The following is a 70,668-nucleotide window of genomic DNA, read 5'->3' as shown; positions in this document are numbered from 1 at the left end:
ATTTATTCATGTCATAATTTCATCACAAAACCAAAACACTCCACTAATCACTCTACGATATAGGGTGTGTTTGGAAAATACGTTGAAAGAGAAGAAGCAAGTTTAGATTTCTTGAAAGTTTCAATTTTTTGTTTGGTAAAATTTTTATTCATAAATGCAGAAGTGATTTTGCATTCAAAATCACGTTTAGGATTTTACCAACGGGCTTTTAGCCATCAACATTCAATCTTTATTTATATTTTACCAACTTTATTCTTTATGCATGTTATTGTATTATTTATGAAATTCTTATTATTTCTGTTTATATGAACTCTTTTTTTCTATTATTTATTATTTTTATTTTTTGTTAATTATTTGTTTGACATTATATATTTTTATAATTGTGGTTTTTTGTATAATTTTTTTATTATCTTTTTATAATATAATTTATTGATCTTATTAGGTAAAGTAAATTAAACAAAAAAAATTAATAGTAAATAATAATAATAAAAAAATTATAACATATTAAAAAAGAGTACTAAGAGTACCAAAAATATACTATATAAAAAATATCATCAAAAATTTGTTGATTTATTTCAATCATTACCAAAGTAAATATTTAATTTTTTTATTATTCTTAGTACTTCCTAAAATTTATATTTTGTTAGTTTTAATTAAAAATATATTTTGTCCATTTTTATATGTTCTTTTTATTTTAGTATATAAATATTAATTTTATTATAAAATTAATTAATAAGATCTATTCAAATATTTAAATTAAAATGATAAGATAATATACAAAAATTATTTAAGTTGATGTCTATTTTAGTAATTTTTTATCTAAAAGTGATTTTGAGTAGTGTAATCCAAACAACATTTATTTTACTATAATCCGTTTTGATATAAAGATTACCAAACATAAATCACTTTAACACAAACTTACTTTTCATCAAAATCAAGTTTGCAAAATCAATTTTATACAAACTCCCGTGATAGTTTTCAGTGGCTAAGAGAAGGGGGTTGAATCTTAGCCCTTTTTTTTCACTTAATAACACTTGTTGGTCTTTGAAACAACTTCTGGAGACTTTTTGTCTTTTTGTCTCGTAACCAGCCACAAGACTTTTTCTTTTGTCTCGTACCCAGCCACGAGACTTTTCTTTTTGTCTCGTCGATCAGTACGAGATATTTTTGGTTTTATCTCCTGTGCAGCAAAAACAGAAATGGAGTAGAAGAGAGAGAAAGTTACACCCAGATATATCTTGGTTCAGCTGCTAAGTACAGTGCAGCCTACATCCAGTCTCCATCACAAAGATGATGGAATTTTACTATAATCATTCTTGATTACAAGCACCAATTCTCCCTATGAACTACCCTTCCTATCTGGGACAAGTCCAGAATCTAATCCCCAATCCTGAACTTGACTTGGTCACTGCCAAGCTTTCCACTGCAAAGTGCTAACCCAACTTGCAAGGGGATTCCCACAGAATCATGAAACACAACACAAATGTACAAAGGAACTCTAAGGACATCTATGGCTTTTTCTTTTAATTTTGCACTCTTTGTCTTTTTTCGCTCTATGACTTTTTCTTACAAACCTCACTGTTTGCCTTTTTCCATGAGACTCAAGACAGACAAAATTAAACAGAAAAATACAAAACAGAATGCATTGAAGGAGAAGAAAATCTGTTAGCTTAGGTAGCTATATGAACACTGTGCCTTGCACTCTCACTCCTTGCTTCAAGCCCTGGCTGTTCACCCTTACTTATAGGGAGAAGCCTCCACGGTTAAAACCAAACAAACCAAGCTAATCTTCTTCTTTTTCAAACCAAAACTGGTTCGGCCAGAGAGAGAGAAGAGATAACCATTGCAAAACCCAACATGCAATTACCTCTAGTCCTTCTTTGGTCACCAATCTTCATCAATCCGAGCCTTCCATCTTGCCTTGCTCTTCAAGATGGACTCCTGGCCCTTGATGCTTCATGATGATGATAGCTTCATCTGCTCCAACTTCTACTTCTTCCATCACGTAGCCACTGTAGCTACCTCCTGTGGTGGTTGCAAAATCAGAGACAAGTCATCCCTCCAAGGATCTTCTTCTCTGACCAAAATCTTCTTCATCCATTTTTGGGTATGGAGAAGTTAAGATCTCTTCACCAAATCTTACCATAAGTGATGAGAATCTCAGCCACAGCATACTTTTTATTTTCTTTTTCTTGCCATCATTGTGATGGTCTTGTAGTGTGCTTCTCCTTCTTTTTGGTGGCTACGCTTAGCTTCCATGGTTTCTTTTGTGATATGACCGAAGAAGAAGAGAGATGAGAGAGTGGGAAGAGAAACTTGAACAATAATTAATGAATATAATAAAATAAATTAAGTTTTCCACTTTCCTTGCTTTAGGTAGCGTGTAGCTTAATGATGTCCATCAAATCAAAGGCTAACTCTCTCTCATGATTCCAATGCATGTATTAACTTCACTTTAATAAAATTTGAATTTCACCACATGATAGAAATGGATTCAGTTGGAAGTAAGAAGTAATACATTTGCTTTCTCTCAAAATTGGTTTCGAAATAAGCAAGCAAAGCAATTTGGGCTTATATCAATAATAATTCAAACTGGCCCAACTAAAATTATTTCAGCCAACATTCATATGACAAAATTACATAAGGCTGAAGTTTGATTTTATTGGGCGTAGGATCTTTTCTTTTCTTTTCGGCCAATGAACCACAAATTGCTTCAGCCACTCAATATAACATCTTGCTCAAAGCTGAATGCACTGGCCCTATTTCCCAAGCTATTGGCCCAATTAGCATAAGCATAATTTCAGCCATCACAATAAATTAATATTATGGCTGAGTATATGGATCACCAAAATCTGTATAGCAAAATTATTTAAATTAGCAATTATCAAATTTATAATTTTGTAATTAATTATTTTAATAATATTTGATCATCATCAAATTAAATTAGAGTTTTCCAAACTTATCAATCTCCCCCTTGATGACAAACATTATTAAAAATTGAAATGAAAAGGGATTCAAGATTAGAGTATAGAGTACTCTCTTTGAAGATTAGTGTTTCTTCCCTTTTCCAATTGTCACAAGGCTCCCCCTTAAAGTATGCTATTTTACCAAGGGAAGTATTAAACCTGTAACTTTAGAAATCAAGCTAAAGGCAACTATGTTATTCAACATTTTAAATTTTGAAATATTGAATGCTTGATTTATGAGCAGAATTGGTTTGATAAGTAAAACTCATTTGTTATCATAAATTGATTTTCTGCTCAAACTCATACAAAACAATTAAGTACATATCAACCAAAAAATATTTTGATGTTTCAAGAGGTTGCTATTTGATTTATTCAAAAATATTTTCCAATCAACATATTAGAACAAAATAATCAGAATAAGGAAAATAATTTTAAACAAGAATGATCATCTCAAAACATAGCAACTATCAGAATTTACATGTCACAGCTTAAAAGAACTGTCAAAAATATTCTTTAATCCAAAACAGCAAATATTTTTACCAAGGTAAATCAATTGCATCACAAACAAAAAGCTAAGCTGCAACAATCATGTTTACCAAGATAGAACAGCTGCATTATTAACATCAAATATATCATCACAACAGAAGATTGAAGTAAGGGTGATCATGAATTCACAGAAGGATTTTATCCCTTTTCATCCCCTGTTTTCTTAATTTCAATTTTTTTTCAGCCATTTCTCCCCCTTTTGGCATCAAGGGGCACCTGCAAAAGATGTCATGAGAAACAAAAAATCCAAAATATACCCAAAATATCAAGAGTGTATCACAGTATCATAGTTCTAGAGTATCAAAGTAAACTACTACAGTATCAGATTGAGCCGGAACAAGCCAAATATCAACAAAAAGAAAGATCAGTGATTAATCATCAGATAAGTGGAACTTGGATTCATCCGCCTCTTCTTCACTAGCAGCACCCAATTCCTCCTCAAAACTTTGCAACATCAGACTCACCCTATCTTTGCACCTCATCCAAGCCCTCTCATTTTCATAGGCTTGCTTGCGGGCTGCCTTATAGGATTGAACCATTAGCTCCGACATGTTTGAGAATTCAATGAGAATTTCTTTGATTGATTCTGTTGCCTTGGAGGACTCAGGCCGGCTCTCAAACTCACTATCCGAGGCAGCTGACTTCTTCCCCTTGGTTCCCTTCATAGCTCCTCCTCCTTTGATCATAGATACCTTATTTTCTACAGCTTCATTTGTGAGATCAATTTTAAAATATTCAAAGATACTTGTTAAAAACATGCCATAAAGCAGATTCGCCTTTTTAGTACTCTTAACTGATTCCCACATGTGTCTTATCATAAGGTAACCAAATGAGATAGGAGTAGAAGTAACAAGAGCAAAAAGTATGAGAGAATCAGAAACAGTTACTCGGTTATATGAACCACTTTGAGGGGTAAGGATATGAGTGGTGATCCTGTGGAGCAGGGAGTTTGTAAGGCTGAGTGCCTTGTGAGTCGGAATGGTGCCGTCAAAGCCATATAGGTTTTCGCAAATATGTTGAAGAGCAATCTTGTATGTGACTCCAACTTGGGAGTCCCACTTCTCAATCATATACGCTCTTGGCCCCTCGTCTGTATAGCCTAGGACAGTCCCGATAGTCTCAGAGTTCAAAGTCATGTAAACTCTCTTGACATAGGAGTGGATGGTGCCATCGATCAGCCGCATGTTTGCATAGAACTCACGTACCAATTCGGGGTAGACTGGTTTCTGAATATGGAGCAGTGGTGTCCATTGTAGAAGTTTAAACAGAGGAGAAATATTGATCCCTTTGTTTGTGAGTGAGTCGAGATTGACGAGATAGGTGGCACAAAGATGGCGTTTTTCCAATACCTCCTTGTGAAACTCATAGGAGGCACAAGAGTTGAACCTGGCCGGATCAAAATGAGAATGTGATTTGTTGAACTTGTTTTTGAAATCCAATGACTCCAAGTTTGCTGGCTCCCTGGTGTTATGCAACACGAACCCTTTTGTCTTCTGGGTACTGCGTCCGGGTGTGGTCTTCTTTGGTGGTGATTGCGGCGGTGATAGAAGAGGTGAAGTGTATGATTCTTCTTCTTCAGCCACAGGAACCTTCTCCTTCTTTTTCCTTGAAGATGTCTTCGTTGCTATTACGTTTCTCCTCATGGTGTCTGTGTGTTTGGATGGTGGTAAGGGAGAAGATGAAGAGGTAGAATAAATATGTATGTGGGTGTGGGTTTGAAGTGTGGAAGGTTTTTGAGAGAAGATGATTCTTTCACTTTTTCTTGGGGCAATTTTTTTTTTCATGATAAAGAAATTGAAGAAGTGGAAGAGGGAGAGTTGTAGAGAGCCGAATTGAGTGGAGTGAGGAAGGAGGTTAGGAACGCATTAAATGTGGAGTGGATAGAGAATTAGAGGGAGTTTAATGACCATTAATGAGCGGTTATTAACCAAGGAAGTTTCCTTTTATTTGAAATAAAACTGAAAAGTGGTTTCCTAGAATCAAGGGATTAGAGGAGGGAAAAGATTTGATTTGACAATATCCTCTTTCAACAAGATTTGATGAGACAACAAAAGAGATTGTGATTTACACAAAGAGGATCTAACAAAACGGTCAGAGTGGGGTCAAAGAAGTTTGGTAGGGCTCATAAGAATTAATTTATGCACAGTCTCCCCCTTGATCATAACCCTTTCAACACACCCTGATTTTTATCTCCTGCTTTCTTATGAGACAAAACTGAGCAAAATTAAAATTTTACAAGTTATCAATAGAACTTAAATCAATCATTCCCAAACTTTTTCTCAAAGTACAGAATCTGTCTTCATAGAGGGATTTTGTAAAAATGTCAGCAAGATGGTCTTCAGATTTTACAAATTGAATATCAATAGTACCATTTTGCACATGTTCTCTAATGAAATGATATTTAATTTCAATGTGCTTGGTTCTTGAGTGCAGAACAGGATTTTTTAAAATGTTTATAGCACTCATATTATCACAAAATAAGGATATACTATTGATCTTTAATTTGTAATCTTCCAACTGCGTTTTTAACCAAATTAATTGTGAACAACATGCAGATACAGAAATATATTCGGCTTCAGCTGTGGATAGAGCCACTGTGGCTTATTTTTTGCTTGACCACATGTTGAGTGAGCTTCCAAGGAAGCAACACATGCCGGATGTGCTTCTTCTATCCACCCTATCTCCCGCATAATCTGCATCACAAAACCTTACTGTACAAAAATCATCAGATTTTGGATACCACAAGCCATAATCACTAGTTCCCTTAATGTATCTAATGATGCGCTTAACAGCTGAAAGATGGGATTCTTTTGGGTGAGATTGAAACCTTGAGCATACACCCATACTTTGAACAATATCCGGTCTAGAGGAGGTAAGGTACATAAGTGAACCTATCATTCCTCTATACCTTGTTTCATCCACATCTTTGCCATCATCATCCTTTTCAAGTTTTGTGTTTGGATGCATTGGTGTTCCCATTGATTTGGAACTTTCTAGGCCAAATTTTTTTATTAGTTCTTGTGCATACTTTTCTTGGTGAATAAAGATACCACTAGGAGTTTGTTTAATTTGGAGGCCAAGAAAGAAAGTTAACTCTCCCATTAAACTCATCTCAAACTCACTAGTCATGAGTTTTCCAAACTCTTCACACAATGACTCATTGACTGAACCAAACACAATGTCATCCACATAAACTTGAACTAGGAGAATATCATCATTAGATGCTTTAATAAATAAAGTATTATCGGTGGTTTTCCTTTGAAATTGATTTTCCAACAAGAAGGCACTAAGCCTTTCATACCAAGCCCTTGGAGCTTGTCTAAGGCCATAAAGAGCCTTTGAAAGTTTGAAAATATGGTTTGGAAATTATTTATCCTCAAAACCGGGGGGTTGTGCCACAAACACTTCTCTATCAATAAAGCCATTAAGAAAAACACATTTTACATCCATTTGAAACATTTTAAAACCCTTGTGGGCAGCATAGGCAATAAGCAACCTAATTGCTTCCATTCTAGCTATCGGAGCAAAAGACTCATCTAAATCTATCCCCTCTTATTGATCGTAACCTTGGGCCACTAATCTAGCCTTGTTACGAACAACTTTTCCATCCTCACCTAATTTATTTTTGAACACCTATTTAGTACCCGTAACTTTCTTACCATCCGGATGAGGTACTAGTGTCTAAACCTCATTCTTGTCGAATTGAGCAAGCTCCTCTTGCATGGCTTTGACCCATGAGGGATCTTCAAGAGTTTGTTTTACATTGTTGGGCTCCATTTGTGACAAGAGAGCAAAATTGCTTGGTTTGGATTGCCTTTTGGATGAGGATCTTGTTGTTACACCTTATGAGGGATCACCAATGATAAAGTCATGAGGATAACCCCTCATGGACTTCCATTCTCTAGGCTTTCGGAGTGGTGTTGAGCTTTGATGAGTTTCTGTGGGTTGTTCTATTCCAGTTTCTCCTGCTGGCTTAAGAGACAAAATAGAAATATTTCCTCCATTTTGACGAGACAAAACTGGACTGGCAGATTCTTCATTTTGAGCAGACTTGGAATTTTCTTCACTTGTTCCCTTGTTGACAGCTTCTTCACAATCTGAATCATTATCTATCACAGTACTGGGAATTAAATTAGAATCACAAAAAGTAACATGTATAGATTCCTCTATGGTCCTATGTTCCTTGAGGTAAATTCTATAGGCCTTGCTAGTGGTGGAGTATCCAACAAACATCCCTTCATAGGATTTTGGATCAAATTTACCAAGATTTTCTTTATTGTTAAGTACAAAGCATTTGCATCCAAAAATATGGAAATACTTAAGATTTGGAGGGGTTCCTTTCCATATCTCATAAGGTATTTTCTTCAACCCTTTTATAATAATTATTCTATTCAAAATGTAACAAGGTGTATTTATAGCTTCAGCCTATAAAAATTTTGGAATCTCATTCTCATAAAGCATGGCCCTAGTCAGGGACGGATTTACATGGTAGCTTGTGGGGGCAAGTGCCCCCATTGAGTTTTATAAAATTCTTAAGTAGTATATAGTATTAAATTTCAGTTGCCCCCACTATATAAATAATTTTAACCCCACTCTTCACAATTTAATGTTATTGAAAGATATTTAATTAAATTTAATTTTATAAATATATAAAATTTTATTTTAACTATTTAATAAAAGAGTAATTAAATAATAATAATAAAAAAATGAGAAGTCAAAATAAATAATCCTAACCTTAATTATTCTCAAAATCAACTTTTTTACTACTATATTTTTTACTTTCTTCCAGTTTCCTATTTTTCTATTTTCTCTATTTTATTTTTTAATTTCTTTTGATTTAATTAAAAGTTTATTTTTTTATCTTTTTGTAAATTTTCTTTTATTAAATTATATTACATTTTTTTCTAATTATACTCTTGTGTAATATTTTATTTTTTGATTAATGGTTATTGTATAATAAAATTTTATTAGTATATTTTTCTATGATTGGTTTGCCGAGTTTTTATATTTATATTATACTTTTAATTTTTTGTGAAATTATAAAAATTAGGGTAAATTATTTTTTTCCTAATATTTACGTTTTTTAAATATTTCTAATATTTAATTTTATTTAATTTTTTTTTAACATTTTTTATTCATTCAATCTTGTTCTTACACATTTTTAATTTATATCAAAACTATCCCTATAAGCTTTCAATTTATTCCTAACATTTTATATAAGTTGACATTTAGGGGTAATTTTGACATAAATTAAAAATATTAGGGACAAAATTGAATGCAACTAACGTTAGGTGTATTTTTAAAAAAATTGTAAATATTAAGAACAAAAAATACACTTTACCCTAAAAATTATTGTTTTTATTGTGTATGATTTGCTCCTACTAAAAAAATTTTCTAGATCCGTCACTGGTCCTAATCATCTCTTAAATGCTTCTATTCCTTCTTTCAACCACCCCATTTTGTTGAGAAGTTCTAGGGAATGAAAAGTTATGAGCAATTCCAAAGTCATCACAGAATTTTTCAAAGTCTTGGTTTTCAAATTCTCTTCCGTGATCACTTCTCAAATGGGCAATTTTTAAATCTTTTTCATTCTGAATTTTCTTGCAAAGAGTTGAGAAAGCATGAAAAGCATCATTTTTATGAGCAAGAAAAAGTACCCAACCAAATCTAGAGTAATCATCTACCACCACTAGACCATAGTGTTTACCTCCTAGACTTTGAGTTCTTGTTGGACCAAAAAGATCAATGTGTAACATCTCTAATGGCCTTTTGGTTGAGATTCCATCTTTTGGTTTAAAAGAAGATTTTACTTGTTTGCCCAATTGGCAAGCATCACAAGTAAGCTCCTTATCAAATTTGATATTTGGGATCCTCTAACCAAATTTTTTTTGACTAGCTTAGAAATTTGGTACATGCTAGCATGACCCAACTTTCTATGCCATAGCCATTTTTCAGATTCAAGAGAAGTAAAACATGTTACATTTTGTTCTTTCAAGTCCTCAAGAGTCAATCCATACACATTATTGCACCTTTTAGCCTCAAATAAAATATTCCCAATTTTTTCACAAACAACCAAACACACAAACTTTCTAAAAATAACTTCAAATCCTAGATCACACAATTGGCTTACACTAAGTAAATTATGCTTCAAACCATTTACAAGAAGAACATCATTTATACAAGATGAAAAGTTTTTACCAACTTTCCCAACGGCCACTATCTTTCCTTTACCATCATCACCGAAAGTGACAAGTCCTCCATCATACTCATCAAGCTTTATGAAGAAGGCTGTCTTTCCGGTCATGTGCCTAGAACATCCGCTGTCCATGTACCACATATTCTCCTTTCGTTTGGATGTTAGGCACACCTACAAAACAAGCTCAAGTGACCTTAGGTATCCAAATTTTCTTGGATCCTTTCACGTTAAACCATCTCTTATGTCCTAAACCATTATAATCAAAAATAACTTTGTAAACTTTATCACCAATCATCCTTTCACCAAAAAAAATATTGAATGGAAAATTGTCCATTTCGGTTACATAGTCTACAAAATCTTGGAGTTGCTGTTTTGTTAAAGTTTGTTGAGTTTTGAAACCTTGTATCATTAGAAGATGAAGCCATATTTTCAAAATAAGGTTTCTCATCAGCTTTGAAAGTCTTATGAAACTCCAAGCCAGCTTTATCATAAAGTGGCTTTTGACTGGCCAAGATTTGATTTAAATTTTCAGAACTTTGGGTGAACTTGGCTAAGTCGTTTTCAAGGTTTTTGATTCTTTTTAGCAACTCTTCATTCTCTTTAAAACAGTTTACATATGCAACAACAGAATGATCACTTTCATAGCTTCTAAGTTGGGCTTTTAACTGCTTATTTTCTTCAACAAGTTCACAAGCAGTTTCGGCCTCCCTTAGTTTTTCTTTGAGAAAACCATTTTCAGCCTTAAGGATGGTGATTTGTTGTTCAAGATCTTGGTTATCAAGCAAAAAACATCTTATTTTTTCAGAAAGGTGGTCTATCATAAGATGAAGATCTTCAGTGTTTGGGTTATGAATGACTACCTGTTCAATGTGATCTGCCATGAGACATGGTTGAGACTTTATTTCAGATTCTTCATCATCTTTTGAGTCATTTTCCAGGTCCTCCCATGACGCTATCAGTCCCTTTTTCTTTCCTTTCTTCGGTTTTTCTTCCTTCTTCAACTTAGGGCAGTCGGATTTGAAATGCCCTGTTTTCTTACAGTTGTAGCATGTCACCTTGCTGAGATCTTTCTTTTGTTTTCTTGAACTGCCTCCCTTGCCTCTCTCCTTGAACTTCACCATTTTCCTAAATTTTTTGGCAAACAACACAAATTCATTTTCAGATGAGTTATCACTGAATTCATCATCCAGAGGGTTAGTAACAAATGAAAAAGCTATTCCTTTCCTTTTTGAATCTTTTTTCAAATAGGTGTTTTCAAAGGCAAGTAAATTTCCTCTCAAGTCATCATATGTCATGGAGTCAAGACCACTACTCTCAGAAATTATTAATGCTTTTGTTTCCCACTCTTTTGTGAGACATTTCAACACTCTTCTCACAAGTACAGATTCAAGATACTTGATTCCCATAGCATCCAAGCCGACAATGATGATGTTGAAGCGCTCAAACAATTCATCAATAGATTCTCCTTCCTTCATTGCAAACATTTCATACTCTCTGTTTAGCATATCTATCCTAGTCTTCTTTACAATGGTGGTTCCTTCATGAGTAACTAGAAGTTTGTCCCAGATTTCCTTTACCATTGTGCATCGTGATACCCGTCGGTATTTCTCGAAGCTGATAGCACAGTTGAGTAAGTTGATGGCCTTGGCGTTGAGCTCAACCTTCTTTCTGTCTTCTTCGGTCCAGCTTGCTTCTAGTTTAAAAGAGACAACTCTTTCGACACTTGTGATGGTTGGATATTGAGGACCATCCAGGATAATCTTCCAAAGTCTGTAATCCACTGCTTGCACAAAGATCTTCATTCTCTCCTTTCAATAGGTGTAATTTTTCCCATTGAAAAGAGGAGGTCTGTTGCTTGACTGTCCTTCGGTCAGGTTGTAGGACACCAGATTTGAGCCACTATTTTCTGCCATCTGGATCTTTTCTCCAAGCTACAAAGCTTGATCTATTTGAGACCAAGCTCTGATATCAATTGATAGTTTTCAGTGGCTAAGAGAAGGGGGGTTGAATCTTAGCCCTTTTTTTTCACTTAATAACAATTGCTGGTCTTTGAAACAACTTCTGGAGACTTTTTGTCTTTTTGTCTCGTAACCAACCACGAGACTTTTTCATTTGTCTCGTACCCAGTCACGAGACTTTTCTTTTTGTCTCGTCGATTAGCATGAGATATTTTTGGTTTTATCTCCTGTGCAGCAGAAACAGAAATGGAGTAGAAGAGAGAGAAAGTTACACCTAGATATATCCTAGTTCAGCTACTAAGTGTAGTGCAGCCTACATCCAGTCTCCATCACAAAGATGATGGAATTTCACTATAATCATTCTTGATTACAAGCACCAATTCTCCCTAGGAACTACCCTTTCTATCTGGGACAAGTCCAGAATCTAATCCCCAATCCTGAACTTGACTTGGTCACTGCCAAGCTTTCCACTGCAAAGTGCTAACTCAACTTGCAAGGAGATTTCCACAGAATCATGAAACACAACACAGATGTACAAAGGAACTCTAAGGACATCTATGGCTTTTTCTTTTAATTTTGCACTCTCTGCCTTTTTTCGCTCTATGGTTTTTTCTTACAAACCTCACTGTTTGCCTTTTTCCATGAGACTCAAGACAGACAAAATTAAACAGAAAAATACAAAACAGAATGTATTGAAGGAGAAGAAAATCTGTTAACTTAGGTAGCTATGTGAACACTGTGCCTTGCACTCTCACTCCTTGCTTCAAGCCCTGGCTGTTCACCCTTACTTATAGGGAGAAGCCTCCACAGTTGAAACCAAACAAATCAAGCTAATCTTCTTCTTCTTCAAACCAGAACCGGTTCGGCCAGAGAGAGAGAGGAGATAACCAATGCAAAACCCAACATGCAATTACCTCTAGTCCTTCCTTGGTCACCAATCTTCATCAATCCGAGCCTTCCATCTTGCCTTGCTCTCCAAGATGGACTCCTGGCCATTGATGCTTCATGATGATGACAGCTTCATCTGCTCCAACTTCTACTTATTCTATCACATAGCCACTGTAGCTACCTCTTGTGGTGGTTGAGCAAAATCAGAGATAAGCCATCCCTCCAAGGATCTTCTTCTCTGACCAAAATCTTCTTCATCCATTTTTGGGTATGGAGAAGCTAAGATCTCTTCACCAAATCTTAGATGAGAATCTCAGCCACAGCATACTTTTTGTTTTCTTTTTCTTGTCATCATTGTGATGGTCTTTTATCGTGCTTCTCCTTCTTTTCGGTGGCTAGGCTTAGCTTCCATGGTTCTGTGATATGACCGAAGAAGAAGAGAGATGAGAGAGTAGGAAGAGAAACTTGAATAATAATTAATGAATGTAATAAAATAAATTAAGTTTTCCACTTCCCTTGCTTTAGGTAGCGTGTAGCTTAATGATGTCCATCAAATCAAAGGCTAACTCTCTCTCATGTTTCCAATGCATGTCTTAACTTTACTTTAATAAAATTTAAATTCCACCACATGATAGAAATAGATTCCATTGGAAGCAAGAAGTAATATATTTGCTTTCTCTCAAAATTGGTTTCGGAGTAAGCAAGCAAAGCAATTTGGGCTTATATCAATAATAATTCAAACTGGCCTAACTAAAATTATTTCAGCCAACATTCATATGACAAAATTGCATAAGGCTGAAGTTTGATTTTATTGGGCTTAGGATCTTTTCTTTTCTTTTTGGCCCAATGAACCACAAATTGCTTGAGTCACTCAATATAACATCTTGCTCAAAGCTGAATGCACTGGGCCTATTTCCCAAGCTATTGGCCCAATTAGCATAAGCATAATTTCAGCCATCACAATAAATTAATATTATGGCTGAGTATATGGATCACCAAAATCTGTATAGCAAAATTATTTAAATTAGCAATTATCAAATTTATAATTTTGCAATTAATTATTTTAATAATGATTGATCATCATCAAATTAAATCAGAGTTTTCCAAACTTATCATCCCGTTTGTAAACTGTAATCTAAACACACATAGTTGTCAAAATCGGATTGACCTGTTTGTTCGGACCGAAAAACTGACAAACTGGTCACAAGGTCGGTCCAGATGAGTTGTCTGACCGCAAAAAAAAATGAACAGGTGAGACTCGATACGAACTGGCCGATTTTAACCAAAATCGATGAATCGATAGATTTTAACTGAGTTTGGAGCTCTTCTTTTTTTGCCCCCAACCTAAAACGGTGACGTTTTGCCGTTAGAAAAAAAAAGAGAAACCTTAACACAGCTAACAAAGTCTCCATTCCCCAAAACCCATCCCCGCCTAAGAGCTGAGAGTCTGAGACTTGATCCTCTCTCAATCTCACACAGTAACTCAGAGAGGCTCACATCACCAACCACCACCACTGTCAGCGCATGATTGCTATGATGTCACCGGCTATTCTGCCTCGTTTCGTCAGTCCTGTGCATCTTTTTTATTGGCTTGTCACTTGCTGTGCGTCTTGTCGTTGCATCTCTCGTCATCGTTGTGTTTGGTCTATGGTCTTCCTCTTCTTTATCTGCGTGTTGCAAAGTGTAAACTGCATCGTGTATGTTTTTTTTAATTTTTTTTAAGTTATTTAGTATTTCAGTTAGTGGCTTATAAGTTAATTAACTGAGTAGTTGATTAATGATGTTGATTAACTAAATCGATTGATTCTTAATTGTTGTTAATTATATTTAGTTGATTATAACTTGCTGATTCTTAGGTAGATTATCCAATTTTTTATTTTACAGTGTAATATTGTTATTCTATGTTGTTGTTGTATATATATTATTTTAGGATGGCTTCATCAAATATACCGTCAAAAATATCAACTTTTCAAGAACAAGGATCAACTACTAATGCAACAATTGGAACCTAACAAAATAACAATAAAGAAAAAACTGATCTTGCATGGGACTATTATAAACAAGTTGTGAATTTTGAAAAACCATTTTGTTATGTATATATTGCGAAAAGTTTATTAGGGGTGGAGGAATTAACCGATTTAAGTTTTTGACTTTTTTTATATTTTTTATTTACATGAGAGTGGATTAATCGGTTCAACGACCTGTGACTCACCAATTGAATCAATGATCCAATAGTTGATTGATTTGATCACCGGTTCGGTTTTGATAACTATACTCTACGATGACTACAATAGTTTAGGAAGTATTTATAGCCTAGGTCAAAATAAAAAAAAATCTAAATCCACTAACATAAAGTCCAATCTAATAATTAAATAAAGGTTTAATTATTCTATTAGTCTCTCTAGTTTCATCAAATTTTTAATTAGGTCCCTGTACATTTTTTCTTTTCAATTAGGTCCCTACACTACTTTTAATTTTGTAATTGGATCCTTTTCATCAAGGTAGTTAGAATCGGGAGCCAACTCGTGAAATCGCACGAGTTTGCGATTTTGCTCCCTCAATTCGTCTCGTTTATGTTATTCGAGTAAGAGGAATGATGTTCGTGCAAAATCGTCGGAAAAACACTCAAAATCGTTGAAATCGCGCTTTTGATGAAAGTGCTCAGAACCCGTCTTGTTTCATTTTTATGGTCTCCATAGTCTCTGTTGTTGAAGTTATTGTGTTGCCTTTAGTTCTTGGCTAAATCTCTCTTCTTTCTTCTTCCACCGTCATCACCTCTGTCACTCCGCCTCTCCCCTCTTTTTTTCTTTTAATATTGATCATTATCTTTGTTCTTCTGCTTCTCCCATTTTTTTTTCTCGACCCTTTTAAGTTTTAACATGTGTGCTCTATTTTGCTCTCTTTTTTTTTTTATTCTGAGCTATTAGTTGATTTGGTATATAGATAAACTAGATTAGTAGAGCTGCAAAGGTATTATTAATTTATTGTTAAGAAGAAGAGAATAAAATATTTGAATCACACAGATGAAAGAAAAAATAGAAATAGGAAAATTCTAGTGTTTGAATTTTAAAATTAAAAAAAAAAAGTTAAAATTAGCGTTGAATTTGTTTTGTTATATTTTGAATAGTTTTTATTTCTCTCTATTCTTTCTGCAATTTCCTCTTCTTCTTTAGTTTATTTCCATTGCTACTCTACTCATTTGTCTTGAATGTGGGAGACCCCTTTTTTTTGTTTCTGCCATAGTCCTATCTATAAACACTTAATTTTATTCACATCTAATGAACTTTTCTTTTTTTGGAACAAAAGGGTTATATTATACTGGTCATTATTGTATATTAATATACTGCACAAATAATTAAAACAAAAAAACTTATAATTGATAGATATGTAAAAATTTGAATTTATTTTTATATTTTTAAACCTTCATATGTTCATATTTTTTTAATTTACGATTCACATATACGTTTCGTTTAACGATTTTGCGAATTACGATACTACAACAGTCTTACGAGTTAAGATATAAACTACGAGTTACTACTTTGCTTTTCATATAAAAAACGTTAAAATTAATAAAATATGTCTCCCAAAATACATGTAGTCAAATATCTAGTTAGATTTTTAATTAAAAATACTTTCAATTTGTAAATAATTATTCAGTTAATTCTATCATTTTTTACACTATGAAGGACCTAGTTATAAAATTAATAGTAATGTAGGGACCTAATTAAAAGAAAAAAAGTATAGAGACTTAATTAAAAATTTAGTGAAACTATAAGAACCAATAGAATAATTGAACCTTAAATAAACAAAATCAAAATATATGAAATTAAATTAGACATTTTAATATTTAAAAATATAAAATAATAACTATTAAATAATAGGGTAAAGTATACTTTTTGTCTTTGAAGTTTGGCAAAAATTTTAAAAATACTCCTAAGTTTTATTTTGTTTCAATTTTTTTCTAGAAGTTTTCGATTTACATCAAACATACCCTAGACGGCTAAATTTTCAAAAAATTTAAGACCAATCTAACAACAATGCATGAAAATTATGCTTGATTTGCTTATGTTGAAGGTTGTTCTTATAAAATTGTTGTTGAATTGGTTTTAAATTTTTTAAAAAATTAGCCATCAGGGGTATATTTGATGCAAATCGAAAATTTTTGGGACAAAATTAAAACAAAATAAAACTTAGAGATATTTTTAAAATTTTTATCAAATTTCAGGACAAAAAATATACTTTACCCAAAATTATTATACAATACTTAGTCTCTTTATATCATAAATATATGAAGTACGCATAAGTTATTCTCACAATACAATATTTATAAATGCATAATTAGATTATTAGAAGCCTAGATGAACAAATTATTTTTGTAACTAAATTTAATTAATTATTTTTAATTTTCTTTTTTTTGTGTGTGTCTTTTTTTCCTTTTTCTTCAACTAATTTTTTTGGGTATCCAATAAATTTTATTAAATTCAATTACCAACATGACTTAATAATGTAGCATTGCTAAAAATTAAATAGTTGTTTTTGAATTTTCATAAATGAAAGTAAAATATACTTAATTAATATTTACAAGTAATTATCTATCTTAGAAATAAAAATAAGTTGAGATCCCTCAATTATAAAATTCCACGCTAGAGTATTAATTATTTAATTTTAATAACAAAATTCTCAGCTTTTTGTTGGTGGATATACATATACCACTATAACAGTGACTTGCTTAGCTTGCACAACTAATTTATGATATGAAAAAAGAAAGAGCCATTATGTATATATTGCAATTTCACTCTGTGTGCCTGTGAATACATTAACAAAACGAACCAAACTAATGGTATCATTAATTAGCTTAGTTTGTGAAACGCCCTAATTAAAGAACAAACAAACAAATTAAGTATAACAGGATTATGGATGTGCCATTAACTTGTAACTGCATGTGATCATTCTCATCAATTCTAGTTTAATTTGTTAATATTGAGAAACCTCTCTGCCAACCTTTTGTTTAGTACTAACTTTTTTCTTTCCCCCCTCACATTTTTATACCCTACCATCTCACTCATTGTTCATCATAACATAGCAAGCCATCAATCAAATCTTCCCAATTTTCAATTGTGGTAATAGTGTGTTTAATTCATTGCTCAAACATGAATCAATTGGCGGACTTCGGACGCATATTCCAAATGTTTGATCATGATGACGACGGGAAGATCTCAAAGGAGGAGCTTTTAGAGTCCGTAACAAAACTAGGGTTAGGCGTCATGAAGCATGATTTGATTCAAATGATCGCGAGACTCGACGCGAATGGCGACGGATACGTAGACTTTGACGAGTTTGAGAGGTTGTACAAGAACGTAATGGGTGACGACGACGACGTCTGCGGCGGCGGCGGCGGCGACGGCGACGAGGAAGAGGACATGAAGGAGGCTTTCAAATTGTTCGATCAAAATGGCGACGGGTTTGTTAGTGGTGAGGAATTGAGTTCGGTTTTGTGCTCATTGGGCTTAAGGCAAGGAAAGAAGACCTTAGAGGATTGCAAGAACTTGATCAAGAAAGTGGATTTGGATGGCGATGGCATGCTTGATTTCAAAGAGTTTAAGCAAATGATTAAGCTTGTCAACTAATTATTAATGTGTGTATCTTTTATTGCATAGATGATTATTATTAGCTTTTGCACATATGATATTTATATCATCAGGAAGAAAATTGGATGTATCTCCATTTCAATCTTCTGTTTAATTATAAATTTAGTGAAATCCAGGCTTCTTTTCTATGTTCATTTCTATTTTATCTCTACATTCTTATCTAATGGAGACGATATTCGATCTAAGAACGGGAAGAGAAAATTTGATATGTGGATTATCTCTGTGAATAAATGCAAATCAAACAAAGCACACGTCACATTGAAGTGATTTAGAAAACCAACAACTAAAATATAATAACAGACTGTCAAACAAACAAAAATTAAAATTACATAACAAAACATAAAGTAAGTTTCTTCTTGTAAGTTATTGATGAGCACTCTATTTATTTTATCAATCCCGATAAGTAACCAAGGATTCTACCAACTCCAATCAATTCTTGCTTATGGCTATATTTAATAAAACTATTTTTATAAATGTGTCTAACGAAAATATTTTTTGTATAACTGTGTCTAATAAAAATATCTTTATGAATGTATCTCTTAAATATGTCTTTTTATATATATTTTTCTTATTAGAAGTGTTTTTAATATTAATTATTATTGACAATAAATTAATAGATAATATATTAATATTCTATACTTTTCCTTATTGTATTTGCCTCCATATTCTTCTTTCAAATAATTTTAGCATACTAATTATTATCATTCTATTTTCACAACCTTACCTGGTTCATCTCACTCCTTATTATCATATATTTATATTTGTTCTATGGTGTTTGCTGGTACAATAATAAAGTAATACGTTTAAAATATAGACAAATAATAATAAGTTACGTGGAATTTATTTTCTTCATCAGCATTTAATTTTTGTTTTTTTAAATATATATTATATCACCACTTTTATTAATATACTCCTTTAATTAAATAAAAATAAAAAAATATTTTTTATTTAATTTTATAAAAAGTCTTAAACATCTTTCTTTTATTTCATTAGATAAAAATATCCTTTTAAATTAACAAAATTTTAGAATTCAATTAATCCTAATTTTATACTTTCAAATAATTTAAATAACAAAACAAAAACATATTAAAAAAACAAAAAATCAAAATTTTTTCATCTTCTTCAATTTCTCTAATCATTTGTGTCCCTTTTAAGCAAAACATATAAAAAAAACAAAAATTCAATCGTTCTTTATCTTCTCCAATTACCCCTCTGAAGCAAAGCAGTGAAAGTCCCAAACCAAAATCCTAGGTTCTTTGCCGCCGCCGTCCCAGGCTCGGCGCTTCCGCTTCTTCCTCTTCCCCCTGTCCGGAACCCAGGTAACTTGGCACATCGTCCCCATCCTCGCTGGCTTCTGTGACTGTGGCTTGGAGCAGCTCGCCATTGGGTCACCGCTTGCCGTCGTCTCTGCTCTCGCCGAAAGTTAGTGGCCCTGCTTTTAATTTTGCTCTAGTTGCTGAATGCTCGATTTTTTCTTTTTCCTTTTAATTTCTAAAATTTTTGTTCAAATGTCATTGTAATATTTGTTGCTGTGTTGTAATTGTTGGGTTGTTGAATGATTATTTGATCTGGGTTGTCTAAAAATGCTTTTTTTTATTGTGATTTGATCTGAATTTTGGTGGATCATTGTGAATGAAACTGCCTTTTAATATCTATCATTTGTTAATATAACTACATAAATACAAATACTTTTAATATTAATGCTTTAATTTAAAGATTTTTACTTTACTTCAGCGTTATTGCTCCTTGTCTACTTGAAAATTGTTGATCTGCTTGTTTTATTTATATATAAATAATGTATTTTTATCATAAGTCATAACCATACTCTCCCATTTATTTATTGCCTTAAAATCAGTAGTGTTCTTAAATTTGATTCCAATATTTTGCATCAAATGATTTATCCATGAGCCTTATTCTTTAGGTTCCATTGCTCTAAAGACATTCCTTCCTTTCCATTTAGATCTCAGTCTTATTATCAATAAAGATCATAATGTCCTTTTCTTTGACCTTTAATTTTTCTGATAAAAATTAAAATATTAATTCCATACTTAAAATAATAATCTCACCCTCATATTTTTTAATAACACTCTCTCTCATAAAACATTTTATTATACCATGGATGTTTTCAAAGTATCCACCGTCAATCAAATTATTATAGCTAAAAATATATACTACACATACCCACTAACACTACTGCCCATTAACATGCTTTAATCCATCACCTTAATATGCTTTCTTCTCTTTCACTAATCACATTGATTTATAAGAACCTTAACATGCTTCCAATTACTATTAAACTTAAGTACTTCATTTTCAAAAATCTTTATACTTCTATTATGTCAAATAATTTAAATAATAACAAAGAATAATCTATTACATTTAACATCTTATTGCATCCAATTCTCAGACAAATTTTAATATTATTAGTACTCATTTATTATACACATCATCGTCACTTAAGGCCATCCACCATATTGTTTTCACCTTTGACTCACAAAATATACTTTCCAAGTTTCCATCTTCTATTTTATATACACAAAAAAATAAAATTGTTTTTAATGGTTTCTTTTAAATATTCAATTGCCTCGTAGGATAATGTTTGATGATTTGAAGATGAAAAAATAATTTCAAAAATAATTTGAAATTTCTGAATATGAACAACCGTTGATTATTTCAAAATCATGATTATCATACTAAATTAACATCAATATTAAATATAAAATAATGTAAAAAATAATTGCATACCCACCTTAATAACTTTACCATATATACAATAATGTTAAATGAAATTTAAACAAAATAAATTATAACCATCCAAATATAAAGTAATAATTCTGATATAAATCAGCTTATTACATATTTATATAATTATTAAAATAAGTTTAAATTTTTCATTCATTACCCTTTTTGAATACATTTTGAGAATTAATTTCTAATTTTACTAATTTTTTATATGGATTAAGTCAAATATTTTTTTTCAATGCAATACTAATGTATAATATACATTTTCTTTTTGTGAACATATACATTTTTTTTTAGTAATTTGGAAAAAACAGATACAAAAGTCTTTCAATGAGTGGACCAAAAAACTGGTCCATTTATATTTTTATTTAGTGCATAAAAGTAGAGAGAGAAGCCAAGCCCAAAAAAAAAAAGGTAGAGAGAGAAGGGTTTTAACTAGGGTTGAAGGTTCAAGCCAAGCTTCCATCTTTCTTCTTTCACACTCACTCTCACTCTCACTGTAGTACTTCCGATTCCAGCGATCTTGCTCCGTCAAATATGTGGGCTCTTCGTCGAGCTTCTCTTCCTCTCAGGTAATCCTAACCCTAATCGTCCTCTTTCTCTTCTTTTCTCTCCCTGCTATAAAAAAAAATCAATCTTATAGCTCCGTTCGCGTCCCCTAGTCTCGATTGCAACTCCGCTTTTGTCAATTTTTTGAATTGATTTTGTAATGGAGAAATTGGATAACAAATACGAAATTTGAGGGAGAAAAAATAATAAAATTAAATCAATTAGGATTTTTTTTTTTTTTTTGATGTTATGCATCCGCGACACTAAAACACAATATCAATAGATTAAGAAATGAAGATAGACGAGCTAAATTTTATTGATTAGTACGTTGTTCTTATCAATTGGATTGCCTCACATGTCTAGCAACTTAGAATACATATATTATGCATTGTCTATTTGAAAGAGAAAGAATGTCATTTCCTTTATGAAATTTTTATTTGTCTGTTTCAGGCTTTACATTTATTTCTATAACTATAATACTAGTGAGGGTTAGGAGCTGATTGTTTAATGGTGCGAACTTTTTTTCCTAGGAACCGAGGGTTTAATGTGAGAGCTTCTTGCATCAAATCAGTTTCGGGTACTCGGGTGGAAGATGATTCTAGTACGTTGGACTCATCTAGAATGGCATATGGTCGTTTTTTGTTGCCGAATATGTTCTACCATTCCAGGCATGCCTCCTTAAAATTCACTGTGAGTAGGCGCGAACTTTCTTCACAAGCTGATGCCAGTAGCACGAAAGATCAGGATGATTTGGAGGATGGGTTTTCTGAGCTTGAGACACCAGCTGCTGATTCTGAATATGGTAAAGACGAATTCAATGATATTAAAGATGGTGAGGAGCCACGCGAGGAGTTGGAGTTTTCAGACACTGAGGTTGAACCAAGTGAGAAAAAAGTACGTCGACGAGCTCAGTCCGAAATTTTCAAATTGATTGATAGTTCTCCAACTACTTCTGTTCATGTGCTTATGGATAAGTGGGTTGAAGAAGGGAAAGAACTAAGCAGACAAGATATCGCACTGGCCATGGTTAATCTTCGAAGGCGCAAACTGTATTTTAAAGCTTTTCAGGTAATTGGATCAAACTATTTTTTTGCTCCTAATAAATAGAACATAGCATTAAAAGTATTGTGCTAGCAATTAAGTTAATTTCTCATTACCCTTATATGTCAATAATGGTGGATATTTGATGTTTTCTTGAATAATATTTTCAAGTAATGTCATTTTGAAACTCTCAAACTGAGCAAATTAATGTTGTCATTCAATGTCATGCCATGCTATGCTCCAACTCCTCCGTCATGACTTTGTTGTTCGTACCTTAGCCACTATTGATTTTTTTAAGAAGAATCTTGTGAGTGTTTAGTTTCCTTTGACGTAATCCTTCTGTTTCACTCCCTCAATGTTTCACGGAATGAATACCCCTTTTATGTAATGATTAGAATTTGGGTCATGAATGTGTATCGAACATTACAGCTGCTAATTTCATTTGTGACCTTGTGCGAAATTCTAACATTCATATCATGTTGATCAGCTGTAAATGCACCTGACCGTAAGTAAATTGTTCTGCTGTTGCAAGTTATGGGCATCTTTTCATCAGTTATTTGTTGTAATTATGTTCACATGTTAACTTTGGCTTTTTGTAGGTTTATTTTACTGATTTGTTGCTAGCTGTAAATGTTTTTCTTTTATTTTTTATTTTTACATTAATAATGTCTTCCAATGTGATTTTATCTATTTTTTATCGTTGGTTCTGTGTAGCTCTCAGAGTGGGTTGTATCAAAAAGTCAGCTTGAAGTTACTGAGAGAGATCATGCTACCCGTGTTGATTTGATTGCTAAATTGCGTGGGTTACATGAAGCGGAGATGTACATTGAGCGTATTCCAGAATCTTTTAAAGGAGAGACAGTATATCAAACCCTTTTAGCAAGTTGTGTTGCTCAGAACAATTTGAAGAAAGCAGAGGAAACTTTCAACAAAATGAAAGATTTGAAATTCCCTCTTACATCATTTGTTTGGAATCAGTTGCTTCTTCTGTATAAGAGGCATGACAAGAAGAAAATAGCCGATGTATTGTTGATGATGGAAAATGAGAATGTCAAACCTTCGCCTTTTACTTATAAAATATTAATAGACGCAAAAGGCCAGTCCAAAGATATTGATGGCATGGATCTAATTGTTGAGAAAATGAAGGCTCAAGGGATTGAACCAGACATCCGAACAAAAGCAGTTTTGGTTGGACACTACAAAACTGCTGGGCTTGAAAAAAAAGCCGAAGATATGTTGAAGGAAATGGAAGGTGAAAATTTGGAAGAGAATTCTTGGCTTGGTCGATATTTGCTTCCTCTATACGCAAATCTGGGTAAGGCTGATGAAGTGGGAAGAATTTGGGAGGTCTGTCAGGCTTCCCCTCGAATTGAAGATTGTCTCGCTGCGATTGAAGCTTTTGGAAAGTTGAAGAAAATTGATGAAGCAGAGGCTGTTTTCGAAATGATATCAAAGAGGTGGAAGCTTTCTTCCAAGAACTACTCAGTCATGCTGAAGGTTTATGCAAATAATAAGATGCTAGCAAAGGGCAAAGATCTCATTAAGCGAATGGCAGAGAGCGGGTGTCAAATAGGCCCATTGACATTGGACGACCTAGTGAAACTTCACATCCAAGCAGGGGAAGTGGAGAAGGCAGACACTATTCTGCAAAAGGCTATCATGCAAAGCCAGTTGAAACCATTAATCATTTCTTATATTGCTATTATGGAGCAGTATGCTAAGAGGGGCGACGTCCATAATTCAGAAAAGATTTTGCACAAAATCAAACAAGCTGGCTACACGATTCGTCTGAGGCAATACCAAATTCTCGTACAGGCCTATATAAATGCCAAGCTTCCGGCCTATCGGATTAGGGACAGCATGAAGGCTGATAACGTATTTCCCAACAGGGATTTTGCAAATCTGTTGGCTCAAGTTGATGGTTTTAGGAAGAATCCAGCTTCGGATTTGCTTGATTGAGGAAATCAATAGATATTTCTGTAAGGGTTGCTTCTACTCAGCCTTGCAAGCACTATTAGTTTAGTTGTTGATCGAACATCTTTAGAATTAAAATTTTTTATATTTAAAAAATCCTTTATGACTAAGAACAAAATCTGTCAGCTGCATAATTTTATTATATGTGGATTTTTGGATGAAATGGTAGCTAATTACAAAAGATGTTAGATGCTGTTGTGCTATATTAAAGGGTTGGGAACTTAATTTCATATTATTGACCCATTTGCTAACAAGTAATAATAAATAAACCACATCAATACATTAAAGTCATCATTGAGCTTGTAGTCTTGTTCAGATTACAGATGTACATAAGTCTATTTGATTTTATGATTTATTATTCAAGTTCATCATGTTATGCTCTGGATCATCATTCCTAATCTTAACTACTGTATAACCAGTTTTGATGCAAATGATCTATGATTTTGGCAATACGAATCTTGTTAACAAACCTCTTTGTTTTCTCCTTAAATAACTCGTGATGTAATGAATCTAATGATATGAGTTGCACTATCAGACGGTTAGCTAAATTTAACTTCATCCTTTCCACAATATCTTTTGATTTATGTTTAGGTATCTTCTCAATGAAAATGATTGTTTCTTGCAAGTTTGGCGCAGTCATTAACATGTGAGTTGTAAAGTTGTGCACGTTGGCAGTGGGAACGTTTCTTATTATCTATGATTAGTCGCGTCATTCAACTTGAGTGTTTTTTATAAAGAGAACTTCTTCCATATTTTTTAAGGTAACTACTGAAATGAAGATGGAAAAACATCTTTTTATAAAGATGTTTTGTTTAAAAGTGATTTATTTATTTAGGAGACCACTTTAATAAAGATATTAAAAATATCTTTTTTTTTTAAAGACGTTTACACATGTCATGTTATTATTGGACATTCTTATTAAATCAGTTAATAATTTAATTTTTTATTATAAACCAGAACAAAATCGGTTTATTATAGCAACAATAATAAATCTAATTGTCTGCATTATAATTATTAGACCCGATTTGATCTGATCGAATCATACCATCTAAACCGAATATCTTTAATTTTTTTTATAAAAAGACAATTATATTCCTGACTTTTTGTTTTTTGGCCATTTAAATCCCTAAAAATTAAAAAAATACAATTAAATCTCTAAAAAAAATTGGGTTTATTGTTATTTTATAAAAAAAATTGGTTTTATTCTAATTTGTTAAGAAATTCAAAAATAACCGGTTCATTAATACGTCCAAAAATAATGCGACACGTAAATGTCTTTACAGAAAGATGTTTTACGCATCTTTATGAGAGCATCCCCCATTTATTTAACTACATTTTAAACAAAGACAACACTTTTATAGATATTAAAATTTAATCATACAATCCATCATCTAAGGGTAAAAAAGAAATATTTTTAAATAAAGACAATTATAAAGTAGAGTAAAGTATCGTTTTTGTCCCCAACGTTTGTGGTAAGTTCTATTTGTATCCCTAACGTTTAAATCGTCCTATTTGTATCCTTAACGTTTATAAAAGTGATTCAATGTTATCCTACTATCAATTATACTAACAAATCAGATTATATTTTTCAATTATTTTCACTTAGATGTATTCATTCTCAATTAGGTCTCACTTGGATGTGTTCGATTTTAATATTATACCCACTATTTGTGTTTAGATTCAATTATGTCTATAGAAAAGTGAATTATGTAAATATTGTAGGAATTAGTTTCAACATTTGATGAGCTATTTTTCAGAGTAGATCATCGATTCTATCCCAAACATTTGTATTCTAACTTCAAGAAGAGATTTTTAAAACTCAAACTAAAGCGCTCATGATGTGTAATTGACGGCAGGATAACATTGAATCATTTTTACAAACGTTAGGGATACAAATAGGACGATTTAAACGTTAGGGACACAAATAGAATTTACCCCAAACGTTGAGGACAAAAACAATACTTTACTCTATAAAGTATTCATTGTAGTATCCACCATTTTTTTAATTGACTGTTTACCAATAAAGAAAAAAAATTTCTTCACATATTTTTTCTTTTTCAAAATAATTATTATTTTTATTTTAAGTTGTAGGATTTATTAAAAATTCCCTTTTTCTTTTTTTTCCTCATTTTTTTTTATTTTTCATTATCAATCTAAACAAAGTATTAACGTGTGTCCTAAGATTATAATTAATAAAAATTTAAAAAAAATTATTTTAATTAATACACAATAAATATATTAAAAGTTAAATTTTGCATTTTTTTTATATAAAAATATTTTTAATTGGTAACTTTTGATAACATTATTTGAATTCGTAGGTATATTTTTCACTTTTAAAAGGGAGTTTTTAAGAGAGAAATATGAGACCTTCAATCATATTTTGAACTAAATTTTTAACCAAGTCCCTACTCTTCTCTTTTATACACAAGTGGAATTTTTCTTCTTCTTGATGTTGTTTCTGTTTAATTTATTTTTTTCTTTTTTTTTCTCTCCTCATTCTCTTTTATTATAATCATCGTGTATGATAAGGAAATTAACAGCAGAAACAAAAAATGGAGGATTAATTATGAAAATAGAATTGAAAGGCACAAACTTTAATGTAAAAGGATAGAATTAACAGAAAAGAAATTATTTTTTCTACTAGACCTCTAAAAAACATGTTCTTAATAACTTTGGTTACTTGAAGGAATTTTTTACTAGACCTTCAAAATACTTGTCCTTGACAACCTAGATTTGAAGTTGAAGAAACCACCACGCAGAATCACCTTAGGTTAGATCCTTCAATCTTCTTCATGCAACAAGCGAAGCAAATCACTCACCTCACTTAATCACACTAAAACAATGTACTCGTCGTTTTCATCTTCTCCTAACCAATGAAATACATATAACACCCAAATAACAAAATACATTTGTAGCAAAAATTCATGTGCTATATATAAACATTTGTATATTGTACCAATAAAATATGCACAACACATAAATTTTAGTGATAGCACAGAAATTTTGATGTGCAACATAAATTTTTGGAGAATTACACACAACTCATCCAAATAACAAAATACATTTGCAGCAAACAAAATATATTCGTAACAACGATTTGTGTGCTATATGTAAAAATTTGTTATGTGAAAAAGAATTGTGTGCTATATTAATAAATTTGTGTTATTTGTAAAATTTTTTGTGTTAAATTTTAAAAGTTTGTGTGCTGCAAAAAATGCAAAAAAAAAAAAATAGTGACATACACAAACTTTTTTTTCTACTAGATTCTGTATTAATTTGGTTAGACTTAATTACAAAAATATTTGTACATATAGCATCACTCTTTTTAAAAAGAGGCAATTTTTCTAAGGGTTAAGTATTGTTTTCGTCCCTAACCTCTTGGGTCAAAATTAAAATCGTCCCCGACCTTTTTTCGTTATTAAAATCATCATCAACGTTCAAAAACGCTTTAAAATCATCCTTCCCCGAATTCTTGGACCAAAATACCCTCATCATCATCATTCTCCTTTTCACCTTCCTCACCCCACCACCTCCACTGCCACAACCATTACCACCACAACCACCATCAACACCAACACCACCACCAACACCAACCAACACCAACACCAAGAACACCAAATAACAGCAACAACACCATACCACCACCACCACCACCACCACCACCAACACCAACACCAACTAACACCAACACCAAGAACACCAAACAACAGCAACAACACCAAACCAAAAAGCAGAAACAGAAAGCAAGAATGCAGGAAAGCAAGAAAGCAGATGTAGATGGCGGAGGCGGCGAGGCGGCGAGGTTGCGAGGCGGAGGCGGAGGCGGCGAGGCGGCGAGGAACGGCGACGAAGGTGCGGCGGTCTCCCTCCCTTGTGCGCACTCTGTTCTTGACGGCAATGTGGCGTGGCGCGGCGCGATGGACGGTGGCTGTGGCAAGGCGACGATCCTGAGTAACGCAGCGGTGACTGGCGCGATGGTGGCGATCCTCCAACAGCGGCGATCCCCTCACCCCTTTCCCCTTCCCCCACCCCCACCCCGCGTCCTTTCCCCTTCCCCCCTTCGCCGGCGCCGTCCCCCCTCCCCCTTCCCCCCACACGCGTCCTTTCCCCTTTCCCCCTTCGCCGGCGCCGTCCCCCCTCCCCCCTTCCCCTTCCCCTCTCCCTTCTCCCCTGCCCCCTCGCCCTTCCCCTTCTCCCCTCTCCCCTCTCCCTTGCCACCTCCCCTGTTTTCTTTTTTTTATTTATTTATGATGACGAGGGTATTTTGGTCCAAAAATTCGGGAAATGATGATTTTAAAGCGTTTTTGAACGTTGAGGATGATTTTAATAACGAAAAAAAGTTGGGGACGATTTTGATTTTGACCCAAGACGTTAAGGACGAAAACAATACTTAACCCAAATCGATACGTATTGTTTTCTTAAAAAAATTAGAAGATGTATTAAACATGTTTAAAGATAGACACCTTTCTCACTTTCAAAAAGGAAATTTTTTTTTTTCTTGGGATTTGAGTAAAAGAGATTTGCTTGAGACGTTGAGTGCAATATTTGTTGAGGTTAATGGCAATCTGAATCTTCTTCATAACAAAGGCCAGATGCAGCTTGAGCTACCAAAGGAACTACGTCCCAAACAAAGCCGTCAGAAATCAAACCAGAAAACAGTTAAAAAGAGATGAACTTGGACATGGTCACGTGCTTCTAACATCATTGCTGAGCCTTGCACAATTTGTTTCTTAATGTTCGCTGAAACGAATGGAACCGCGTATCTTGTCCAGGTGCAACATGTGGAACGTGCTCCAATAATCAGGGAACATTCATTCTAATTAAGAAATAAGAATAGTTCCACTATGATGGGAAGATTCGTAATTAACTAACAATAGTTCCCATGTGCTTTTTAGTTTTATTCCGCAGTCATATTTAATATCTATTATCTATTATATATTTTTAATTTTTCAACTAAAATGTGTCACATGTCACTTTTTCATTATAATTGAAATTAAATTTTTTTCTTCAAAATTAAGAAAAATTCTTCCATCCTCTATACTAATTTTACAACCAAAATGTGTCACATATCACTCCCTCATCGCAATTGAAATCAAATCTTTTTCTCTAAAATTAAAGAGTTCTTCCCTTCTCCTTTTTCCTTTCTCTATCTCTCTCATTCTTTTAACTATTCTGTCTATTTTATATATCATTATCAATATCAATGACTAATTACTAATCTGACAATCAAAATGTGCAACATGACATTCTTTAATTGCATTAAAATTAAAATTAAAATATTAAAATTGAAATTGAAATATACATATATTATGTATCATATATTACTATCTAATTTAATCGTCAAATATGTCACATGACACTCTCTTATTAAAATTGAGAGAAAATATTTTTCTTCAAAATTAATAAACTCCCTTCCTAAATTCTCTCCTCTATCTCTCTCTATTTTTCTATTTCTCTCTACCATTTTCACTCTATATATAATTTATATTTTATATTAATAATTTGACAAATCAAAATCTGTCATCCGATATTTTTTTATTACAATTAAAATAAAACTTTTTCTTCCAAAATTAACAAACTCTCACTCTCACTTTCATTCTTCATCTTTATATTTCTCTCTCTTTTCTCTCATTCTCTATTTTTTCAACTTTTTATTCTACAGAAAATAAAATTAACAAAATTATATAATTCAAATAAAAAATTATATTTTTTCATATAAAAATAATAACTAAAAATTTTATTATTTGATTTTTTTATCTACAGAGACATTGATATTCTTAACCAGAGACTTTTATCAACATACAATTTTTTTTTTGTAAAAATAGTTTGATTTTTTTAAATCTTTTGTGTCATGCATAATCTATACTATCAGAACAAAGTGGACCGTAATTTTAAAAAATTTATATTCCCGTAATGTTATTACGGGTAAAAATACTAGTTCTTTGCTCAATTCTAGTCCTATGCTATTTAAAGATAAGTGTTTGCTATGATGCTAAAAAGATATTGTCTAATTACTAAATAGGTAAAATAATTAATTTTAAATTTAAAAATATAAAAATTAAAAAAAATTATTTTAAAGTTATTATAAAAGGTAATTTAAGTAAAAATTAGACACCAAATAAAAGACATAGAATTGACCTTAAAAATATAAGTGACATAAAACGTGATACTAATAAATTAATAAACTAATAATTTGTAATTTTATGTTAAAAAATAATATTAAAAAGGTAAATTTATTACATATTGAATTATAACAAAATTGAAAAAATTAATGTTATATGAAATATTTTTTAGTATATATATATTTTTTTGTATATTCTTTACTTTTATATTCAAACTGATTAATAGAAAGCGAAATAAAAACATACACAGAAGTGTGCATATATATATATATATATCAAAATTATAACATTATTTCTTTTATGCATGTCAACTTAATAGCATTAGTATCTAATAAATTCCAAAAATCATACTTAAAAATGAATGCAAAGGCTATTATATGGTTTAACAAAAATATTATATTATATGTACACTAAAATTAATCACTACGTCATTTTATATAAATATATATATTATTTAACTTATTTTTGACGTATTATTTTATTTTAATTTATATTTTATATTAGTAATTAATTTTAATCTACGTCTAAATGGTATATTCAATTGGAATCTCATTCTCTAAACTAATGTTAAAAAAGAGAATCCAACTTAACTAAGTCATTAAATATTAAATATTAAATCTAAGACATAAATACAAAGACATGAGAAGGAAAAAGATAGTGACAGAGTCCAAGGTGATACCAAATCAACTTTGGTTGCTTGATGTGTTCTGTCTGTACCTAATAAAAGACAACCAAAGTCATACACAAACAAGCATCGATCGATGCGTAATGCCCATGACCGTTTTATACAAATCACACGCCATTTAGAAAAGACTTTTCCATCTTCTAAACCATAACATATTCAAGAATCCATTTAAAACTATCAGAATCCATTTCACACTTTGAAAAGAAAATAAAGAAGAAATCATTCTCACTTGCATTGTTTATTTAATTTTCTTTCTTTTTTGCTGTGTTTTATTTATTATATTTAGATGGCAATCCTTAAGATAACAAAGAAGCACAAGAAGCATTTCAATAACCCTTTCCCTACTTCTTCTGCTTCTGCTTCAACCACCATTCCTTATGTCAAAGGCTCTCTCTTCATCAACGCCAAGACAGTGCCTACTTCAGACCAGAACTTGTTCTTCCCAATTGGCAATGATTTCAAGCTTTCTTGGTTCCCAAACAATGGTGGGCACCTTTCAATTTCACACCTTTCCGAACCGACAAGGCCTATATGGAGTTCTATCCCAGGACAAGCTTTTCTCTCGGCTGCAATGGCTGACACTGAGGTTGAGGAGAGTAGAGGATCATTCCTTGTCAAAGATGGAGACGTTCATTTGGTTTGCAACCACCAAATCATTGATGGTATAAGGGTGATCAATGATAATTGCCAGTTTGATCACAATTTGGAAGACCATGAAAAAGTTTCTGCAGATTATTCTCCATGTGATGATGATGCAGAAGAAAAGGCGAAAAAGCCTCCGATTTTGTTGATCACTGGAAGGCTATTCAACAAGACTAAGAAGACAAAAAGGTTTCAGAAACATGGCATCAATGCAAGTATTCAGTTTGAAGCAAAAAGGCCTTCTGTGTATGCAACTAACAATAATTTTTCACTCACATATCTGCATCAAATGTTGCTACTTTGAACATTTTGAGTTTTAAGACTAATTCTATAATAGATTTCCATACTTGCATCTTGTATTGAATACTTGTATTCGTATTTTTGTGACATAGGTATGCAAGGTATTGGATTCTGTTCAGTCAGAAAACCAATCATCAGGTTGGTTTTCAAGTGAAGATTGAGAAACCAAGCTTCATTTCAGGAACCAAGAAGCAGGTTCCCACAACTACAACAACAACTTCTAGAATCTACCGAGGATTCAAGAAGAGAATGAACAATAGAAAGAAGAGGCTTGGTTGGTGTTGGTACCTTACAAAGCCAAGAGGTTTTGTACTAGTTTCCTCAGTGGAGGAAGAAGAAATGGGGAGCTTTGAGATCCCAAAAGCAGAAGAATTCAATAGAGTTTGGTTGACATATGCGAGTGAGGAGAATGAGAGGTTTTATGGCTTTGGAGAGCAATTCTCTCACATGGATTTCAAGGGAAAAAAGGTCCCAATCTTGGTTCAAGAACAAGGTATTGGTAGAGGAGATCAACCAATCACCATGGCAGCCAACTTGGTCAGTTACAGGTAGTTTAAAGCACCATCTTCATACACCGAATTCAATGTAGTATGAATCATTAAGATACACTTATACATGATATTGTTGAAGAAAAATGTTTTTTGAAATAGATGAGATTTCAATGTTGGCAGGGCAGGAGGTGATTGGAGTACAACTTATGCTCCTTCTCCATTCTACATGACATCAAAAATGAGATCTCTATACCTTGAAGGTTATGACTATACTATCTTTGATCTTACAAGACCTGACAGAGTACAGATACAGGTATTGAAATTGTGTGGTCAATTTGGTAAATTGGAGAATGTAAGATAGTGGGATGGAATTAAAGTTGCTGGTAGAATCAACAAATGATCAGTTTAATTAATAGTGACAAAATGAGCTAGAGCTTTGTATAATGGAATGACAAAATGCATCAAACACTTGACAAATTGGAATATACTTATCTGCTGCTACAATCAATATATATACTATATAGTATGCATTTACAATTTTTTGGACAATGGATTATGCAGATCCATGGAAATTCAGTTGAAGGGAGGATATTGCATGGGAACTCACCTTGTGAACTAATTGAGCATTTCACCGAAACCATTGGAAGGCTACCTGAGATTCCAGAATGGATAATATCAAGTGCTATAGTAGGAATGCAGGGCGGCACAGAAGCCGTACGCCGAATTTGGGATGAACTGAGGGATTATGATGTTCCTGTCTCAGCATTTTGGTTGCAGGTAATGCCTCACATCTACACTCAAAAGAGAGTTAAATTGATTCCTTAGACACTAAGCAATCCTGATATGAAGTTTTGAACTATTCATTCATTCATTTGCAAGAATTCAAGTGGTCTCTATCTTGAACCAGCATAACTAAGCATAACTCTCTGCTAATTTGGAGTTTCATTGTTTGATCGTTGTGGAAACTGCACAGGATTGGGTAGGGCAGAGAGAAACATTGATTGGTTCACAGCTTTGGTGGAATTGGGAAGTGGATGCACAAAGGTATTGTGGATGGAAGGAACTTATCAAAGATCTTGGTGATCAGAATATCAAAGTTATGACATATTGCAATCCTTGTCTAGCTCCGGTAATGCTTCCCTTTAATCACTTCATCTATAAACTTGTTTTTCTCTAAACTTAGATTTTTCAGTTAAAATTATTGTACTTATGTATGCATGTTTGGCTAGAGATAATGTTACTCACATCTATTTTCTTTTTTACTGATCTTATGTTAAAGGTTGATGAGAAGACAAACAAAAAAAGAAACCTGTTTGAGGAGGCAAAAGAGTTGGACATCTTGGTGAAAGACAATAATGGAAATCCATACATGGTTCCAAACACGGCCTTCGACGTGGGAATGCTCGACCTAACACACCCAAAAACTGGGACCTGGTTCAAGAAAGTCCTAAGAGAAATGGTGGATGATGGAGTAAGAGGATGGATGGCTGACTTTGGTGAAGGCCTTCCTGTTGATGCTGTTCTATATTCAGGTGAAGATCCTATTTCGGCTCATAACAGGTACCCAGAACTGTGGGCCAAAATCAACAAAGAAGTTGTTGAAGAACAAGAACAAGAGTTAGTTTTCTTCATGAGGGCTGGTTTTAGAGATAGCCCAAAGTGGGGGATGCTGTTTTGGGAAGGAGATCAAATGGTTAGTTGGCAAACAAATGATGGAATAAAGAGTTCAGTTGTTGGACTATTAAGCAGTGGAATTTCTGGATATGCTTTTAATCATAGTGACATTGGAGGATATTGTACTGTGAACTTGCCTATTGTTAAGTACAGAAGAACTCAAGAATTACTTTTAAGGTGGATGGAGCTAAATTCTTTCACCACTGTCTTCCGCACCCACGAAGTAAGTAAAAATTTCGAGTTTCCAATGCATTTGATGAAAACTTTCCTCTTTTTGATTCCTTAGTTAGTATTTTAGCTACATAGCAAAACTTCAAATGCTTATTTTCAAAAGTAAATATAGAAGATTGAGTAAACATTGGATTAGTCCTTTAAAGTTTTCTGCAATCTTGGATTAGTCTTTTAAAGATTTTTTTGTATCAAACATCAATTTAATGATGCAGGGAAACAAACCATCATGCAACAGCCAGTTCTATTCAAACCAACATACTTTTTCACACTTTGCGCGCTTCACGAAAGTATATGCTGCATGGAAATTTTACCGAATTCAACTAGTGAAGGTGATGCCAAAACCTCTCTTTACACACTAATTTAGTTATATACATTGAGCATTCTCAGCAGCAGGCAATTAAAAATGACCCTTACTCAATGTTCTTTCTGTAAACAGGAAGCTTCACAGAAAGGACTTCCTGTATGCCGCCACCTATTTCTACATTACCCGAATGATGAACATGTTCATCACTTAAGTTATCAGCAATTCTTGGTTGGTTCTGAGTTTCTAGTGGTTCCTGTTCTTGACAAAGGGAAGAAAAAAGTTAAAGCCTATTTTCCATTGGGAGAGAGTACTAGTTGGCTACATGTATGGACAGGAAAAGTGTTTTCAAAACAAGGAATTGAAGAATGGATAGATGCTCCAATAGGATACCCTGCTGTATTTGTTAAGGTTGGATCCATCATTGGAGAAACCTTTTTGAGTAACCTAAAAAGTTTAGGCATTCTTTTGTGAAATAATTCATTCATCATAGAAGGATGTATATAAGTAGTACCTATGTAAAGTCTCAATTCATGCCATTGAATTATTTATCTTGTATCATTGCTATGGAATATAATGTAAATTGTTGAAAGGATTTAATTATCTCAATCATATATGTCCAAGAAATGCTTGTACATTGGACTGTCTTCTTAATATATGACACATTTATCTGTCAAAATGTTATATTTCTACAACTTAATTTCTTTTAGATATGTAACATTGTTCAAAACTGAATTCAAAAGAATAATCAATATATACATACATACCAATCAAAATAGCCTTGATTTTCATGTTGGATGGACATCTTTTGCCATCAGATGAACATGCTTCAACACACCAAGATAAACTTTCAGTCAGAAAGGTAAAACTTATCCAATGATCTTTGACTCAAATGGTACCTCCTATTCCATTGCCTGCCCCTAATTCCAATAAGAGCACTTTAGAACAAACAAAAGCAAAGGGTGGAACTTACACAAACTGTTCCATGCATGTTAGGCTGAAGCAGCAAAAGAGTTTTCATCTATAAGTTCCTTGTTAAATCATGATTCATCATCAGTAATGTTGGTTGAAATGTTAATGCAGTTCTCTCTCTGCTGATGACAAGAAAATTTTTTGTATCTGTTTTATTTGTGTTGAATAAGATTTGTGCCTATGAGACTGGAATACTTTAATGGTATATTCTGTCTTTGGTGCCAAGAAACTTTATCCTTGGCAGTTTAATACCACAATTAGCATATTCTTTAATGGTATCTTCTGTCTTTAGTGCTGATAAACTTTATCCTTGGCGGTTTAATTCCCACAATGAAGCATATTCTTCATGTGTTCCCACGTCTATCCATTTATCTATTCTTAATATATAAAAGTAGATGGATAAGTTTATCCACATCACTTTTAAGACATCTTTCTCCTTCTACTAATACCATGTCAGTAATATCATTTACTTGGCAAAATTTTAGAATCAACCACTCAATTTTTGCCAAATCAACTATTATTTCCAAATCAGCAAAAAAATAAAATATACAAGTAATAAAAATATATACAAATTAAACTGAAAAATTACCAATGACAATAATTAGACATTAATAGTGTCTAACCAAATTTGTAACCTATAAGAATCTATATCCCTATATTTATTATATTTTACCGTTATAAATAATATAATAAATTTATAACTCCAATAATTAATTTATTAATTTTTATAAATAACTCATCAAATGTAATAAACATACATATTACAAATGTCATAATAATTTATTAATCATAATAAATTTTACGTTACAAATATTCAAATTTCATACTATTTGAACTACTTATATAAGTCTCTTATCACTGTTGGGTCAATTCTAAAGCCCATTGTTCACATTGTCTACAAAAGTCATTGTCTACTTAGCAAAACCCTTCTTCAAATAACATCATATTTAGCACAAAAAATTTATTTTCGCACTACACAACATCTCAAACTTACTCAATGTCAATGGAGTATCATTCTTTGGACAATATCACCAACTAAACAAACAATTAGTTTATCAAAGTTCACGTAATTCGTCTATGAAAAACATTAACACCCACAAATGAAGAAGAGTTTCTTTCTTTAGAAATGATTATATTAGATAAAAAGGTACAAACAAACATATTTATTATATTTTTTATTGTATTTTTAAATTGAACATTTTCCAATACTATTTTGAATTTGCATCAATTGAGACATTGTCTGACAGAGTGGGTCAAAGAAAAATATTAAAAGGTAATTTCGCTTTATACTATTTCAATTATTCTTATTAAAAATAACTTATTTAAAAAAAAATCTACACATTTTTTTTCTTTTTATTGTAGATGTCATTGGAAAACTGCATGCACATCAAAAGATTAAGGAGAAGAAAAATTATACAAATTCAAGACACATCTTCAAAAGAAGAACATACATACAAAGATGGAACAAACAACACAATAAAAAGTGCATACAACTAGTGACAGAACTTGAAACAATTTTGGGGGGCCAGATAGAAAATAATTGTCAAAATATTTTTGATATGGACCCCATTTAAGATAAGCTCATCTAATCTCATCTCTCTGGTTTGGGTGATATTGCCAAACTTAAAAGCCGTTTTTCAAGATCTCGTTCCAAAAAGTTAAGGTTAAAGTCATCAGATGTAACTTTTTGAACTTTTGAAGGTTATATCTCACTTTCTTCGTAATTCATTAAAGTAGAAGAACTATCTACGTGTGTTAATATTGTAAAAGTTATATATTCTCTTTTTTAAATATTAGCCTTCCTCTTAAAAAATATATCAATTCTTTAATTTTTTTATTATTATTTTATATAAAAATTTGAATATATATCCTATAAAATATGTAAAGAAAAAGTTAGAAAGACAAATATTAAAATTTATAATATTTATTGATTTTTTTTATCAATTTATACAAATACAATAATATTAATACTTATTGAATATTCGATTATTTTTTATCATATAAAAAATTAAATTAAATAAATAGTAAAATATAAAATAATATTAAATTAATTAAATAAAAAATATCTAATTTTTTATATTTGAACTTAAAGATAGAGAGAGTGTTGTTTATTGAACTTATTAGATACTTTAAGTCATAGTAAAGTGTTTAAGTCAATTAAACAATTTTTTATCTTTTGAAAAAGTACTACTAAATTTTTTATAAAAAGTTTGGAGGAGCCATGACCCCCCTTGTCTAAACTAAGCTCCGCCACTGCATACAACTCAACAATTCATAAAGAATATATCTTTACAAGAATCTACAACAAAAAGAAAAAAACAACTTTAACAATAATCAATAAAGAAAAAGGAGGACGAGCGCCACATAAGAAGACGAAGTCCATCAACCAAAGCAAATGCAAAAATCAAACCACCAAATAAAAATGTCACTTTGTACAACTCCAACATCCAAAACTTTTGTACTATAAATTATTTTAAACAAAATACTTTTTAAATTTAACTTCAGTTTATACATATTTAATTTAATTCTACAAAACATAGTCAATTTTAATATTTATTATATACCATCATTAATTTACTAATTTACTGTCCGCGCATCGAGCGCGTTTCATTCTAGTTCATTAATAAATTCACTAGTATCTCGGGGACTCAGTTATGATCTCCTTCCATGCATCGATTGCGTTTCATTCTAGTTCATTAATAAATTCACTAGTATCTCGGGGACTCAGTTATGATCTCCTTCCATGCATCGAGCGCGTCTCATTCTAGTTCATTAATAAATTCACTAGTATGTCGGGGACTCAGTTATGATCTCCTTCCACTTGTGCAAGTTGAGTGCATGGGGTTCACATCTTAATTCATGATGGCTGCCCACATGAAAAAGCATAATGATCATAATCCTGTTATGAAGGGAATTAATAAGATCAAAATAAGGAATTATATATAAAAAATTGTGTATATATTACCGTTCTTTTCAAGTAAGCCAGAGAGTCTATGATTAGAGATAAATGTTGCTATGTAAGAAACATCTTACAACTTTATTAGAAAATCCAGAATGGTTACAAGCATTTTACATATCATTCTTAATGAATGCAGCTAAATAAGTGTATATATACATGAACACAAAATTTTATACTTGGAAAAAAAGATCAGTTCTATATGCTCGTATCGCTTATCCTTGAGTTTTAAGGAACCAAAGACATGGTCGATGAACCACGACCGTGTTATCAGTGTGTGATTAATGGCCCGGATTTCACTAGCTTTCAGGGTTTCCATCTGTTCCTGTTATAACAGTATAACAGTCTAGCTAATCAAGCATCAATATTCAAGATCAACCATAAAACTGAATTGAGCATTCAATTAATTTGTTTTGATATTTCAGATAGATATATGCCACCATTGTAAGCTTTAATTTTAGGTAGAATTTCATAACAGAATTGTTCATACATAAGATTGAAGATTGATCTTCTACTAAAGTACCTAATGTGAATGATAACAAAGCATCAATGGGTCACACTGTGTATTCTGTCACAACAGAACCCTATAATCCATCAACACCATTTTTTGAATTCTTAAATCCTAATCTAACATCGAAGAATAATTTGAACTGATTTGGGTGGGATGAATGTACCAAACTATGCTATATTGCAAGACAAAGGTGACACATGAGAGTCTTAGTAGCAAACTACCACTATGGACTCTCTAGTCTCTCCCTATAAAAATTGATTTAATTCAAATGGACTATTAGCCCATGTATCAAATATTAAACTGATAAGAACAGGAGACAAATAATGATTATGCAGTTCTTATAGGTTGGAACAATGCGGCAATTAAGGTTATTAATAATATGATAAGAGAAATGATGAGAAAGGTTTAGGACCACCAGTCAAGTTTTCTACAGCAATTTTAGCTGGTGTACAATCTTTCTCATGCACTATTTACTTGATAATGCACCAAAAATACTACATCATTTTATGAAACATTACTATCTCCATCATTTCATTATTGGGATACATCTTGAGGGGCCTTAAATCAATAAATACAATTCCAAAAAGAGAGAGAGAACCTGACGAGGTTAACAAGGGATGCGAAGTTAGTCTGACATCGCTTGTTCTTAGCAAGACAAGAGCGTTTATATAATCAAAGAGTGAAATAAAAGGACACGACCTTACTTGAACAGGATCTGTTCTATAGGCTCGTACAACTGTATCCTTGAGTTCTAAGGAGACAGGAACCGAAGTCTGGTTGATGAATCATGACTGTGTGATCAGGGCGTGATTAATGGTCCAGATTGAGTCCTCTTTGGGGCACCCATCTGTGGCAGTGGAGGATCGTTCTCACCGCATTAACTGTGGTGGGGTGGTCACACGGTTGTCTGACAGACCACACAAAATATTTTTTCCTATTACAACAAATTTGCAAAATGATTTCTTCGCTCGAGAAATTTTTTTTAAATAATTTTGAAAATGAAAAAAAAAAAAACGAGGAAACTAACAGACGTTTATTTTAGGGAAAGAAAAAGGGGCTCAAAAGATATTATCCTTGGGGCTAAATATTTAGAGGAGGGATTGCACATTTTGATTTACCTGGCAACAGAAAAATAGAAAACCATTGGAATGGTGTTGAACTTGCATGGGGTCCACCATGGAAGCTTCGTTGGTGATGAGTCCTCCTGTCGGAACGGTAGTACAAATGAAGCAGATTGCGGTGGCAACTGGCAAGTCGAAACAAAGAAGCAGTTCCAAGTGTTTTTTTGTTTTCCTTTTGATTTTGGACACACAAATGCTTTGGTTTCTCATCAAAAGTATCCTAACTCATAAGTCACAATACTGCAGGTGAGGGGGACTTGCCACGTTCAATGGATAAGTATGGAATTTCAATCCTCTTAATGGACACGTGGCAAGTGGCATATTTCGCTGGTCCAGTCAGATCATTTATTTGGGTTTTCGCCATGTCTAAACCCAAGATCAAGTCCTTAGTTCATTAATCCTTTTTTAATATCCCAAATAGGTCCTAAAAATTTGGTAGTCCCATACATTTGCTCCTCAAAAAAATTAATTAAGGCTTGGGTCTTTAAAATTAGTAGATTATATGCTATATATGTCTTTAAATCAGATTGAATCGGTTAACATGATATTCTATATTTTACTTAAAAATTGTAGGTATAACGTATCAGATAAAATAACATGTATCGCGCTTAGGACATATTAGTCCTTGAACACATGGCTAAAATGACGTTATTTTGGGACAATATTAAACAACGTCATTTTGAGAAGACAAATACGTTCATATCTTTATTTTCTAATGTTTAAAACTTTTACGTTTTAAAGCCAAATAAATCTCCTAAAATTTTTATTATAAGTTAAAAAAGTCCTTGAATTTAAGTGGGTACCTTATATAAAAATCTTTTTCCTTTCTTTCTTTCTCTATAAAATTAAAGTATCCCAAAACCTCACCTAGATTTTACGAGCTAATCCTTTATAGACAGTATGTTGTAGGTGTAGATTAAGTAAGAGTTATGAAGTGGTTATGGATAGGTATTTAATAATAACAAAAATAATATAAGAGTTTAAAACTTTTATTCTATTGTGATGTTGTTGTATTGTGTTGGTTGCTTGGTTAACTTGTGATAGAATTTTATGTTTTGGTATTTAGATGAGTGAAGATATAGTATCTATATTTTATCACGTTGAAAGTTTTGTTAGAGACAACAAAGAAGTATTTGTGTACATTAATAGAGAAAGTAAAAAATTTTCTCCATCCATTGACTTGATCTATTTCTTTGACCTATAGAAATTTTTTTTGGACTTGGATTACCATGACCAGTTGACCACAAGGCAATGTATTAGTATGATTCCACATCTGCTAACTTGAAATCTGGTATTCACCTAATTCATGGAGATAAAGAGATTAAAGTTCTGCAAAAGAACAAGATACTAAATGAGGATACTACCGAATTCTAATTGTTTGATTGTAATTGTAATTGAGATTTGTCCTTTCATGTGCTTGGAACTGCATACTTTGACATACTTTAGGTAATTTTATCATAATTTTATTTTAATTCTGGTTTTAGTTGCTTAATTCGAGGAGACCAATTTGACATATATACTATAAATTCAGGAAACTTTTTGACTTATAATAAAAATTTTAGAAAACTTATTTAACTTTAAAATGTCGAAATTTTGAGAATTAGGAAACAAAGGTGGGGTGGGACGTATCTGTCCCCTCAAAACGGCGTCGTTTGTCGTTATTCCAAAACGATGCCGTTTTAGTCATGTGTCCAAGGACTAATGTGTCATGTGCGCAACGCGTGTTACTTTATCTGACACGTCACATCTACAACCTCCACGTATGAGGGAGAGTATCGTGTTAACTAGTTCAACTTGGTTTGAGGACCTATATGGCATATATATAGTAATTTTGGAGACCCGAAACCTAATTAATTTTTTTGAGAGACAAATCTATCATGCTGTAAATCTTTAAAGACCTATTTGGAGTATTACTGTTAAATGTAACAAATATTAGGTGGGCTGTTAAAATGAGTAAATTTTATCTTTAATATTAAATTTGTTTAAATTTTAAGTTAAATAGATTGAGTTCGATTAACCAAAAAAAATGACAGATTATATAAACTAGTACGTGGAATAAACAAGCCGTTCGTTTAAATTTTTTTATATTTTTTAAATAAAAAGACATTTTTAACCAATATCTTTTGTAATTTGACTCGAAAATTTAATCTATCAATTAATAAAATATTGTTTATTTAATATTTTTTACTTAAAAATAATATTTTTTATTAAAATATTTTTTAAAAAATAAAATAAAAAGTTAAACCTGTTTAACTCATCAGATTGGTTATAAAGGGTTTTTTTTTTTTTTTTGGTGACTGGTTATAAAGGGTTTAAGTGACTTTTAAGTTAAACATTTTTTATCCATAAACAAAACGAATTTGTTTAATCCACGGATATAGGTGGGGCATGCCTAGACACGCTGGAATAGCCTGATTGATAGTTGTAATTGAGAATTTAAGTTATGTGTTATTTATATAATAATTTATTGGTCGATAATAAATTAAATTAATTTTTAATTTGTTAAGTTAAAAAATATCATAAAAAACGGAAAAAAAAAAATTTAACTGGCTTGTCGCCATAAACGCCCGTTGGAAATTCAACTCAAATGAGATAAATGAGGCGATTTAATTAAAAATGTTACGACAATTATGACACCAAAATCTTGATTGAAAACATTAATTGAAATAATGAATTATGGTTTATCTATTGGACCAAAATCACTCATTTACACGTCATCATATGTCATTATTTTCTTATATCCAATAAAAAGACCATTTGAAGACATAACACAAAAACGGCAGACTCATAACCATGGTTTTTGAGGGTGCAAATGTGCAATGTATCTCATCTAGTTTGATTAAGTGCACAAACACTTGTGACATTTTTTATTTAACCTCAAGAATACAAGAATCTATTAGTCCACTAAAATTTTTTTTATCATCAATGTACTTAGTACTTGAAAAATTTATAAATTTATCAAAACTTGGGACGAGTCTAGTATGGTAAAAGTATTTAATGATTTTTAAATCAAGATACTAAGATAAATTTAGAATAAATTTGGAGTGAAATCGCAAATATAATTTTTTTTTTTTTTTTTTTTTACATAGAACACTTGCAAATTTACATTGGATTAGAATTTTTTTTATTTTAAGCATTTTTAAATAAATACTTTATTTATTGATATATATTTTTAAAAAATACTTACATTTTTTATTATTTATGTCATTACCATTGCTAATGAGATAAATAATAAAAAATATTATATAATCAAATTATTTTTGTAATTAAATTCATAGATATCAAACTTCCATAACAAAAGAATCAACTTGGATTGGTCAACTAGTAAAAAAAAATATTTAACCTATGAATATATGATATTCTTACAACTTAATTTTTTTTAAATATGCAATATTGTTCAAAACTGAATTCAAAAGAATAATTGATATATACATACATACCAATCAAAATAGACTTGATTTTCATGTTGGATGGACTTCTTTTGCCATCAGATGAACATGCTTCTTTGCATTCTATAGAGTAAAAATAATTAAAAAAAATCATATTTTATAAATAATAAACAATTTTTGTATTTAACAAACTAGTTCATTTTAGAAAATATATATTTAATATTTGATTTTTTTGACATTTTTAAAATATTTTTAAAACTTACTTGTCATTAATATCTTTTAAAATTATTTTTGTTAACAATATAAACTTTCAACTATTATTTTAATAGTTTACTATTCAAAAAAAATTCTTTCTCCATCCAAAAAACTACCTTTTTAACTGAAAAAAAAAAATTTTTCCATAATTGAAAAACTTTTATAAAGCAATCAGAAAAACAGGAAATAGTTGCCACAGAAAACAATGCATGTATTGTTGTATACAACATCACTGTTTTCTGCAATCTGCATGTACCATCTTTAGCCTACAGCTTCTAAAGTTTACAGGTTGTTGTAAGGTAGAAAACCTGAAAACATTTAAACAAAATGAAAATTTACATTCCAATGTATAAAAAAAAAAAGAAAAAAAAAAGAAGAAAGTCATTTTGGTATATATCAAATTCCTCCATTACAAATGACCATTCCCCTTGTGCACAACAGTGGTTCTTTCATAACCAAATGACATCAACAAAAATGGGGGCCTTGCTTGCTTCTCTGCATTCCATGGCATATATGAAAATATCTGTGCTTTCACCATATTGTAGTGTTATGGTTACTAAGGAAAACATTCAGCTTCACAATAAGTTGCACCATCAAATATCTAGCTGATCAAGATCAATCGTGTTTGCGGAATTTCTTATCAGATCCTTCCGAACATCCACCTATTAAAAAGAAAAACAAGAAAGAAAGATTACGATAATAAAAGTTTATTGGTGATTCAACTATGGAAACTGATTCTCTTAAACTTTTACATGACTTTGTTCCTTGTGATCTGTCATCTCTCTACTGATTTAAAAGGTGGAATCCAAACAATACATGAGATATCCATATGAAATAGTAAATAAAATCTAAGAGTAGTCAATCAAGCAAATCATTCAAGCAATTTTAAGATTGGAGGTCATGGCAACAGGGCATATTAGTGACATTACCCGAGTGCCCATAAGAGATGAAAAAACAATGTTCGCTTCAGCTGCGTCCTCAACCGTTAATCGCTTCAATAGCCTGCGTTCTGGATCCATGGTTGTCTCCCATAATTGCAAAGGCATCATCTCTCCCAGCCCTGGATTTATAAACACGTAAAAGAATGTATATTACCTCAAAAAATTTCATAAAACAATTTATTCCTGCAGAAAGATTGGAACTTCATTGTTGAAACATCCAAGTCATATCAAGTTCAACAAATAGATTGCATAAGCTTCAAGAAACTGATAGTTTTTTATACCGTGCAATTCTTCAAATAATACATAATAAATTTATTCTCTTAATTCTTTTCAGTTGCTATACAAGCTTACAAACAGTTGTAATATACAAGAAGCATGAAATCAACATAACATTTCATCATACCTTTGAACCTTTGAATGGTGTATGATGCATTTGGAGGAAATGTTTTTCGAAGTTTTTTAAGGTCTGCATCATCATAGCAGTAGTTTACTTGTTTTCCCCTTACAACCTGTTTATTTCAGTAGAGAGAGTTGCAAGTTAGCTTGATTGTATCTGATAGAGACAGGGAAGGCATTACATGAAGCAAAATTCTAGGCACACCTTATACAGTGGTGGGACACCAACATATATACACCCTTCATCAAACAAAGCTCTCTGCAATAAAGAAACAATGAATCAAATTTGATAAGTTTATTTACTTTTTTGTTCTCAAATGAGATGGGTTTTATTTTTCTGAGGTGAAGTAGATTTTGCAGGCATTCCCTACATATTTACCTGATATCTAAAGAAAAATGTTAGTAGTAGAGTTCGAATGTGAGCACCATCTACATCAGCATCAGTCAAAATAATGATCTTATGATATCGGAGTGCTTCCATCTTGAAATCTTCTCCCTGAACCAACAAAAACATAAGTTTAGTTAAATTGATGTATAATGGTTGATGATTCAGGTGCAAATGAACAACCATTTTCATTCTGATTTACTAGTTTTTATTAACATTTCAATCAATGTGGAATTTATTTTGATTCATTTACTTTTCCAATTCAGTGTTGAATTCATTTAGAGATTTGACCCAGATGGTTTGCAAGCACTTTCGATTCCCTTCTTAACTTAGACATTGATATCCAAAGCAGTTGTAGCCTTGCCTAATTCTAATATACCTTTATATCCATCTTCGATTTCCTGTTTCAAAAATCTCTTCACACTTAATATCTATTGTTATTTAGTTTTATAATAATGGCCTTCCAACTATTTGAAGACTGTCTTCACAATTTATGATTTAAACTTTAAGGTGTTTGCTTTACAAGATTCTAATCACAAATAGCTAGCACTTTTTGGATAAAAGAAACAAAATGTCATAACAGGTTCAAGTTAATTATTGAAGAGCCTCCATGAAACTAACAATTTTATACCATAGTTACATGAAACACAATACGTTCCGGCACAGGAACGGGCACATGGACGCAGTACATGTTACACCTTAGTTAAAATATCTTATATGGAAAATCTACTTATGGCGTTCTGATACACAGATGAATTGTGAATTGGTACGTCACCTATTTAGTGAATTTATGTAACTGTTATACTTGAAAAGGGTCTGTTACTTTATTTTTCAGAGCATTTGTTCTTCTCTCCTTTACTTATTTTCTTTAACTCCTTCATTAACAATGAATGAATGAAACAGGAAAAGTTTTAACCTTCACTCCAAGGCCAAGACCGAGAATTAGATTTTGGATCTCTTCATTTTTGTACATTGCAGCTTCATCCCTCCTTTCAATATTCAGAATCTTACCTCTTAGAGGTAGAATGGCCTGCACCAAATACAATTTGATGGATATACACTTAAATAGCTACCAAAAATTTGAAGGAACAAAAATGTTTCTATAAATGTACCACCAATATATATATATAACAAAACAACTGCTTACACATGTCAGTAAACAAAGAATTCAAGTCAGTTTAATTTCAGCTCATATAGTTGGCCTATGCATTTTTAATGTTCCAAGTTAAAACAACTGTTGTGTTTAGGAGCATGTTACAGATATAACAAAGCCAATCACGTGCCTTCACAAAAGAGTTGATCTTTGTTATTTCAAACTTTCAAGGACTCCTAACAAAACAAGGTTAAAAAATGTTTTGCATATCAAGAAGTTATAGTTTTGAAGGCTTTCTTAAAAAAATTATATACCTGGAATCGCCTGTCACGCCCTTGCTTAGCACTTCCTCCAGCTGAATCACCTTCAACTATGAATATTTCTGCAATACATGGAAACAAGCACAGAAAATTTATCATATTCGATACATTTTGATATTAATTGGAAATAACACTGAATTTCACAACAACAATAATAACAGTAGTGGTTGATAGGCTCTTACTGACATTTTAGTATAAATTCTAAGATGAATTTTCGTTCATTTTTAAAAGGAAAAAAATTAACTATGAGGGATAAAAATGTCGGTTGATGATATTTATTGGCTAGAAGATGCTTTTACAAATTTATCTATTTTTTCTATTTGTATTCAATTGATTATGTATACATTAGTAAAAAATGTGTACATAACCAAATAAATTTTTAAGATCATTTGTAGAGATAAAAAAGCAATTACATATGGAAGCATGCATCATTGCAAAAGGTTTAGATCATGCCAAATTCTAACAGGTTTAGATCATGGAGATATTTCTTATCATTGAACTAGGTCAGAACCAAATAGAACAATCTTTCGAAATTCAAATGGATCTTTATGAAGCATAATATATTCTGCAAAATGGAAGCATGCATACCACATTCTTCAGGATTTGTGGATGAACAATCAGCAAGCTTTCCAGGAAGAGATGAAGATCTTAATACACTCTTCTGTCTCACCAATTCCCTAGCTCTTTTTGCTGCTAAAGCCGCCTAATTAATCGATAAATTCATCATAGCAAAAGTTTTCTGGTTAAAATATGTAAAACAATGATATAAAGAAATCTAAACTTTTCTTTTATATAGAGCAAAATAATCAGACTAACAAGTTTACAAAAGAGATTGTTACCTTGAAAGCATTAACAGCTTTAGAAAGTATGGAATCAAGAACATCTGGATGCAACTCCAAATACTCCGAGAGATACTCTTGCAAAGCTTGATCAACCACTTTCCGCACCTCAGGATTTCCCAATCTTGTCTTTAATAACAAAGAGAACAGTAAGAAAGAACTCAAATGAGGACAGGAAAAGCTTCAATATTCAAAAGTAACCCAAAGTCACAACTATGCAGTCCACTAAATTAATATAAAGTACCTTCGTTTGTCCTTCAAACTCTGGATTTGGGACCTTCACTGAGACAACACATGTTAGACCCTCTCTCACATGCTCACCACTTAAAGTAATGTCCTTATCCTGGTAAGACAGGTAAACACTTTGTCACATCAAACACGACAAACCATCAAAAGCACCCTTAAACAAAGCACGATGACATAGATTCTGGCACCATATACTGTAATTCATAAATACAACAGGATTCCATCAGATAAAATCACAATAAGATATGCAAGGAATCTCATATTTCAGGAGAGTGAATAAGCATAACATCAGGGGAAAGAAGTGGGTGAAAAAATACTTGAGAAATACCTTGATAACTTTTGATTTCTTTCCAAGACTATTAAGTGTTCTAGTTAAAGAAGCCTTCATACCATCGATATGGGTGCCACCATCAATAGTGCGTATACTATTTGCATATCCCAATATAGTGTCTGAATATGCATCTTCACACCTATTGAAGAAAACAAATCCAGCATATTGATAAAAAGTAATACTGAATTTAAAAAATTAAATCATGACACAATTTATGGAACATATCTAGGCAACAAAAATCGTAAGAGGTGAGAACGATCGGGGGCTTACCATTGAAAAGCTATATCAATACTGATTCCATCTGTTTCTTTGCTAAAACTCAGAACATCGTGAAGAGCTTTCTGGAACAGGTCATTAGTCAATAATCACTTCAATAGCAATGAAAACATCTAACCAAAATAGAAAAGAAAGCAACAACAGCTAAGAAAGTAAATGAAACGGTTCAAAATGGACAATAACCACACAGTACAAAATAAAGTAAACAATATAAGACCTTATCAGTGTTAAGCCATTTCACATATTCAACCAAACCTCCAGCAAAGAAATATTCATTATATTGGATCTTTTCTGGATCATCATCTTCTTTCTGAAGTGTGATAGTAAGCTGAAAAAGATCAAGCAAAAGAGATAGTAAGATGTAGAGTTGAAGAAATCTTGCAAGTTTATGAAGTGCTTCACTAAATCACTATATGTTATAATGAAAAGCGATAAAAATAAGATCTAACCACATAAAAAATATAAGTGAATGTTAAAAGAGAAACCTCAAATAAAAATTATTTAATCAATAATTTCACCTTTGGGTTGAGGAAGGCCAACTCCCTAATGCGCCCAGCTATTGTGTTGTAGTCAAACTGAATAGCAGTGGTGAATACTGCATAGAAAAGCTTGCATTAAAGTGAAGCATACACAAGACTTTTGAAGTCTTAAACTTCAGAGTTAATAGTCAAAACACAACCTACAAATGAATTAACATATAAGATTATATGAACCTTCTTTGTCAGGCCAAAATCTTATAGATGTTCCCTGACGATCTTTCTTTTCATTTGAAAGCACAAGGCATGTCAGAGTTGTTATTGGCTTTCCACGAGAATACTTTTGCTTGAATTCTAATCCATCACGCCAAACTGTTACCTCTAACACCTGTGAAAGTAGATATCAAACAAGACTGTTAGATATATCAGCTAGTAACCTCTGACTCAAAACAAAAAATATTAAAGCAATGGTATTATTTGTTCATATCTAGATCTAGGTCAAAACCCATGGACAAATAAGGATGTTCCAAAGTGAGTGCAAATGTGATTCATAAAATTATGCATCACAAATCTCCACGCAAATCTCAACAGAAGGTTGAACTGGAAATTTGGTTTTTTTCTTTTTTTTGAGGTAAAACTGCTAAAGGAAAGGAAACATACCTCAGACAAGGCATTGACAACGGATAAACCAACACCATGTAAACCTCCTGAAACAGAGTACCCACTGTTGGCCCCGCCAAATTTTCCACCAGCATGCAAGACCTGATAAGTTTATAAGACAGTATATAATTGTGTCAAATTGAAAATATGCAAAAAGATCAATTATAACATGTTAAAATGTACTGCAAAAGTAGCTGAAACTGCTAGACAGCATAAGGCCCAAATTTCAAAACCTCTGAACTTTATCTTTACGGAACTATACAGTGATAAAGTCTGTTCATAATACATATCTAGAAATGAACAAGTCTATTGCCAAAATATGCTACATAACGATCAAATTCGCATCTCATGTATGTTATACAGTAAACAAAACAGATAATCAGGATAGGGAAATAGCTTGATGTGCCAATGGCGTTAAAAAGGCAAAAGTTTGATTCCTTCCCTTGAGCAATTGGACAATATGTTTAAAATATGAGAACTGTACCAAGCAGAAATCAACTCCAATTACTCAACTAAAGTTCAAACTTCAATTGGAGTACTGGAAATCGGTTCTTTGATACAATAACATAACAAACTCAATTGGAATTTAATTGCATTGTATCAAAAGAAGCATGTAGCCTAGACCCTCTGGACATGTTCAAAGAATAGTCATATGCATTGCAAACTTAATATTCAAGCATATGGAACAATACCGTCAACACTGTCTCCAAAGCCGATTTTTTTGTAACTGGATGCAAGTCGGTAGGAATCTGCATTCCATGAGTGAAATTAGTATGTATAGTTAAAAGCTCAAAATCATCCAACAGATAGTAAATAAGTAAAAGTAGCTCAAATAACTCAAAAGTCAGATTTAACTTTTCAGAATGGAATTACTTATTACAGTAGAAGCTTCAAGAGCTAAAAGCATTGAAAAAGATGTACTGCAAATTTTAGTAATTCCATAAGCACAATATCATTGCATAGTTCTTGATTAATATAGAAAGCAAAATCAGTATACTATGTACAACTAAGATTTATGAGTCCAAATTATACATCTAAAAGGACAACTGGACAAGTTTCAAACTTCAAATTAACAATGCCTACTGTCATGGTTGAAGAGCCTTGTGAGCACATAAGCTTAAGATATACTGTCATACAGAGCTATGAGAAAAATTAGAAACAAAGCGTACCCCACGACCATCGTCAGTTATGCTTACAGAACCATCCGATTGTAAAACAACATCAATCTTGGAAGCAAATCCAGCTTGTGCCTCGTCAACAGCATTATCCAAAATTTCATAAACCTAAGATGCACTCTGGTTCAGTCAGATAAAATACACCACAAGACTATCAAAACTGCTGCAAATATGAAAGTGCAAAGACGATACCAAATGGTGCAACCCACGTGGGCCAGTGCTTCCAATATACATTCCAGGTCTTTTCCTAACAGGATCCAAGCCTTCAAGTACCTATGAAAGTTACAACTATATTAAGCCTGTGCCACTTCCAAAGCATATTTGGTGAAGCAACCCACAATAAGTGACAAGAAATACAGGCACTCAATTTCCTTTTCAACACAATAACACATATCACTTCCAATATGCAGTTAACTAGTTTCATTAAATTGCATTATTAGTCCAGATATGAACTAACTAAAAAAAAATACCTGAATTTGATCAGAACCATAAGCTTTTGAACTTTCACTCCTCTGAGAAGTTTCAGCTGCTGAGAGTGACGACATATACGCCCTTGGTGTGACACCATTTTGCACCAAACGGAAACTAGGCAACTTTCCCAGCTGCAAACTCACCCTATTAAAACCACAAAATCTCTCATTACTTAATGTTACAGTGTTAAGACGCAAAACAAACCAACCCCTCATGGTTTAAATATTCAGCAAAACAAAGCAGAAGAAAAGGGCATTTAGAAAGCGTTTGTTGGGTTGTTGGCACTAAAAAATCTTCCCTTTTTTTCCCAAAAATAAAAAACTCCGATTATTTTACCATTAGCAACAAATTGGGGTACCAAGTTTATTGATATGCAAAAACATGTAAAGAAACAGAAAAAGGGGTACCTGGGTTTGAAGAGTGAAGAGGGAGAGGTGGAAAGAGAGAAAGATGAAGAGAGAGTAGCAGAAGAATGGGGAAGTGGATGGAAGTGGAAGAAGGAGTGAGAAGAAGTTGCGGAGAATAAGCGAGAGGAAGCCATGAAGAAGCGAAGAGTACGAGGAGGAGGAGGAGGAGGTGGGCGTAGAACAAAGAGAAGAAGCGCCATCACTCACAGTCACAGTGACTCTGTTGCGTTCTGTGCGTCATAGAAATCAAAATGTAAACATAAACAATTTTTGGAGTTTGGACCAAGGATGTTGTTTTTCCCTCCTCTCACTCTTTCTATCTTCAATCTTTATTTATTATTTTTTTTCCCTCTATAAAGCTTATAAAATATAAACCCTACATTTTATTTTAGCGCATGTCACCTGTTTGATGTTTTTCCCTCCACAAAACATGAGCACCATTTTTTCCCTTCAATTTGAAGGTGCTTTTACTCTACTAATTTTTGTTTATTACTATTATGATTAGCATAATTCAAATTTTTTTCTATTTAATAAAATAAAGTGAAAATAAGGTTGCTTTTTACTCCTTATCTTAATTAAGGTACTTATATAGTTATATTAGGAGCTCCATACTCAAAAATCTAATTTTATAATTTCATTTAATGTCAATGAAAATAAGTGTTATTTTACTCAACATTTATATTCATTAACTTTTGAAAATTTTAACCGAATACTATTCTTATTTCCACTTATTAAGAACAATTTCCATTTTAATCACACCCTTTATTTAAACTCCTAGAACAATTTTCAACAATCAACAAGCAACAATACCACTCCCTTAGAAGAGTTTAGTGAGCAGTTAGTTTGATAATGTGACAATAATAAGCAAAACTTCAATCAAATTTTTGGACCTTAACCATTTCATTTTTGGAGTCCAAATGACACTCAGAAGCAATATGAATTAACTTTGAGGAAGGCAAGAAGCCATGTTCAGATACTTCCATACATCAAGTTGAACCATACATTCTAAATTTCCTTTCTAATAACAGTATACAAAGAAATATACAAGGTAATGGTTTCCCTGAAAAACACAATGCAAGGTCCCTTCTTTACACACTACCCCCCGAGACAGCCAAAAAGCTTAAATAGAGGAAATACGGAAAAGGTAAAAAAAAAATGATAAATCAACAACTCTATTCAGCACAGGGGGTAAGAATTCAAATAGATAACCCCTTTAGTCTCGTCATTCTTGCACAGGATCATGATCACAGCGAAATCGATTTGGTTAGAAGTTACGTGCACTCCTGAAACATAATTTGAAAAGTGTTGTGAATTAATTGCAAAAATGAAGCAACACTAGCAGAAAGGCAATGTCCAAAATGACCTAGGGCATGTTCTGATAAAAGCAACATCCCAAATCCAGTACTTCATAAATCAAAGCTTCAATAAACTGAAAATTATGCTTTTAAGTGTCAACCTCTCTATTATCACCTTACCAAAAAACTAGACACACAGACCCTCTGTTTCCAGTATCAAACTGTCTCAGTTATAATCTATTGTACTGTTATACATTTGTAACCAGAGGAGGCTGCTACCATTCATAAGAAATTCAACAAGTTGTCAGAAATCCTTAGAGTACTACAGGTTTCTTGTAATTTCATAATAATTTAAACAGATTAATTGATCATCAACGACGAGTGGTAATCATCTCTGTTCTTGTAACTCAACAAAGCTTATCCTATCCGTTCATAGTTATAACAATGGTAAGCAAAAAGCCTTAAATTTCTGGGAATAACCACAAGAATAAGAAAACACTATCATATCAGAGATAGAAAACTGACCTGGCAGAAATTGAATGCAAACTATGTACCGAGCCCCTAGGAGCACTAGATCGCCGCGTCCTTTGATCATTTTCCTTGCTAACCCGCATAGCAGCCACCTCCTTTTCCATGGAAGCTACTTCCCGACGCATTTTTTTGGCCTCGACTTCCATAGCTTTGTTCAATGTATCAACCTTTTTCGCCAACATCTTACAACAGTGAAACAACAAAATGAATTAGGAGATAAAAATGTTGAATCAGTAATCTTATTTAAGAAAGCAGATATGAGACCTCAATTGCATCATCCTTGTCTTTGAGAGACTGATCTTTCTCATGACAAGCTTTCCTGAGAGATACAACCTCCTTTTGCAGCATGTCATACAGCATTCCAGAAACATAATCTTCATGTTCTGCCTTTGTTTTTTCAATCTGAATGCCATTTGCACTCCGTTCCTGCGTAGCAATTGTCTCATTTGTGATGGTCTGATCACTGATGTTGGTTGGCATGTTATCTACCTCATTTGTATCTGTAGTTCGCCTTTCTCTCTCCAGAGATCTACTGCCACCATCAAACGATCTAGAAGAATGTTTTGTATGCTTTACTAACAGACTAGCACTATTTGATCTTAGAGACCCTAACTTTGGACTCAAGTTTTTCCTGGATAGATGTCCATTAGAGGAGGATAACATGGGGCTCTCACCACCACCAAAAGACTGACGTCGCGAATGCCCACTCACAATATTTCTTCCATCTAATATAATTTTAGAATTACCATTAGATGCTTTAATCCTTTCTTCCAAAACTTTGAAGCGCAATTGATATTTATCCTGTGAATCAATTAATGTGTTAAGAAGAGACTAATAAAGAGAAATAAAGAGTTTGGAGTAAGTAATTAGTAGAACCTATATAACCTTCATTTGTGCTTCTGCTTTTGCAGCACGCTCAGCTACAGCCAATTTGTCACGTAGTTGTTGCATTTCACCCTAAAACGTAATGGAAAGTAACAAAGTTTAGTAAAAAGAATAACCTATATGAATAGTGAGTGCACAGCCAACGCAGGTCAGAAGGTAAGGGGATATATAGAATAAAGAATATATCCTGGTACTTGCACTTGAGTTAATATGAAAACCCCAAATTGCCATACCTACTATGTTTGATCACAAATAATATTTCTCTTACCCTCTTTAGTCTTTATAGCAATAGCAGTTCGTGATAATATGACCTTGGCATCACATATGCATATGATATAACCACAATGATGGCTAAGAGTAGTGTCATATGGTAATAGTAAAACTAATACATTTCTTGCACATACAATTGTTTTGCAAACATCAGTCAACTTGAGAATTTTATCAAAAAACACCCACATAAGTAAAGGACAAAGCAATAGCAAATTTCAGAAGAATTTACACTTTACATGCCTGAAAAAATCTTCTTTCTTCTAGCCACTGCTTTACAGGCATCACTTTGTCATTAGCATCTTTCCACTCATTTGCTACTACAGTGGCAACCCTGTTTGCGGTAACTTTAGCACGAGCTACTTCCCGCTCCAATACTTTCCTTTCCTCCTATGTCAATATAAAAGGTTAGAACTTATATGCAGATTAGAGCTTCCGCATAGAACTTATATTCAGCAGAGAATGAGTATCTGAAGAGTGTCAATAATTACATTCATCTCTAGCATTTTTCGCTGGTAATCACGGACAGCATTAGCAGCAGCCCCACCGGCCAACACAGCCTCTTCAAGCTCACGAACAGTTTGTGTTAGCTTTTCAACTTCAGCAACCTTTTGCCTATGCATTTTGTCCAGTATTTTGTTCTCCTCCTGACATAAGAACATGAAATAGTAAAATACTTCATTAAACATTGCATGCCAATGTTAAGTACCCACGTGAAGAAAACAAGAAGAATGAGGGAAAAAAGGCAGTTAAGTTAGTTAGAAAAGAGAGTGGTAAATAGCTCCTTTGCCTTTTATTTACAGTTTAAGAATGAAAGAAAAGAGAGTTGAAGATGAAAATAGAGTAGGATCAGCTGATGTAACAAATAGGACAGCTGGAAAAATTAGTGGGGAGGGGTGAGTGAGGGATGAATTCTGTTATAGGAGAGAGGATTGAGAATGTATATAAGAGGCGTGAAGGGAATCACTAGAGGAAGGAAAGATTTAGGGTGGGAAGGACCTTAGGAGTGTGGTAGCATCTCCAAGGCTACCTTATTCTCTACCTTTCAGTATTTGGTTCTGCAATTAATTCATCAATCCAGCGCCTCTGTTTCTTATCCACTCTATCTTCTACTTTCTCTTCTATAATTCTCTTCTTACATCTCCTGTTCTTACTCTGTTGCTACTGCCTAGACTTACAGCCACTCATTGACGAACATAAACATAAATGAAAAAGCATGAAGAACCTGGCATATTTCAATCTGCTTCATTAGCTCTTGGTTTTTATTTTGCAAATCATCAACCAGAGATGCTTTTGCCAAAGCAATCTGAACAGTTCTCTCAGCTTCAAGAAGTGCAGCCTCCTTTGATTTGGTTAGCCGGTCCAGTGCTCTGTTGTCATCCTGCAACTTTGCCACCTACAAAACAATAGAAGTGCATGTAAGTAACTTGATTCTGATTATGGAGCAAGATATCCAATAAGATAATGAATAACAGAATAAACTATCACCCAATCCAATTCAATGAAAATAATAAATTTCCGAGTAACCCAACAAAATGTACCTCGGTCCTAGCAAGTTTGAGCTCTGCCTCCAGAGGTGCGATAATGGCTTCAATAGGAGGCATTTCATCATCTTTTTGAGCAGCATGAACCCTTCTAAGTGTTGCTTCTGCAGCAAATTGTGCAGCCAATGCACCCTTTTTCTCATCATTGATTTTTTTTATTTCAAGGTTCTGTCAAACAGAATACATCAATAGTGACTAGAAATAATGGCAATTGAGAAGTGGAATAACATTAACAAGGCAGCAACTACTGTAAATAATGGTAATACCTTACTTTCCAGAAGAGCTTCAGTTGCTTTTAGCTTTTCATCCACTTTGTTCAGCTCATCAGTTAGCTGAAATAATTAAATATAAAGGATGACATACATATATCACATCGCAGAAACTTACCCCACAATTATACTTGGAGTTGGATAATCTAATAAAATGGATATTTCCAATAATGCATTCTTTTGCTTTGCAAAGATAATAAGGAAAACAGAATGTGTAGTAGTTGACTGTTTCCATGAAATACTAAATCATGAAAATCACATCAGGGTGCCTAGGTTCCTTGTAGTAAAATTCAGAACTACAAAAAATTATAACATATACCAATACATTGGACCTTGTAATTTCTTTTGCACAGGTATCTTGATGAGACTAATTCACTATTCCAGTATCAATTGAAATGAAAAAAACATATGTTCTGGATACAGATTAAATTAATGATTCTTAATGTAATCTATTTTTGTACAGCTGCATGTATCTCTATGAATCTTAGCAATTTAAAAGAATAAAAGAAATGCTTTGCTCATCATCCTCCACTTGCATCAAATACAATCCTCAAAATTACAAAGAATACTACAATTGCATGCGATTTGGAGAATTTACTAGCATGAAAATGGGGAGAAGGAGAAGAAGAAGGTACCTCTTCGACGGCCTTTTCTCTAAGACGCTCTGAATTCCTCAAGGACTTGATTTCCGCGAGAGACTCCCCCAACTCTCTATCTTTCTCTGCAAATGACACAACAAACAAATCAGTAAGACGACCATTTTCCCAAATTCAATTTTAAAAAACCAATATAAAATATTACTAAAACTTTGATAAATTTATTCAAACCAGATTGAAAATTTAAAATGAGACCATTGCCATGAATAAAGTAATCCATACATAATCCAAAACAAAAAAAAGGGGGAAAATACTATTCATGATTTCTGACTTCGTAATTATCATGATATTCGTCATTTTGCTAACCTTTTTTTCTCCCTTCAAAATGAACTATAATCGTGTAATAATTTCTATGTCGGGTGCATAAAAAACTCTATAATTTGAGAGATGCAAAGGGAAAGGAAAAAACATATATCAGAAGGAAAAAAAATGATTCTGTCAAGTTGAAATGTTGAAACATGAAATTCAACCGGCATTAGCATCGAATTGTGCATGAACCAAATACTGGAGAGTAAGAAGAAGAAGGAGGCAAAATGACCTCGAAGCTCATTGTCGAGGCGAGTGAGCTCGACGCGAACTGGATCGGAACCGTGGAGGAGCGTTAGGAGGTCATCGACTTCGGAAGGAGGGCGGAGGGCGGCGGCGGCGGCGGATGAAAGCTTCTTGGTTCGAATATGAGTAGTGCTGGCCATCACACGCAGCTCACAGATCTCTAGCGTCAATGGCAATGGCAATGGCAGCACCACCACTCCACTCTAATCCAATCCCTAACCTAATCACTTGAATTTCGAAAACAACAACCCTAACCACAATTTCAATTTCAGAAAAATCTCTGCGTGTGAGAGAGAGAGAAAGAGAAAGAGTGTGTCAGAAAGAGAATAACTGCGTTGGTGTTACTTGTTATCAGTTATTATAACAGTTTTCCAAGCACAGAAACAGAAGGAAGCAGAGTTAATGATACTTAACTCATTAAGCTTAACAGTTAACAAGGATTTATTAGTAATTTTCTTTTGTTTTCTATTTCTTTCCTTTTAGATACTGTATTTCATGATGGTGACTGCCAAAGCGAATATGCAGATTAATGAAGAAAGGTTATCTTATTTTCATTCTCTATTATTTGTTAATTAAATTATATTTTTATTTTTAAAATTGAAAAAAAAAAATTCTTTTAATTTCGGATCTTATCAATTTGTTATGAAATTATTTATTCAAATTAATCATTATTTTAAAATAAAATAAGTATATTCCACTCATAAAAGTGTTATTGTAATTAGAATAAATTGAATTTATGTTCTTATAAAATATGGACCAACTCATAACTACTTGTACTACACTCCATTGATGTAGGATGGTTTATCTTGTTTATTGGGTTAGATTTTCCCAACTAAAATTGCATTGATCCCTCGCCTATTTGAAGAATTGCATTTTTCTGTTTTGACCCTTCGTCAGTTTGAAGATTACATTTTCTTTTTTTGCTATATATGAAAAACCACAGTTTTTTTAATATTATAGAGGTTTTAACTTTTACATGATGACCTTTTATTTATGGAGGAGAAAAAGCACTTATTTATCGTTCAAAAATTTATTTAGGTGATAAAATTTTAAACGTACCAATATTCTGTCATTATAATTTTATTTAATTCCACCATTAATTATTTTTGTTGGACTCCATTAAAATTTAGTTGATGTGTTAAATGTCACGGCTATACGTACACGGTATAACACATGGCAGATTCAACACGTGTAATATGCAACATAACTTTATAATATAATATTTTTCATACATGTAATACATCATGTAAACTTACTTACTATATACATCACTTAATTGAACAATGGAATATAAGTCTATGGACTATGGCAAGAATAACGAAAATAAAATTTGATATAAAATTTAAAATAAAATATCTGTACAGAGTCAAATTCCAAAATAGACCATAGTTCCTTGTTTATATCCATAATAAATGTTATGATAAAAACGTAATTAGGAAGCAAAATAAGGGCAAAAGAGGAAGAGAGAAAGCGAGTCACAAGCGCACATGAAATGTGGGAAGCGTGACGTACACGTGTCAATGTCAGGACAAATTTTGAATCCAATTCTTCTCAACCCATATATAGTGCGTCTCTGTTGGTCCCCTTCTTTTTTTTTTTCAGATGCTTTTTTTTCCCTCTCATTATAACTCTTTTTTAAAATGATTTTGAGTTTTTGACATTAGATATTTAAGTAGTGGAAAATATCTTCTATTAACTTTTTTTTTTCCGGATACTTATTCCTTAATTTGATTTTATTAATAAAGAAATAACTGAGAAAAACTGGTTTTATTATTTTAATTAACTATAAAAATAAATAAATTCATATCACAAATCTTATATTAAAAGCTAACAAGTTAGTTGTCGACGAACTATAATTCAAATAGTATAATCTTTCCGTACTCACTTAAAAATCGTGATTACGAGAAATGCATAGATGATTCAGCCATAGAAGTGTAGAGCCCACACGTGATGGGGAAATCTGATTCTGATTTCAGAGTGAAATCCAAACTTTGTCTCACATTCGTATGATTCGCTTCCGACGCATGTAACGTTTACGAGAAATGAAAATTACGATTCGAACTCACTCGTGTACATAGAAAAAGACTCGTTAACCCCTTATACTCTATTATTTATTGCCCTCTGCTATGCTATCTAAAAATTTGGTGTCCAATTATTAAAGAAGGTTAAATAATTAATATTTAATTTAAAAATATAAATTTTAATTAATTTTAAATATTTAAAAAATTTATTATAAAATATCAACTAAATAACAATAGATATAAAAAATAAACACTGTAGAAGTGGTCTTTTTATTTATATTTATGCACTTTTGTGCATTTGTGTGTGTATATATATATATTATTATATTTTATATAATAGCTCAAATTTAGAATTTATGATTTAGAATTTAGAGTTTACTAGTTTAGGATTTAAAATGTAAATTTTAGAATTTAAAAAATGATGCCTACTTTTTTCGAGCACATTAGCATTTGATATATATATATATATATTTTGGGATTTCTGGTGGAAATTTCATGGGCTTGCCCATCACAAGATTCCAAATGTTTTGGAGTATTATATAAGCGAAAAAAAAAACATTGGCTACTTGCCTACTTCTAAAGATGTATTTAACGATATTTTTAAAATTTGGTTTAAAGAATTACAACAACTATATATAATATAATGTTATATGAATAGACCAAATTATTTCACCTTTGAATTATTTAGTGGATAATGCACCAAGTTGAACTCAATACATTATAAACAACAATAAAAAACAAAACATGAATGCTTGCGTATTACTCTAGTCTACTTGATAATCAAGTATTATAGTTTAACTAAATGTTAAGATATGTATTTTTCATTTATACAAAATTGTAGTATTTTCTATTAAATTTTCATGGGTGTTATATATTTTGTGGATACTTAAAACTCACCACTCATATTGGTTACCAGAATCTAACTAATTGAAGGATGGAATTGAATGATTTGACTCAATTCTCTTTTAACAAACCTAACCATGTTAGAGAATCTGGAATACCTTATGGCTTGTTGCTTTACATTGCTTGATTTAGAATGAACAAATATATGCTAAGATTCTATATTCTAAATCTAACACACACACTTTGCAGAAATATCAAGGTTCTATTTCTATAATACTTTTTCAGTGACCACTCAGAGAGAAGTATTCGTGTGAAAATAATAGTTGAAAACCATCAAATAATTTGACCTGGTTGACTAAACTATCATCTTCACAAGTAATCACCTGTATTTTGAAGTTGCTAGACATTTTGTAGCACCAACAATTATATAGGCATGGATATTTATTATTTACATCAAACAAAGATGAAGTCCAAATTTATGGTAAATGGAAAATTGTCATTATAACAAGGGTAGTAGATAAACTACACATATCAGATATATGTCACTACAAATTGAGTTACTATTTAGGAAAAATTCTTTCTAGTAAAACAATAATTTAGACATACAAATATGTATATATACAAATACACCACCACTGCACACAGGTCCATAGAGGATTATATGTGCATATGTTCAAACCACAAACAATTAAAAATGAAAAATAAATAAAGGAGAGAGGGGCATCCCCTCAAATAAGCTTAAATTTCTGAAGATACAATGAGAAGCTGTACCCTAAAATACACAATACTACTCTACATTTCCCCCTTCAGATTCTATCTATCAAACACCTATTAATCAAATTATTGAGACTATTTTCAAAGCCACATGAAAACCATTAAAGGGAAAGGGTTCTACCACACCATCACTATGTGGAGAGATAGAGAGAGAGAGAGAGAGAGAGAGATTATAGGTGGAGAGAAGAAAAATCACATTATCTAAAGTACAACACCACAAGTAGAGATTCTAGAGATTCTCCTTTGTGAAGAGACACCAACTTCATGAAATGCAGGTGAGCTTATGATTATAGGATCGGTCTTTTTGAATGAGTCGGTCTTTGAAATACTTCATTCCCTTGGTCGGGCAAGCCACAAAGAACTTAGAGCTCGCAGCCGCGAGAAATAATCACTAATCGCAAGGAGAGCTCTAGCTGATTGCCTAGTTGTCAAAATTCGAAGCATTTGTTGTAATGTTTGTTGCCGCAGATTATCAGCCTAGTTAACATGAAAAAAGAAGTTACAAGTCTATGGCATGTTTAACACTTTGGATCAGTTTTTCCTTTTAGTTTTCATGCAGGCCTATTACTTACTTCTAGAGAGGGTGAGAGCTTTAGCCGAATGATACGGTTTACTGAGTGATCTAAAATCATGAGTTTAATTCTCGGAAACAGCCTTTTCACTTTGGTGGTAAAGCTACAGACATCTAACCTCAGGCACTAGGCGACCCATTATTAACCTATAGGCTCGCGTTTGAAACACCTTTGACCGATGCAATGAACTCGCGTTTTCTATCATCTCTATATATATAGTCTATTTTATTTTGAAGTATTTCTATTAGAAGGTTGCGAAGTGAGATACCGCGTGCATACTGCAAAATGACTTGCCTCAACATGCACATGCATACAAGCTGGAAATAGTCTTTCTTTCACTAAAAATGGAAATTGAGAATACACTCAATACAGGCATGAAGATTCTATGTTCACCTATTTTTTAGTTCTAGCCTCGTGACTTTGGAAATTTGGAAGTAGAAAAATGGAAAGTGGACAGGAAAACAGGTGGATAGTTGAAGTTACCTGGCGAAGAAACCCTTCAAGAGTACCGAGCTTTCCCATGGCCATAGCCATTTGCCCCATATAGTTTGCTACGTTTCCTGAAGAGCCTGATGGGTTGGGTGCACCATTCGCCAATGTCTCAGCAAGTGATTGTTGCAATGCATCCATTCCCTGAGACAATGCATCTTCGGCCTGCTGCGATGATTGCTGCAAGTTGTAGATGCCCATCAATTGTTGCTCGGTTAATGGCTCCAGTTGATTTACAAGAAGCTGCAGTATTGTCAATCCAGTTTAAGGTTAGCCAGCATAAAGTTTAAAATATGTCACCAAGTTGTCATTTCTAGAACAGAGAAGTTCCTTACAGATCTTGAATTTAACTACCAATGACTTTAAAGAACATAGTTTCTATCTATTTTTAATTGTTTTTCTTTCACTTCATATTTTATATCCTGCAGGGTAAGGAAGGTTATAGGTGTGGAACCATACATTGTTAAAGTAGTTTCAGAAAGCATAATAGATAGATGGTAACAACAGAGTTGTAACAATTGCCACATTTCCGATAATGTCCAAAATGGCCTTTTAAACATGTTCTGTTTGTTAATCTTCCATTAGATTTGTGGAAAGATTTTTTCCAATAGAGAGTAATAATTACAACAGAGCATAGAAGGTTTACTATACCTCTTTCTGTCCATAATCTAAAATGAAGAAAAATAAGTGCAAGAAATTTCTCATACAACCATCCAAGTTTAAACATCAAACGTTAGCTTGTTCATTGGGGAAAAAACTTTTATGTATACATTAAGAATTAAGATGATATTAGCTGGACATGTACGAGTATTCAAGAAATCATAATTCATAATAATGTATTACCACACGTATACTTCAAGCGTTGATCTCTTTTTTTTATGGGTAAGGAAACTTCAGCATATTATAAACCAGGTAAAATGAAAAATCATTAAACAACAGTTTATCGCAATATGAGAAATCCTCACTTTAAGAAGCTCGGATGAGCGAAAGCCTCCGATCCACATGAAACACCTCTCAGCTGGAGTCTTCCACATCCCTGAAAGAATGTGGAAAACATCGGCTTTTGCAGCAATACCTTTGAGCCTGAAGATGTCATCAAATTGCGTCATGAAATTGTCGACAATAGTACGAAGTTCAATATCTCCAGCATGAGAATTTATTGCAGCCCTTAGCTCATTGGTTTGCCTATTATGCTCTTCCAACCATCGTGCATACTCTACGTCAAAAGCCATAGCACCTACAGACCAAGAAGATTAACAAATATGACTTATGGTTTGAAACACATAATAAAAGCTTCCGAAAATATACGAAGAAAACATATGCATTGCACAAATTTAACAAAGCTCTGCTTCTAACTATGCTTAGTACAATTTAGGCATAAGAAAATTTAGTCTCAAATAGAGTGCTTTTGCCAAAACCGCACAAAGCAATTGTTACCGTGCCTCAATTGCTTGATACAATATCAACAAGGCCTTCTCCCAGTAAAAGCTTTACATACAAGCTAATTTGAGGACATTAAATTCTTAAATGAATGTGAAGCCATACATTAGCAATTAGAGTAAAACAGAACATTGTCAGAAAATTACTACAAGTTTTAACTATACAATTTCAAAAAGTAGTTTAAATACCATTTCCACTCATTGAATGGGTCTGATCTCCTGAGCTTGAAATAAATATTCCCTGCAAAAGATTAACGACCAAATTGTATTACGTAATGTTGTAATTTCATCATCAGATCAATGATAGTTGGCAAAGGGGAGGGGGCACAAGTATCAAATTTTGAAAAGGAGACGGTAAATAAAGCAAACAACCAAACCTGCTGGCGGGCTCGCTGCAGCTCCTGCTCAAGTTGGGTCAGTTTCAGCCTACTGCTCTCTAATTGTTGCACATATGCCTAATGAATGGAAAGAAGAATTAGAAAAACAAAAAAAAGTGGAATGTAACAAGGTCAAATATGACAAATTTAACAGGTCTAAAAATAATAGGACAATGATGCTATAAGCAACTAGCCATTATATTAATGAGGTTTTAATAGAAGGAACCATTTTATAAGGTCATAAGATAAATACAAAAAGAACCTACCTTTTTCCTCAACCGGCTTTTTCTGGCAGCCTCACGATTTTGAGCAAGCCGCCGTAACGTCTGAATGAATACACAATAACTCAATCACTACATAGCAACAAAACCATGTATTCCTTAAAAAAGCAAAACCTTATGTAAGAGATGAAAACTCACATACAGACACAGTTGTCTTCATGTGAAGTTGATAGTTGAGAACTGTTAGATGATAATTTAGTCAAACTTGTTAAATCATCTAGTAGTTCTCAACTATCAACTTCACATGAAGACAACTATATATGAGTCTCCACCTATGTAAGAAAGTTACTGTTAGAACCTTTTGATCTGCTTTATCTTTTGATCTTTCACTGGATTCACCCCTTTCAGGCTGCAAAGAAACACCAGAACCATATTTCACAGTAAGAAAAAGAATGCTTCCATGTCTTTGATATGTTGAACAGAGTAAAAATTATTCTTAAATGTCACATCATAACTGACAAGGCATTCAATTAGTTAAACTCCAGATGCAGAAAAACTGTGTCATGTAAGCAAAAGAATTACCATTTGATTTTTATCTTCTGTATCATCTGTTGAAGTATCTGTCCTAGGGCTTGCATCTGCCATGTTGGACTCTCCCCAGTTCTCACGATGACCAGCAGATGTCGAAGCCAGATTTGGTTGCGAATCCTTTTGTAATGACAACGCTTGAGAGCCGGCAATTGCCGCAGATATGTTTATATCCGAGTTTGCAATTGACTGCATCTTATATGTAAGATAAGAATGTCAATTGCAGCAAATCACAATGCTTTTGGATTGATATTTATTCTTGGAAACTCATAACTGCGTAAAAATAAGAAATTACCTTACTTAAAGCACCAAATTGAACATCAGCACCTAGAGCTTGGCTATTTGATTTCAGTTGAAGTTGATTAAACAATGGATCTGAAAGATTAAAGAAAGGGGGGGACAAAAACAAAAAAGGGTAATAGAAGTTTGATTAGGCACCAACAGCCAACAAAAGAGTTCGCAATTCTATCATTATGTTCTCCCCCAAAAACTTTTTTGCTTTCATTTCTAGTAATTTCATTCCAACAACAATCCTACATCATTGCTTTCAATGTCATACTTGAGAAAACACATATTTCTTTAGGATAAATGAAGACATATAGATTTTATTATGAATTAGTAAAGTAGAAATCAATGAATGCCTATGTTAATTATAACAATATTGGAATTTGAGACAACCATAGGAGAAAATATATTCATTTGGTTTCTAATATAAATTGTATATTGTTAGGCATAGATGGTAGCAAAAATCACTAAGAACCATACCAACATCTTACAAAACAATTGAAAGTAATATTGCTCATAACAATCTAGTTAGTGCAGAAGCCTAACAAACAAGCATTAAGCACTGACAACAAAGGCTGCATAAGAGAACAAGCACCTTGGCATGTCATACAAATGTGATTCGACAGGATATGATTCCTGTCTCAAAAACACAACATTGGCATGCATAACAATATAAGCAATGGAAGTAAGAGTTTCAAGTTACTCAAAACACAAGCAACATACTTCTGCTAAGATTAATGGCATCCTCAACGCGAAATCCTAGAGATTGTTCAAGGTTTCCAAATTCAGAAATTCGAGAAGGAAGAACATTAGTTGCATCAATGCCCCTGCAAAACCAAAATCATCACAACGTGACAACAAGCTAGTTAATGCATATCCAATTATCTACACAAGGTCCAGAAAGCCAAGAAACAAATTATGGCATCCATGTTTCCATCTCTCAAGAAGAAAAGTCAAAATTGAACACAACAAGGTCTAAAATCAAATTCAAGAGAATATTTAAAAACCAAAAAGCATAACAATAATTTAAGCAAAGCTGAAGCCAGCACCACATGTGCACACACACAAGGGAGAGTGCATAGTTTCAAGAATTGAAATAAATTGTTATATTCTGTTTCAGTAAGGATCAGCTATATAATATTTTAAGGAAGTGAAAGGGTGTATTTGTCACCACTAAGGAATCCCCAGCAAAATACAAAGTAAAATCAAATATACAAAGAAACTTATTATCATCTTCATTCTCCAAGCTTTCCTCTGCACCGTTGCACATAAGGCCTAATTTCGACATCTCAGTTCTCCCAGAACATAACCAATTTCTTCTACTCATTCAAGAGTTATACCAGAATAGCATAATTGCCACCATCAAACCACAAAATTGAACCTTTTGACACCAAAACCAATTACCAGAGCAATCAATCAATAGTGAAATTATCATTAAGCAGAAAACAAAAGAGACAGGAAGGCCTGAAAGATTTACATGGAACTAGAAGAAGAAGGCATAGGAGGTGGAGGAGCGTAACTTGGCATCCCGTTGACAACGTTGTTACTGTCCCCAGTGCTGCTAACGTTAACTGTTCTAGCTCTACTACCCATCAATAACCATGCTCAGCTCAAAGACCATCTTATCTCCGCACAAAACCGCAATCCAAGGATGCCCCTCAACTATTTCACAAAGCTCACAACTTTAGTCAAATCCCACAAAAAAAAAAGCTTTAAACTCAGCTAAAAATTCTTCAACAAGAAAATTCTTAAACATGCTTCTCTGATCAAGCTAAAATTCCAACAACAATCAAAACAGAACAGGTCAACAAAATTGTTGAATAACATGAGCAACAAAGTAAGACTTCTGAAGGGGAAAAATAGTAAAATAAAAAAAATTTTGCATCATCTCCGTACAATCCACTTGAAAGTTGAAACAAGGACAAAACTTTGAAAACAAAAGAGATAAAAAAATTAAAATTTGAAAATTAAAATTGAAGGCCCACCTCCTAAAAACTAAGCTAAACAACACAAGCTTGAAAAAGAGAAGCTCCCCATGCTTGGTATTGAAAAGGGTAAGAACAAAAAAGCGATCTTTGCACGAACTCAGTGGGTGGAAATTGAAACTCAAAAAGAAGAGGAAAAAAATTTTTGAACTTTACACATACCCAGAAGAAGAAAAAAAAACGATGGAATAATAATAAGCTCTCTCTCTCTGTCTCTCTCTCTCTCTGTGCAGAGTGCAAACCCTAACCAGTGGCAAGTTGACGATAAATACCGAGGACTTTTTGACTTTTTTGGATTGAATGAATGGAAATGGCACCTTTAATATTTTTATTATTTTATTGTTAAACTATTAATGATGTTACACAGTACAATTTCGTGTTTAACCCTGCAAATAAAAACAAAAACAAAAACAAATCATGATTCTTTCAATTTTAATTTTATTATTTTATTGCTTTTACCCACATATTCAAAGAGGAGAATCATGTCAGCAAGTTGATCTTTTCTTTTCGGTAGCAATTATTATTTATGATTATTATCATTGTTATTCATTCATTCATTCATAATATTAAATATTAAAATTATTATTTTATGATGATAGCAGGGGGGTGGAAAAGAGAGAAAGAGAGAAAGGTATGGTGTGTGTGTGGAAGAAGCGTGACGTTGAGACCATTCCAATTTGTTGCATACGTCGTTTTCGTCTGAAACTCTAAAGCTCCATTTTTACACACTAAGCTTTGCCTTTTTTTAAATTCTTCAAATTTCTGTTAACTTTACCGCTTTTTTTTTTTTCTCCTTTTCTTCTCTCATGTTTTCGAAAATGCAGAGATTCAGGTGCAGTCGACTTCACCTGAAGCCTGAGAGCCGTTAAATAATTTGACTAAATTTTTATCTAACAGCTCTTAAGTACCAACTTTATGTGAAGTCAATTTTACCTGAATTTTTACCTTTCGAAAAACCTCCCTAAACATTTCACAAATTAATTCTTAAATAAAAATATTATATAGATTTAATTATTTTGTTGTTCTTATAATTTTATTAGGGTTATTATAGTTTAAAAATTTAAATTAATTTTTTATATTACATACAAAATTTTAATTAGATCATTTTTAATTATTTCTTTTTGGTTAAAAACAATTATGTTTATGTTCAGTTATATATGAATGATGTAGGATAAATTATGAAATATTTTAAAAGCAACTTGTTTTAAAATTAGTGTATTTTATTCTGAAAATAAAAACGTTATAATTTTTTATCTAATATAAAAATTTAATTATAAAATTTTAAATTGTAAAGAAATAATTAAAAAATTAATAAAATTATAAAAATTAACAGAATAATTAAATTTATTATTTTCAGACCAAAAATTAATAATTAAATTAATTATTATATAATTTTATATAAATATATATATTATTTATTTTTTAATATATATTTTATATAAATAATTAATTTAATAGTTAATATTTTATGTCACACAGTATGGTTGTTTTTAGATAGGGGTATAGGTGGTATAATTTTTTAAAATAGGTGAATGGAGTATAATACACGTATATAAGATACTTTTACCTTTCGCAATCTTTAAATAAAAAGACTTATTTAGGTAAAGATATCTATTAACTATTTAACTGTGCAAAATAAAATATATTTTTATATATGAATTAGTTAAGAATAATAGAAACTGAAATTCTTGCCGCTCTTTTCAACTGATGTGGGAGAAACTATTTGTTAGCTCAAACAAATGGAGGTGCTTACTTTGAATCCAAAGTTAATATCTCCAAATAAGGGTGAAAATTTCGTCAATTGGAAGCTAACATTTATTAAAGGGCAATTTACCCAAATAAATAAACTAGGAGAAATGTTTACCCAAATACACAAAACTGAATCATCATACGTGTATGTGCAAAAACTATTTCTATGTAATCCGTGGCAACTAACCACGGTTTTTGAGTTGTACATAAACCGTGGGAGGTTCCAGCGGTTTATGGGGAAATTTGGTTGTGCATAAACCGTGGGAGGTTCCAGCGGTTTATGAAGTGGGCATGCAAGGCATAAAACGTGGTAAGCTACCACGGTTTATGAAGCAGATGCAATGGTCATAAACCCTTGTGGGCTACAGCAGTTTATGAAGGATCAGTTATGGCGAGAAAACCTTGTAAGTTCCCACGGTTTACAATGAGGGGAACTCTATATATATGTGGGTGATTCAAGCTCCATTAGAGATCATTCTCACAATGGCAAGTGAGGAAGAGAGTTTTCTTGCCTTAGTGCATTGCTCTGGGAAAATTAAAAAAAGCAAAAGCTATGGTGTGAAGTTCACTGACAGAGAACCACTGAGTATTTTTATCAGTTCGTCAATGAGTTTGTCAGATTTGAAGAACAGCATCTTGCAGAAGCTTGGCGTGTTGGGTAGCAAGTGGGTGAAGAAACTATTCTACAAGATTCCCATCGCAGTTGTCTCGACTGTTGTTCAGTATGATACCTTTGCGGTTAAGGCTGATGAAGATATTAGGGTTTTGTTCTATTGTGTAAGGAGTTTTCCGGAGATCAGAATCCATGAGTTGTTCGCGAAGTTGGAGGTCGGTGTCGATAGTTCTGGGGCATCCGCTCCAGTTCCTAGCTCTACTGCCGCGGGAGGTGCATCTAGTTCGATGCCTGCGATCAGACCGTATCTTCCGCCAGTTCCATCACCTTCATTCGCTGCTGATTTAGACCGAACGGAGGTTGTTGGTTCTGTACCTTTGGAGAATGCAGCAATCTTTGAGCCTCCTCACGTTGTGGGCACCGGTGGTGGCCTGTTACCTTATATGGAAGGGTTTGGTGGACCTGATCAAGTAGAGAATGCAATGTGTGACGATGACTCTGACCAGGAGCCTGTTGATATCGTAGGTGACAGCGACGAT

General features: G+C 32.7%; 6 protein-coding genes, 2 long non-coding RNA genes, 1 other non-coding gene and 1 pseudogene across 15 annotated transcripts; 4 read left to right on the top strand and 6 right to left on the bottom strand.

Moving 5' to 3' along the window:
- The first annotated feature begins 17,665 nt into the window (after window positions 1-17,665).
- Window positions 17,666-18,220, top strand: LOC112758574 (calmodulin-like protein 3). Of its 2 annotated transcripts, XM_072219299.1 has the most exons (2): window positions 17,666-17,932; window positions 17,966-18,220. In XM_072219299.1, the coding sequence occupies exons 1-2, from the start codon at window positions 17,705-17,707 to the stop codon at window positions 18,179-18,181; spliced, it is 444 nt and encodes a 147-aa protein (XP_072075400.1). In that variant the 5' UTR covers window positions 17,666-17,704; the 3' UTR covers window positions 18,182-18,220. The 2 variants fall into 2 exon arrangements, with proteins under 2 accessions (XP_072075400.1, XP_025663064.1); XM_025807279.3 differs by having other exon boundaries at window positions 17,666-18,220.
- A 3,073-nt stretch (window positions 18,221-21,293) lies between these two features.
- Window positions 21,294-24,671, top strand: LOC112756326 (pentatricopeptide repeat-containing protein At1g80270, mitochondrial). Its single transcript, XM_025804863.3, has 3 exons — window positions 21,294-21,516; window positions 22,024-22,561; window positions 23,249-24,671. The coding sequence occupies exons 1-3, from the start codon at window positions 21,482-21,484 to the stop codon at window positions 24,491-24,493; spliced, it is 1,818 nt and encodes a 605-aa protein (XP_025660648.1). The 5' UTR covers window positions 21,294-21,481; the 3' UTR covers window positions 24,494-24,671.
- A 6,708-nt stretch (window positions 24,672-31,379) lies between these two features.
- LOC112758546 (uncharacterized) lies at window positions 31,380-35,633 on the top strand. Its single transcript, XM_025807253.3, has 8 exons — window positions 31,380-32,203; window positions 32,350-32,805; window positions 32,929-33,061; window positions 33,310-33,525; window positions 33,722-33,877; window positions 34,028-34,645; window positions 34,866-34,982; window positions 35,090-35,633. Exons 1-8 carry the CDS (start codon window positions 31,602-31,604, stop codon window positions 35,426-35,428), a joined length of 2,637 nt encoding a protein of 878 aa, XP_025663038.1. The 5' UTR covers window positions 31,380-31,601; the 3' UTR covers window positions 35,429-35,633.
- On the bottom strand, window positions 31,993-36,067 carry LOC140179890 (uncharacterized). The gene is made up of 3 exons (XR_011873777.1): window positions 35,928-36,067; window positions 35,722-35,781; window positions 31,993-32,130 (listed from the first exon to the last, which is right to left on the bottom strand). It is a non-coding gene; the product is annotated as an uncharacterized lncRNA (long non-coding RNA).
- A 3,478-nt stretch (window positions 36,068-39,545) lies between these two features.
- LOC112759847 (U2 spliceosomal RNA) lies at window positions 39,546-39,765 on the bottom strand (annotated as a pseudogene).
- Window positions 39,735-40,773, bottom strand: LOC112758845 (uncharacterized). Its single transcript, XR_003179827.3, has 2 exons — window positions 40,512-40,773; window positions 39,735-40,327 (listed from the first exon to the last, which is right to left on the bottom strand). It is a non-coding gene; the product is annotated as an uncharacterized lncRNA (long non-coding RNA).
- Window positions 40,088-40,310, top strand: LOC112762080 (small nucleolar RNA U3). The gene has a single exon (XR_003182437.1). It is a non-coding gene; the product is annotated as a small nucleolar RNA U3 (small nucleolar RNA).
- A 3,523-nt stretch (window positions 40,774-44,296) lies between the features above and the next one.
- Window positions 44,297-52,637, bottom strand: LOC112757102 (DNA gyrase subunit B, chloroplastic/mitochondrial). Its single transcript, XM_025805703.3, has 21 exons — window positions 52,175-52,637; window positions 51,767-51,911; window positions 51,489-51,569; window positions 51,291-51,404; window positions 50,814-50,870; window positions 50,122-50,223; window positions 49,699-49,849; window positions 49,504-49,580; window positions 49,203-49,313; window positions 48,980-49,050; window positions 48,707-48,848; window positions 48,377-48,475; window positions 48,133-48,261; window positions 47,882-47,996; window positions 47,288-47,355; window positions 46,797-46,910; window positions 45,875-45,991; window positions 45,701-45,754; window positions 45,503-45,608; window positions 45,088-45,218; window positions 44,297-44,820 (listed from the first exon to the last, which is right to left on the bottom strand). Exons 1-21 carry the CDS (start codon window positions 52,372-52,374, stop codon window positions 44,752-44,754), a joined length of 2,253 nt encoding a protein of 750 aa, XP_025661488.1. The 5' UTR covers window positions 52,375-52,637; the 3' UTR covers window positions 44,297-44,751.
- Window positions 52,638-53,045: 408 nt separating this feature from the next.
- On the bottom strand, window positions 53,046-58,673 carry LOC112756324 (microtubule-associated protein 70-1). The gene is made up of 11 exons (XM_025804861.2): window positions 58,160-58,673; window positions 57,601-57,686; window positions 56,963-57,028; window positions 56,694-56,864; window positions 56,378-56,548; window positions 55,644-55,799; window positions 55,396-55,542; window positions 54,886-54,957; window positions 54,265-54,801; window positions 53,995-54,182; window positions 53,046-53,457 (listed from the first exon to the last, which is right to left on the bottom strand). The coding sequence occupies exons 1-11, from the start codon at window positions 58,311-58,313 to the stop codon at window positions 53,439-53,441; spliced, it is 1,767 nt and encodes a 588-aa protein (XP_025660646.1). The 5' UTR covers window positions 58,314-58,673; the 3' UTR covers window positions 53,046-53,438.
- A 2,839-nt stretch (window positions 58,674-61,512) lies between these two features.
- On the bottom strand, window positions 61,513-68,484 carry LOC112756323 (transcription factor TGAL1). Of its 6 annotated transcripts, none has more exons than XM_025804860.3 (12): window positions 67,768-68,484; window positions 67,260-67,444; window positions 66,506-66,609; window positions 65,793-65,872; window positions 65,492-65,686; window positions 65,268-65,318; window positions 64,955-65,014; window positions 64,689-64,766; window positions 64,501-64,552; window positions 63,838-64,109; window positions 62,867-63,115; window positions 61,513-62,288 (listed from the first exon to the last, which is right to left on the bottom strand). In XM_025804860.3, exons 2-12 carry the CDS (start codon window positions 67,373-67,375, stop codon window positions 62,142-62,144), a joined length of 1,404 nt encoding a protein of 467 aa, XP_025660645.1. In that variant the 5' UTR covers window positions 67,376-67,444; window positions 67,768-68,484; the 3' UTR covers window positions 61,513-62,141. The 6 variants fall into 6 exon arrangements, with proteins under 6 accessions (XP_025660645.1, XP_072075344.1, XP_029149451.1 ...); XM_072219243.1 differs by having other exon boundaries at window positions 67,930-68,111; XM_029293618.2 differs by having other exon boundaries at window positions 65,492-65,692; window positions 67,930-68,079.
- Window positions 68,485-70,668: the final 2,184 nt, after the last annotated feature.

The sequence above is a fragment of the Arachis hypogaea genome, chromosome 16 (assembly GCF_003086295.3).
Source record: "Arachis hypogaea cultivar Tifrunner chromosome 16, arahy.Tifrunner.gnm2.J5K5, whole genome shotgun sequence".
NCBI classification, from domain to species: Eukaryota; Viridiplantae; Streptophyta; class Magnoliopsida; order Fabales; family Fabaceae; genus Arachis; species Arachis hypogaea.
Note: the sequence above shows the minus strand (reverse complement) of the source record. Positions and strands in the feature narration are given on the sequence as shown.

What these genes read in the sequence shown, in the direction of transcription:
- LOC112758574 (XM_025807279.3), top strand. Translation starts at nt 17,705, where the DNA reads ATGAATCAATTGGCGGACTTCGGACGCATATTCCAAATGTTTGATCAT.
- LOC112756326 (XM_025804863.3), top strand. Translation starts at nt 21,482, where the DNA reads ATGTGGGCTCTTCGTCGAGCTTCTCTTCCTCTCAG. An exon ending in CGAGCTTCTCTTCCTCTCAG is followed by an intron (nt 21,517 to 22,023) that starts GTAATCCTAACC and finishes TTTTTTTCCTAG; the next exon opens with GAACCGAGGGTTTAATGTGA. An exon ending in TGTATTTTAAAGCTTTTCAG is followed by an intron (nt 22,562 to 23,248) that starts GTAATTGGATCA and finishes GGTTCTGTGTAG; the next exon opens with CTCTCAGAGTGGGTTGTATC.
- LOC112758546 (XM_025807253.3), top strand. Translation starts at nt 31,602, where the DNA reads ATGGCAATCCTTAAGATAACAAAGAAGCACAAGAAGCATTTCAATAAC. An exon ending in GAAGCAAAAAGGCCTTCTGT is followed by an intron (nt 32,204 to 32,349) that starts GTATGCAACTAA and finishes TTTGTGACATAG; the next exon opens with GTATGCAAGGTATTGGATTC. An exon ending in GCAATCCTTGTCTAGCTCCG is followed by an intron (nt 33,878 to 34,027) that starts GTAATGCTTCCC and finishes CTTATGTTAAAG; the next exon opens with GTTGATGAGAAGACAAACAA.
- LOC112757102 (XM_025805703.3), bottom strand. Translation starts at nt 52,374, where the DNA reads ATGGCGCTTCTTCTCTTTGTTCTACGCCCACCTCCTCCTCCTCCTCCT. An exon ending in TTGTCAATGCCTTGTCTGAG is followed by an intron (nt 49,850 to 50,121) that starts GTATGTTTCCTT and finishes CTACTTTCACAG; the next exon opens with GTGTTAGAGGTAACAGTTTG. An exon ending in AAGCTGTTAATGCTTTCAAG is followed by an intron (nt 47,997 to 48,132) that starts GTAACAATCTCT and finishes TCGATTAATTAG; the next exon opens with GCGGCTTTAGCAGCAAAAAG.
- LOC112756324 (XM_025804861.2), bottom strand. Translation starts at nt 58,313, where the DNA reads ATGGCCAGCACTACTCATATTCGAACCAAGAAGCTTTCATCCGCCGCC. An exon ending in CCTCGACAATGAGCTTCGAG is followed by an intron (nt 57,687 to 58,159) that starts GTCATTTTGCCT and finishes TGTCATTTGCAG; the next exon opens with AGAAAGATAGAGAGTTGGGG. An exon ending in AAGCTCTTCTGGAAAGTAAG is followed by an intron (nt 56,865 to 56,962) that starts GTATTACCATTA and finishes TCTGTTTGACAG; the next exon opens with AACCTTGAAATAAAAAAAAT.
- LOC112756323 (XM_029293618.2), bottom strand. Translation starts at nt 67,375, where the DNA reads ATGGGTAGTAGAGCTAGAACAGTTAACGTTAGCAGCACTGGGGACAGT. An exon ending in TGCCATTAATCTTAGCAGAA is followed by an intron (nt 65,873 to 66,505) that starts GTATGTTGCTTG and finishes TTAATCTTTCAG; the next exon opens with ATCCATTGTTTAATCAACTT. An exon ending in TGCAGCGAGCCCGCCAGCAG is followed by an intron (nt 64,553 to 64,688) that starts GTTTGGTTGTTT and finishes AATCTTTTGCAG; the next exon opens with GGAATATTTATTTCAAGCTC.